This window comes from Eretmochelys imbricata, chromosome 6, assembly GCF_965152235.1.
Source record: "Eretmochelys imbricata isolate rEreImb1 chromosome 6, rEreImb1.hap1, whole genome shotgun sequence".
Lineage (NCBI taxonomy): Eukaryota > Metazoa > Chordata > Testudines > Cheloniidae > Eretmochelys > Eretmochelys imbricata.
Window position 1 is genome coordinate 66,024,359 of NC_135577.1, and position 52,528 is coordinate 66,076,886.

The 52,528-nt window shown below is 44.4% G+C and overlaps 1 protein-coding gene across 1 annotated transcript; it reads right to left on the reverse strand.

The window, feature by feature from the left end:
- Nucleotides 1-12,198: 12,198 nt before the first annotated feature.
- Nucleotides 12,199-38,969, reverse strand: MED6 (mediator complex subunit 6). The gene is made up of 8 exons (XM_077818743.1): nt 38,874-38,969; nt 32,552-32,711; nt 31,267-31,358; nt 20,529-20,611; nt 19,019-19,127; nt 17,549-17,664; nt 13,370-13,397; nt 12,199-12,705 (listed from the first exon to the last, which is right to left on the reverse strand). The coding sequence occupies exons 1-8, from the start codon at nt 38,893-38,895 to the stop codon at nt 12,575-12,577; spliced, it is 741 nt and encodes a 246-aa protein (XP_077674869.1). The 5' UTR covers nt 38,896-38,969; the 3' UTR covers nt 12,199-12,574.
- Nucleotides 38,970-52,528: the final 13,559 nt, after the last annotated feature.

Sequence of the window (52,528 nt, forward strand, 5' to 3'; positions counted from 1 at the left end):
GAACCATACACACACACACGTGTGCGCGCTTGCTCTCTCTGATTTATTTGCAGTTTTGGAATTTCACATAACTTTGTTGAAGGTGAGAGAACCCTCAAAAATCTACCTTTCAAGACCTTTTTTCTATAGAATTTCACATTTCATTGGCTCAGGGCACTGGAACCCTGGCAATCCTAAATGGCACCTGAACCAAAAGTCTGGTTATGATGGGGCGAGGTGAGGCACCAGGTCATGAACCAGCACCAGCCACTGCTCAGCCGGGGCTGCCTCCTACCTGCAGGCAGGCTCCTTGATACAATCCAGCAAGTGAAGAAGGGTAGGGTAGGGTGACCATATTTTCCCAAATGGAAAATGGGACAGCACAAGTGGCTGACCTGAAACCCCCTGCCCTCCCTGCCTCCTGCCCAGTCCAAGGACCCCCACCGCCCGGAGGGCGGGCCCAAGGCCCTCCTGCCGCCTGCCCGCATGTGGGGCTGGCCTGAGCCCCCCTGCCACCCGCCCACATGCAGGGTCAGCCCAATGCACTCTCCCAAACCCTCCGTCACACGCAGGGGTGGCGTTGCCTGTCGCCCCCCCTCCCAGCATGTTTCTCGATGCCCCGCTAGGGGTCATACCCCACTTTTTTGGCAAAACTATGCATTTGTCCAGTTTGCTCTTGCCAACTGATGATCAGTTGGCAAGAGCAAAATAGGACAAATGCCCACTTTTGCCAAAAAAAAGTTGGGATGGCTGCAACAGGGTTTAAAAAAGGGACTGTCCCAGCCAAAACAGGACATATAGTTACCCTAGGGCAGGTGGAGAGGAGCCAGAGATGGAGACAAGTCCTTGGGAAGAAGAGGTGGAGAAGGAGGCGGGGCCTGGAGGGAAGAGGTGGAGCAGGGGTCAGGCTTTGCGGGGGAAGAGGTGGGACCTTGGGGGTCCAGTTACCAGCAATTAGAAAGGAGGGGAGAGGGGGCTGAGGTGGGCTTTAGCCCTTATCCTTGCCACAATGGGGTGGGGAAAGGATACGGACTGTGGACTGCTCTTGGTGATCCTGGCACCCCCCTAGTGCAGGTGGAGGGTCCGGGGCTATCCACAGTGGCTTAGGTTCCCTTGGGGGGCTCCCACCACTGCCCAGCTCTGACTTCTGGCCTGGCCAGGGCCTCAGGGGGAGAGGAGGCGCAGGGGATGGGCCCTCTCCACTTCTACTGAGGTTCCAGTACCTTAATTGATGTTCCACCACTACCCATTTTGTACATCAGAATTGAAAATTAGGTCAGATTATGTATTCTGGAGTAAATGTAATATAGGTCACAGTAGCTGTAATAGCAAAGTGCTATTATATAACCTCGACCAAAGGGCAATATCTCTAGTACTCTTTTTAAATGCATCCATCTGCTAGGTTAGGCCTCGCATTAGGTTATCAAAGAGTCCCTTACTCCTGGGGGAATTCTGCACCAAAAAATTAAAAATTCTGCACACAATATTTTAAAATTCTGCAGTGTTCTGTATATTTTATTTGTCAAAATAATGCAATATAATTACTCTGGTTTCAGTTATTTTGGTAATTTATTTAAACTACAATACAATGAATGGAGAATGGGAGTGGGGAGCATTGGAGGAAATCCCCAAACCCTCTTGCCTAATAGTAATGTAGCTAGGTTTGACCCTTTATTTCTCGTTATTAGTCAACAAATATATGCAGCCATATGCTCAATGTTACATCATAGGCAACTGAAGAACAAGTAAGGGCTGGGGAATCAAACTTACAGTTTATATTGGCTACTGACCATCTCCAGAAAGGTCAGTAGCAAACAGTTCATGGAACACCTTTTCACAGGAATTTTTTTCAGTCCAAAAATTTAGACCAGTTCTAATCACTAAAGCGCCATAAGCATTTATAAGGCCATACTGTCCTTTATGCCACTCTGGCAATGTAAAGGAGCCTTAAAACTTTTATACCTGTTGTATACTCCTGGGGGAATTCAGAAAAACAATGGGAACAATTCACTAAGCAGACAAGCTGCTACATTCTGCTCTGAGGGGAACAGAGCTTGCCCCACACTTACCTCCTCAGAAACACCCCAAAGCCCTTCCCCTCCATGCAAAGTGTGCCACAATAGCGAGTGAGAGGGACAGAATGTATCTCTTTCTCTCTCACACATGACTGCCCAGCACCTCCTCCCCGGTGATGATTTACATCTCTAACAGCTGCTCTGGGGGCCCAAACAAACCAGTCAGCACTGCTGGGGATTGGCGCATGACTGCTCTTGTGTCTTTTCCTTTGCTTCCCTGTCAGAAGTCATTTTTTTGTGGGGAAGCAAAGAAATCTGTGGGGTACATGAATTCTGCGTACGTGCAGTAACACAGAATTCCCTCAGGAGTAATCCCTGGTAAAGCCCTCTGCCAAATTGGTGGGATGCATCACCTGCAAATGTTACTGATTACTTTCTGCCTCATTTTGATATATAAGTCTACATATAACACAGGAGAAGATTAGTTCAGCTGTTGAACTCATAGCTATTAAATTGTTGGTACTGATCCATTTGTAGGTGAATAATAGTTCATGATGTTATTGTGCTGAGCATTTACTGTAGATCAAGGTCATATCAAAGAGATTACATAATTGTGTTTAGATTACAGACTCATAGACTTTAAGATTAGAAAGGACCTAGTCTGACCTCCTACACATTGCAGGCCACAGAACCTCACCCATCCACTCCTGAAATAGACCCCTAACCTCTGGCTGAGTTACTGAAGTCCTCAAATCATGATTTAAAGATTTAAAGTTACAGAGAATTTAAAAAAAAGAACACATTTCCCCTTTAAGACACATCTGTCAGCCACATCAGGATAAGCTCAGTAAATGGATTGGAGCAGCAGTTTTACTGTGAAGTCTATTTATAAATGTTTCCATAGGCAGCAAAATAATTTCACCCTTACCCTATCTTGATGCCATAGCATATCAGGAAAAGGTGGTCTTATTTGGGGATTTGGAAGGAAGCCATGGGTGTAGAATATGCTTCTTAGGAAATCTACATATATGAGAAGAACAGAGAGTCAATATCACATCAAAGATCTTGTTCAGACACCAACTGTCTATTTAGGGAAGGCTCACTTTTTTATTTTAATACCAAAACTGATTATATTTTCATCTGTCCTCCCAAAACTATCCATCCACTTGTATTTCAGTTTTGGGGGGCAGGAGGTAAACCTTTTCTGTTTTCCCTTCAAATACTGGAAACCTTCATCAGTTTCATTTAATGGGGACACTGCATGCATGGAAATAGGGTTAACAACTGTTTTTGTAGATCTGGCTTTCCAGTAGTGATCAATGTGAGAAGCAGACACACAAATGTTACCCTTCCTGGGATTGAGTTTGTTTGGGGGAAGAGAGAGGGGGAGCTTACACCTGGTTTTAAGCAACCTGCTTTGATAGTGAACAGGCTGTGGAGGCAGTGGGCGCCTAAGTTTCCTTGCCTGGAAGGGAAGGTTGCTAAGATATGTTGTATGTGAGTGTGATGAAGAGGAAATAGCGGCTCCTAGAGGATTCCCAGAAGTGTTGGGAAAAAGAAAAATATGCAGCCTCCATTATCAATTTTTATTTCAGCTGCACCTCAGAATCCATTAGCCTTATCACAGTAGTGTCTGTAAAGAGGATTCCCCACATTTTATGATATATTCAGTAAGACACACTGATGCTCAGACTCTCAGTTAATACACTAACTTTCAATTTCATATTGCTTAGCCACCAAAATAACTATTATGTGAAGAAAGATTTGGAAAGCCAATCTTAAATCTGAATTGTCATTATCTAAGAGCACAGTGGACACAAACAGGGATCATAGATTCCACTATATAGCTCTCTCATCTTTCATGCAAAACATACATGGTGACTCACAACACAAATTCTGGAGCTACTTGCTCATTTCTCTAACACTTTGTGACATTAGAAATATTGAATGCAGGCTCAAGGATTTTACATTCTGGTACTTAAACACAGTGATGAGCTGCCAGAATCTTAACAACGGGTTCCCTCCTCACGCCACGAGGGGGTCATTGCCTGCCCCCTGGGACTCCTGCCCCATCCAACCCCCCGGGTTCCTTGATGCCCCCCCAGGACCCCTGCCCCATCCACCCCCCTCCCCGTCCCCTGATTGCCCCCAGAACTGGGCAGGAGGGTCTCGTGGGCCACTGTAGTGGGTGCTCACCCCACCCCTAAGAGCCAGAGGCACCTGCTGGGGGGCGAGGTGGGGAGTCCCGGAGATGCTTACCTGGGGCAGCTCCCAGGAAGCATCTGGCAGGTCCCTCTGGCTCCTAGGGGCAGGGGAGTGTAGCTAAGGGGCAGGGAGAGTGGCCGCTCCCCCACTGATCACATCAAAAGTGGCGCCTTAGGCGCTGACTCCCTGGGTGCTCTGGGGCTGGAGCACCCATGGGGGAAATTTGGTGGGTGCAGAGCATCCACCAGCAGCTCCCCACCCAGCCCCAGCTCACCTCACCTCCGCTCCGCCTCCTCCCCTGAACACACCGCCCCGCTCTACTTCTCCGCCTCCTCCCCCGGCTTCCTGCAAATCAGCTGTTCGGCGGGAAGCCTGGGAGGGCTGAGAAGCAGGTGGCGGCTTCCTGCTCAGGCCGAGGGTGGCAGAGGTGAGCTGGGGCAAGGAGCGATTCCTCTGCGTGCCCCCAACCCTTGGTTACCTGCTGCAGCGTGGGCGGCCCTCCTCACACACCCCTGCCCCAGCTCACCTCCGCCTCCCTGGGCCTGAGCGGGAAGCCGTGGCCTGCTTCTCAGCCTGCCCCAGCTTCCCGTGGGAACAGCTGATTCGCAGGAAGCCTGGGGGGGCAGAGAAACAGAGTGGGGCGGCACATTCAAGGGAGGAGGCGGAGGTGAGCTGGGGCGGAGCATGGGGCAGGGAGCTGCTGGTGGGTGCTCTGCATCCACGAAATTTTCCCCTTCGGTGCTCCAGGGCTGTGTTGAACCTGTTGTCCCTCGCGGAACAACCAGTTCTAAAAGGGCTTCTAAATTTAACAACCGGCTCCAGCTCACCACTGCTTAAACACCACACTGATAGGTACGTTTAAATACCATATAAAGATAAACTTTAGAATCTCACACTAAAAATATCATTACTGACAAAAGAATAGAGACAATTCTACATAGTTATTTGAAAGGTTAGAGGTTTTTAAGGTCAGGCTTAAAAAATTAGAGGTTTTTAAGGTCAGGCTTGACAAAGCCCTGGCTGGGATGATTTAACTGGGAATTGGTCCTGCTTCGAGCAGGGGGTTGGACTAGATGACCTTCAGGGGTCCCTTCCAACCCTGATATTCTATGATTCTATGATTCTATGAAAGTACATTACTTGGAGTTTAACTGCACTATCTGATCTAATGTCACTTGAGAAACCTATGGAAAGCAAATTTGGTTAGTAAAATAATTTTGGGGGATCACTTGAATGAGAGTAATAGGGTTTGAAAACATTTCATTAGAATCTTGACAAGTAAACCTGGCTTCTGGAAGTCATTGGCTAAGAAATTAAAGCGCTAACTGGTGGAAATGGAAGCTCTCTTCTGCTTTAATATAAAGTACACTTTTGTTTTACAGACTGAACGTTCTTAAAAAGGGACCATTTTCACAAAATGGACATGTAATCTAACTCCCAGTATTACCAGGCTTGTAAATTAAAATCATTAATCGGCCCCGCAGGAGCTTAGATGCTGGCACTGTAAATTAGGCTGCCCACTCACTCCAGGCGTGAACTTGGATGGGTCACCGAAGGGATACTCCAGGGCAAATGAAAAGGGTTGGAAATACAATTACTGTATTAGTACTCCCCCATGTCACATTTTTCAAAGTGGCTACATACATCTCACTCCTACCCAGAAGTAAAGGAACAGAACGGCAGCCAAGCATGGCTAGGAAAAAGAAAATACAAGATAAAAGCAGCTGTAATGACACTCAGATTTAATTTAGGGCTCCAAGCTGTGCTTTGTTTCTTGGGTAAATGGGAGTACAAATACTGTTACGGGAGAACATGTCACTCAGGTAGCAAGTGCCTTTAGTTATTAAACTGTGACATAGGAATTACTATACTGGATTGGACCAGATTTCCTTCTAGTCTGGTATCCTTTTGAAAGTGGCCAGTACCAGTTACTTCAGAGGAAGTTATACTAACCCCATGGTAGGCAAATGTGGGGTAGTCTGCCTGCCTCCTCCCCACTTTTAGGTTTCTGCCAGATCTCTACATTAGAGATCGTGTTAAACCCTGAAGCATGAGGTTAAATAATTCATTTTGAATGTGACTGCTTTTATTGTCACTTTGTTCTTGTGTTATAAGACTGAGAACAGAAGCTTCTGATTTATCTTCTCTATTCCAGTCATTATTTTATATACTTTTGTCAAGTCCCTTCTTATTCATCTGCTTTCTAAGGTAAACAATCCTGGTGTTTTTAATGTCACTTCCCATGAGAGTTTTTCCAGGCCCCTAATAATTTTCATTTCTCTTCTTTGAGCTCCCTCTACTTCCTTTTTCAGAGGGTGACCAGTACTGCACATGCTATTCCAGCTGAGACACATAATTTATATGATGGCATTATGATTTTTCAGTACTGTTCTCTATCCCATTCCTTATGGAGCCGAACATCCTTTTTGACTACAGCTGTACATTAGGCTGTCTACAGTGATCCCCAGCTTCCTTTTCTCAGTTTATAGTTAATTTAGATCCTTGCTGTGTGTATGAGTTAGTTCCCGCCCTCTAATGTGCTTTATTTGTATTTATCAACACTGAATTTCATTTCCCAGTATGTTGCCCATACACCTAGCTTGATTATGTTTCTCTGAAGTTCCTCATAGTCCTCTCTGGTCCTAACAAATAAGCTTGTGTCATCTGCAGATTTTGGTACTTCACTGCTTACCTCTCTTCCAGATCATTAATCAACGATACATAGTAGGTAATCTTGAGGTAACCTTTAGCCATGATGAAAACTGACCCACTCTTGCCTGTTAATTTTGTTTTCATTAAGAGGGCTGTTTTTCCACTGGAGATCAAGCAAGCCCACAGTAGCTTAACAGCTATACCAGCCCTCATCCTAACTTACTTATATTGCAGCAGGCAAACAGGGCAGTCATTCATAGGACAATTCCCCAGTATTACAGGATGGCTTTTACTGGACCATATGTTACAGTACAGCTTTCAAGCCAAACCATAACCTCACGATCTTTGGATTCTGGCAATGAATATAAAAGCCTTAAAAATTTACTGTAATTTGTTTAACATTGATACAAATATTTGTATGTAAATACAAAGATTTACATTATATGATGGGATGCAAAAGCTGCCAAAAGCAATCTGTCTATAGTAGAACCAAACCGGTAAATAAAAGAGGAATGTGATAAATCTAGATAGATAGAATATACATTTATTTATACCACACAGAGGGAGGAAAAATCAAACGCCATTAATATTCACAATCTACATCCCAAACCATGATATAAAATGAACTGTATTCTGCGCTCATGGTTGTCAGTAAGCTCCACCCATACTAATTATATAGTTTCCATAGTAACTAATGTATTTTGAAGTGGGAAAATGGGAAAGGAAGATGGGAGTAGGACAAAAATATAAAGTGTAAATAGAATACAGAAGGGCTTACTGTGCTGTTCAGACTTTATTGCCGGAAGCCATAATACAGTCTAGTCAAACTTGTGACCCTACCATGCCATCATCTGTTCTACATATAAAGTGCCTCCCTCTTGTGTATTTCAAATTTGTTCCCATCGTTTTAATTAAATGATGGATTATCTTGGTACATAATCACAGCTAGCTTGCCCAGCTCACGGTAGTATTTATGATTTGCTTCTGTGAGGTGTTGATTATTGATTTCCCACTGGTTTCAGAGAGGAGTTGAAGATGCTCAGCACTTCTCAGCAGGATGCAGGCGTTAAGTCTGTAACAACTTCTAGTGGTCTTCTCCAGGACCTTCGTTGGATTATTTCTCATTCTAAATTTTGGCTCCTTTATTATAGGCAAGGTTAGTAACACTGCTTAAGGTTGTCTGGCACTTCCCATTACAAAACCCTGTTTCCAGCTGTTTATAATTGTGCCAAATTTTAACTGTTTGAGCTGTAATTTTGGAAAATTTCAGCCCACAATTCCGATACGGTTAGAGAAAAATAGATTTTGCCTACATTGAAAAAATCTGGCAACCTTTTTCAAAATAGCTGTAGTGTCCCCTTGCTTTGAAATATGGATATGAAATTTGGTAGGGAGGGGACCTTTGTCAGGGCTAAGCCTTTTGCCACCCCCATGAAAATTTGCAAAGTTATAAACTCTTGAAAAAATCACAGTTCACACATGCTCATTAGAGACTTCCTAGAGCTACTCAGCTAGATTCCCCAAATATTGTCTGTACCAAGTATGCTCTAGCCCAGGACTGCTGGGAGATCAGCAGGATTTTTACTGCCACTGCTGCTGTGGGCTAGGCTAGCCAGGTCTGGGCACTGAAACTTGAAAACAGGGCAACTCTCTACTGTGCTTTCATTGTTCCTCATGCTGACACCAGGGAGGAAACTGCCTGACTCAAATGCAGAGGACAAGAGCTAGATCTGGGCAGGGGAAGTGGATTTGGACAAGCAGTTCTGGTGGGGGGTGGTAAATGGGAAACTGGGAGTTGGACGGGAGGGAGGCTGGGAACAGGAATCAGTGGGGTAAGGGAAGGAGAGAGATCTGACAAGGAGTCAGGGTGAGGGAAGAGACCTGGAACTGGGATGAGAAGCCTGATGATAGGAGTTTGGGGCTGGGATGAACTGGCAGGGATCCATGCAGTGGATCTAACAGTTCTTACCCTGCCGATGAACTGGGGGGGGGGTATCAGTATGAATCCACATGATCACATTTTGGAGTGTTCAGTTTATCTTTAAAAACACTTAGTTACAAAAATATCCCAAACCCTATGTTAAAAGAGCATTAAGTTTGCAAAGTCAAGCACTCAAAACTTAGGAGATGCTAGAATTTAGATTGCTTGTGCGACCCTAATTCAGTCACCCATGTGCACACAGTATTCCACGATTACATTTTTTTTTCCCACAGGACCCTGGATTCTGTGCACAGAATGTAGCAACTTGGGGGATGGATCAGGTTTGTGTAGAGAAGGAGTCTTTCTCTAAGAGCCCTGTTCACCTGTTGCAGAAGCTGGAAGACACGTAGTGAATAGACAGAGGATTGCATCAAAGTGGAATAAATTCTACTGTGCCTTCTAAGCATCCCACTATCCAAAGTAAATCTTCCAGTACATGAAAAAGAACCACAAATCCTTCTGTTGTTGAATTAGGTTAACTGCATTCACTTCTTTAGGTATGTCAACCCATTTAACAAAAGTCTCCAAAATATGTTTCCAATACACTAAGGAATAACAAACCTTTCTCTCCTCTTTAGCATTAGTTCTATCATTTTAATTAGAAGCTCATGCTAGTTTGAAGTATCCATATGTTAAAGAAAAAAGATTGTTAGGAAGTGTAACAGTCTAAACTCAACCCAGGTTGAATGGAGTTAAGATAGCAATGAATTTTTCCCAACTACCACTACATCAACATGCCAATTTTATATCTATAGATATATCAACAATACAACTATATTTCCCTATATATCCTAACACAGAGGTGGGCAAAGTACGGCCCGCGGGACCGTCCTGCCCCTCCCCTGCTGTCCCCCCTTCCCCCCAGCCTCAGCACAATGCACTGCCAACGCTCTGGCCTGCCGCTCCTGCCGGGCAGGGCAGCGGCATGGCTGCGAGCTCCTGCCGCTCTGAGCAGCGAGGTGGTGGTGGGGGGTTGTGTAAGGGGTAGGGAGTCCTGGGGGGCAGTCAGGGGACAGGGAGCAGGGGACAGTTGGATGGGGTGGAGGTTCGGGGCGGGGGGCAGTCAGGGGATGGCTGGATAGGAGGTGGGAGTCCTGGGGGGCCTGTCAGGGGGCGGGGCTGTGGATAGGGGTCGGGGCAGTCAGGGGACAGTGAGGTTGGATAGGGGGTGAGGTCCTGGGGGGTGGTTGGGGTAGGGGTCCTGGGAGGGGGTGGTCAAGGGACAAGAAGCTGGTTGGATGAGTCAGTGGTTCTGAGGGGGGCAGTCAGGGGGCAGGAAGTGGGAGGGGGTGGGGTCCAGGCTGTTTGGGGAGGCACAGCCTTCCCTACCTGGCCCTCCATAAAGTTTCACAACCCAAATTTGGCCCTCGGGCCAAAAAGTTTGCCCACCCCATCCTAACATATTGAATATTAAAACCTTAGATTAACCAGACAAAATCATATAGGTCAAGACAGTGTCATATGATCCTAAATATTTTCCATTATTTCACTGCTACCCAATCAAAACTGATCATCAGTTACTGACAGCGTCCCATGCCTCTGATAGTCTAGAGCTGAGAGAGAGTGTGTCAGGGTTCCCTCCCTACTCTGAATTCTAGGGTACAGATGTGGGGACCCACATGAAAGACCCCCTAAGCTTATTTCTACCAGCTTAGGGTAAAACTTACCCCAGGCACAAACTCTTTGCCCTTGGAGGGTACGCTGCCATCACCAAATGATTTAACAAAGAATCAGGAAAAGGACCACATGGAGTTCCTATTCCCCCAAAATATCCCCCCCAAGCCAGTGGCGTAGCTAGGGGGGAGCGGGGGAGCAGCCACTCCCCCCACTGAGCACAAGTGGCGCCTTGTCAATGTCTTGGCGCCTTTTAAATTTTCCCCTGCAGCAGCACTTTTATTCACCCGGCGGCGCTCCGGGTCTTCGGCGGCACCTCGGCGGTGGGACCTTCACTCGCTCCGGGTCTTTGGTGGCACCTCCAGTGCCGAAGACACCCGAAGACACCCGGCGCGAGTGAGAGCCTGCTGCTGGAGAGCCGCTGGGTGAGTAAAAGCGCCACAGCGGGTGGTGCCTTTTTTTTGGATCGCTCCCCCTGTTCCCTCCACCTGGCTCCGCGGCTGCCCCAAGCCCTTACACCCCCTTTCCTGGGGAGGCTTGAGAATAATATCCTAACCAATTGGTTACAAAGTGATCACCGACCCAAACCCCTGGGTTTTAGGACCATAGAGAAATCAGTCAGGCTCTTAAAAGAAACAGAACTTTATTAGAAAGAAAAACGGTAAAAGCAGCACCTCTGTAAAATTAGAAGGGAAGCTAATCTCACAGGGCAATCAGATTTAAAACACAGCGAATTTCCCTCGGGGCAAAAACTTTAAAGTTACAAAAAGAAAACCAGGAATGCACCTTCCTCTCAGCACAGAGAAAAATCAAGCCAAAACAGAAGTAAACTAATGCATTTCCTTGCTAGTACTTACTAATTCTAATGGAATTGGATTGCTTGCTTTCTTGATCTCTCTCCGGCAAGCACACAGAACAGACAGACAAAAACCTTTCCTCACCCAGATCTGAAAGTATCTTGTCCCCTTATTGGTCCTTTTGGTCAGCTGCCAGCCAGGTTACCTGAGCTTCTTAACCCTTTACAGGTAAAAGGATATTGTGCCTCTGGCCAGGAGGGATTTTATAGTACTGTATACAGGTTGGTACCCTTTCCTTTATACTTATGACAGGGAGTCTGACACTACAGCCCATCCAAGCACACTCTAGCTTGCATTAGAGACATTTAAACTTTGTCCATTATTTAGGGCACTTGTCCTTGCTCTTCTGCTGTTTAGTATCTTGTCAACTACACTGTAAGAAGACTAGGAAGGAGAAAAGAAGTTGGAAAATCTTTTTCCTCTCAGAAAACAGCTAGAGTGATCCAATAAATTAAAACAATCTTAAGTAAAGACCAAGAAGGGCAAGCAATTTCAAGGACAGCTCTATCCAAACAAATGAGACACACAGGCCAGTGATTCTTTTTCTTTAAGTGAAATGGGATGGCATGGTAAGTATGAAGGCAAAAAATATTTTAAAAGAATGAGAGCAAACTAAAGGTTGACAGCCAATTACATGGATTCAGCCCTGCCAGTTACCCAACTTTTTTGATCTATATCCCAGCATTCTAACAGGCACAGCAGTTTATAGCAGGCAGCGTAAATCCTTTAATGCCATAGGAAACACTCACCTTCCTCAAGAAAGGTTAACATGCATAATATCATGGTATACCCTGACATTCAAGTGAAATCCACTACCAGCACACACAGCATATTCAGTAGCCATTTCCTAAGTAATCAAGAGAGTAAGCAAGAAAGGCACTTCAACAGCCAAATGTTGGTGTACCAAGAATTCAACTTTTTATTAAAAAGTTCAACTTTTTACATAGAACACACAATTACCCAAGGACATGAAAAAAAAAAAAAAAGGGAGTTTTACAAAGAAGTTGCAAAATGCATTCATGTGAAATTCAGCCAGAAGCTAACATCCAAAATGGGGAGAAGGCTGAAAAATCCCCTCCCGGTGCAGCTCAAGTCTTTCCATTGGCAGCTTTTTAAATAGGTTTCTGCTGAGAGAAGAAGCTGTTGCAAGGGGCTTTAAATCCTGCAGTGTCACAATCCTGAACGTTCAAATACAGATAAGGGGGAGTAGGAGTCACTTGCAAACTCTTCTCCAGACGTTGAATCATCGAGATATGGAATTGTCCATCCCTTCACTGGAGTCTCATCCGTTTCTCTGGGGGCCCTTTAGTGCCAGCACTCTGTTGGGCATTCTTTACAGTCTCCTTCTCCTCGGGCTTTATAGCTTCAGGGGCTGGTTCTGGCTCCTTCTTGATCTGATCCACTTAATAAAAAACAAACCATCAAATAAATTATAACTCAGCATTAAGGGTTTTACATTTCTTTTCAAATTCTTTTCAGGTTGTTTTGAAAAGATAATGGAGTTTAAGAGAATAGAAGCCAGTCAATACTTGTGCAGGAGACATTCAGGGCTAGATTCATGGCTGCCACGGTACAGGGACTGGGAGGAGAAACCTTGCAGTTTCCCTATTCTGAGGTTGCTGAACACCAGCACAACCCCCTCAGGCAGTCCTTGAGGTGCCCTAGCTTGCAGCCCTCCTGCAATGGCCCTGATGCAAAATCACCAAGATGCAGAATCAACCTGGCCATTGGTCTCCCCAAGAGCATCTCCTGATTTGGGGCCTCTTGGCTCAGCAGCTCCCTTAGAGGGGTGGGGCCTTTTGCACAGGGGACAGTCTCCAGAAGGCAAGGGGTGGGATGGGACATCATACAGCCTAAGCACAGAGGTGAAGTCCCATCCGGCACCTAGAAAAATTAGGCCCATATTGAGCCTGATTTTGCTCTCATATTAGTCAATGACAGAACTCCCAACAATTTCACCAGCAGCAGGAGCAAGCCCATTAGTTAGTTCAGCCTCACAACTGAACCTATATCACACCTGGATTTGGGCTCCTTTTAAAAATCTTGTAATATGGGAGATCTCTTACCTGCGATGGGCTTTTCTCCAGGCTTTTGCTATCAAAAAAGAAGAAAAGAAAGTCAGATGAACTGGAGCTTTGTTATTATCATCCTTTGCTATCACTGACTAAAATATCATCTTTTGCTGTAGAATACTTTCAGCAAGAGGGCTTCTGAGGGATATCAATGAGGAAAGGCCTCACATGAATCGGAACATCATGGCGATGTCAAACAAGAGAAGAGTGACGAGCAAGCCTTCCAGAAGCACTAATTAAATTCTAATCCATATGGAAAATTAACAGCACACAAAAATTAAATGTTTTATTCTCCAGTCATGCAAAGAACCTTATCCCTTTCAAGTCATTAATGCCTGTTTTCCTTGGCTGTAAAATATGGCTCAAGATGTCTGCATATCCACCAGTGCAAAAGAGAATCAAATTTTGTAAAGAACAAAAAATGAGTCCAGACCATTTGAATCTAGAGCTACTCTTTTGACTCATGCAGTTAGCTAATATTTGGGGCTTTGCAGGGTAGTTTCATAGAATCATAGAATATCAGGGTTGGCAGGGACCTCAGGAGGTCATCTAGTCCAACCCCCTGCTCAAGCAGGACCAATCCCCAATTAAATCATCCCAGCCAGGGCTTTGTCAAGCCTGACCTTAAAAACTTCTAAGGAAGGAGATTCTACCACCTCCCTAGGTAATGCATTCCAGTGTTTCACCACCCTCCTAGTGAAAAAGTTTTTCCTAATATCCAACCTAAACCTCCCCCACTGCAACTTGAGACCATTACTCCTTGTCCTGTCCTCTTCTACCACTGAGAATAGTCTAGAACCATCCTCTCTGGAACCACCTCTCAGGTAGTTGAAAGCAGCTATCAAATCCCCCCTCATTCTTCTCTTCTGCAGGACAGAAGAGAAGAATGAGGGGGGATTTGATAGCTGTTATGAATGTTTCATAGGACATCCCACATGAATTATGCTCTCTCTCTGCTCAAGCCTTGACTATGACTGTAATTAATTATTTTTGGTAATTTTATTTATTTGCTTGCAGTCTTGTTACTCTTTGCAATGATCTGATCAGATAAACCACTAAAACAATGGGCAGGGTCAATATTTTTCATTTCTTGATGTAAAATGTTGCACAACATTGCTGCAACTGAGTTGCATCCCACTCCAGAGGTGGCTATATTTCAGTTATGGTTGAAGTGATTCCTGTGTATCCTATTACCTGCCTAACATGAATGGTGTAATTAATTTTTGTAAAATACTTAGACCTTCCGATGACAGGTTCCATTAAAGTATTATTCTATTTCAATACCACTTTAAGAATTTGAAATGCACTTCCCTACCAATGCAGTTCTTTCCCACTGAGCAAACATTTATTTTTCTCCCACGGTGTCAGAAGGTATTTGAATTTGGAAGTAGATTAGAATCTGGTCTAATCCAGTGCTTGCCTTCCTCAAAGTATTCCAGAATGTTTTATAACAATTACAGTAGTTAGAAACTAGCCATTGCAGCAACTGTAGGCAAAATACCAGAGTGCATAATGGCAACAGCTCACCCACAGCCTCGGACATTTAAATATATTTTATTGAGTCAGGAAAGTCAATTTGCGCTGCGCATTTCCTTAGTAGTTTGTGCCTCAATAATATTATTTCCGAACAGCTTTGGGAATATTGTTCAGAATCTGCTTTTGCAGGGACAACAGGTGAAGCACAATAGTGCTAAATACTGACTATGGGAGGCATCACGTCTAGTAGTTAGAACAACAGACTGTGAGACAGAACATATCTTCCATCCCTGACTCACTCTGTCTTGCTGTTTGACATTGGACAAGTTATTTGACTTCTCTGCACATCAGTTTATCCCTCAGTGCAGGGGATACTTATCTACCTTTTGCAAGAGACCGTGCACTTACAGAATGCCTTTCTCTGTTGATGTCAAATGATTTTATTTTTAGGTCTTACAGAAACACTGTCTTTTTTGTAATTTCTTGGTGACTGAGTGGTGGGCTTAAGAAGGGGAATAAACAGGTATGTAGAATCCAAAGGATGATTCCCCACCTAACTATTTTAACAATAGGTCAAATTTTGGGCCTGAACTATTGTATTTAATAGTGTGTCCTTATATCTGTATAGATCAGTAATTCTCAACCTATTTATCATAGTGGGCTGCATATGTGGGCCACATTGTGTTACGTGAGCCACAGGCTGAGAACCATAGCACACCCCCTCTAAAAACTCCCACAGTACCCTATTCCCAATGCCCCCTGCCCAGAGACCCTCCTGGGCACGGGAACTGGCAGTCAGACCCCAGACTTTGCCATGTGGGGCCGGGCAGCCGGGATCCCAGACCCAGAAGCCGGCATCCCAGGACCCTGGACCTGGCACCCCGCTACGTGGGGCCAGGCAGCCAGCAGCCGGGACCTGGACGCCGCCGCGTGGGGCCAGGCAGCCAGCAGCTGGGACCTGGGGCCAGGCAGCCAGCACCCCGGGACCCACCACCTGGCAGCCAGGACTCAGACCCCGCCCAGGGCCAGACAGCCGGGACCCCCGGTACAGGGCCAGGAATGGAGCCCCACCTAAAACTTGGGGGTGCTAGAGCACCCCCATAAGCCCCTCGTTTCCAGCGCCCCCCACCACCTCACTGCCCAGAACCCAATCCCACAAACCTGCCAAGAGATCCACTCTATTGCCCTCTGCCCCCCTGTAGCACTCACCAGCCCCCTGCTGGCAGGAGCGCTCCAGCAGGCTGGCAGACGCTGTCTCCCCCTGAGCCAGCCTCACCCCCTGCCAGACCAGAGCAGCAAATTTTCAATTTTTTAGCACACAGCTGTGTGCTAATTGGGCCGCATGCAACCTGCGGTTGAGAACTGCTGCTATAGGGCATTTCATCACAAAAAATCCCACAGTTCCTTACAGGAATGACTTCACCAATGGATAAAACGCAGCCACTTCTGAAGTGGAATGTGGCAATGACAACTTAGGATAGGAAGAGAAGAAGAATCCACTAGAAATATGTGGGACTTGTATTTATTCACAATGGAATTTGGTCAGCCTGGTGGGGCTAACAATGTTTACCTTCCAAAAAAGCTATCTGACTAGAAGGACCCCTACTTTACATTTAATCCAAGCGAGGGTAGTTTCCTCCACCAGTGCAGAGCTTCCACCATGCTGCTGAGACACTGGTTCAATACTAACTCAGCAGGAAGAATGCCAACTATTGAATCACCAGCTTTCATGAAATGTTTACCATGTCTCTTTAAATCAGCAATTGCATACACAATGCCAGCTCTGCAGAAGTTCTACTTGTCAAGGAGAGTAATTATTTTCCCCACAGGCAAATAAATTGCATTTGTTAGTTCTTTCCCCATCAGACATTTTGGTAAAGAGTGGGTGAGTAGATTTTTAACTTGGTATCACAGGGGGAGCTGGCCCTGTAAGGAGATTGGGGCTCACTGCTCTCGTGCCAGGCTAAATCTACCTCCCCGAATGAATGCATTGAGTTGGGGGTTCATGATTGGAGCATGCTGGGAGATAATAGGGACAGCCTGAGTTCAATGAGCTTGCTGAGTTAAGGGAGAGACAAAGGAGCAGGGAGGTTGTGTGAGCTCCTACTACACAGAGACTTTCCTTACATCCCAGGGAGAGGGCCAGGGACAGCAAGAGAGCCCTGCAGGAAAGCTTCCGCAGGTGATCCAAGAAGTCCTCCAAAGCAGCGAGAGAAAAAGGCCAGACTGGAGCTACCTGCAGTGAGGGGCAGGAGCAACGCTCTTAATAGGGACTGCTGAGCCTCTAGAAGAGGGCTGAGAATTTCTGGTTGAGCTGTTTTATGTTACAACAAACCAGTCCCCAGAAGGTGACAGTAAATACAAAACATCAGTTGTGTCAGTTTTGTTTGGCTGTGGTAATGGGAAAACTGAGTTGCCAGCAGGGTTTGACATCTGATGGGATAAACCCTGATCCACTTGGGTTGGTAAATTTTCACGGCAATTTTGCAAGGCTACGGCGCACATTTTGGGTAACTCCTTCACCTATGCTATGGAATCTTCCTCTTCATTCTGCATTAAGAGAACCTGTTGTTTTCAAAGTTCCTACTCCAACCAATGCTACCGTTCCACCAAGTACAGTGAAGTCCCACAAGTTGTGCACCTGAGGAGCCCTGATGTTAATGCTGAAGTAACACTGCAGACACAAATGACTATTACCTGAACAAATCTGGGTGGAAATTTTTGTCTCAGGTCTAGAAGCAAAGCATCCACTCGCTGCCTCTGGAAAATAGAGCTTGGTTCTTCCTTCTTCTTGGCTTTTGGTTTGGCTTTATCTGCAAATCATATACAGAGGCTGAAATGCAACATCACATCAAATGATGGAAGTTCTAGTTCTCTTTTATCTGCTCTTCGTTCCTGTAGAGGGTTGTCCTTTCTGGCACTGGGTGTGGCCATTCCTCAGTTTCCCCCCTGCTGTTTATCTCTATTTCCCCTTTGGACTGCAGTCTTCTCTCTTATAGTAGGGTAATTCAGTCTTCAGTCTCCCGTCTGATATAACAGTTTCACTCTCTGGCCAAATTAAAGTCCAACCACAAAACAAAACATGTCCATCAACGCTCCTTGGGCTCAATACTCGCTTGCCCTGTTGATACAGGGCTTAACGTTCTCTATCCTACTCCAGGCCCCAACTTTCACCCCTGTTGATGCAGGGGAGTGAAGCAGACTTCCTCCCAGTCTCACAGAAGTCCTAGCATGGTGCCTCTAAATAATTACAGGTGCCAACGCTAGGCCTCAAGCCCACACCATTGCTGTGTTGCCCCTAACCTTTTCCTTCACTTCTTTTACCCCTCCCCACACTTCTCTCTCTTCTCAGGGCTGCGGCAGGGAGAGATGTTTCTCCCCCCCATCCCCAGACCTGCCATGGTGGGGAGAGATGCCTCTCTCCGTCCCTGGCTCCCCCCAGCCCAACCTGCTGCGGCCGGGGGAGAGGTGCCACTCCCCCGACCCCAACCCAGCCCCAAATCTGCTTGGGCAGAGGCACCCCTTGCCTGGCCCCAACCCAGCCCGGCCCTGCCACGGACAGGGGAGAGGTGCCCCTGCCCCAACCCTGCTTGGCCCCACCACAGACTAGAGAGAGGCACCCTTGCCCCAGCTCCAACCCAGCCTAGCCCTGGACCTGCCATGGAGGGGGAAGAGGTGCCCTGGCCCAAACCCAGCCCGGACCTGCCACAGACAGGGGCAAGGTGGCTATCCTGTGGCCGCAGCCCTGGACCTGCCACAGTCAGGAGAGGCACCTCTCCCCCCCAGCCCAGGTGCTGCTGCAGTGAGAGAGAGCTGGGGGGAGTCCTCTCTCCCCACCATAGCCCCAGGGCAGCCTGCACCCCAAACTCCTCATCTGTGGCCTCACCCCAGAGCCCGGACCCCAAGCCGGAGTCCTCAACCCTCTGCCCCAACCATGAGTCCCTCATCACCAACCCCACCCCAGAGCCCACACCCCCAGCCAGAGTCACATATCACCTCCATACTGGTGCACATAACAAAATTCATTCCGCACATGCATGGGAAAAATTAGAGGGAACACTGGTTATAGGAGTTATGGATGCTAAAGTAAACTTCGGCTAAAAATTTAAGTATTAAGTCCAAAGAAAAGGAGAATTGCTTAATGCACTGAGGGCCCAGAAATCATACCTCGTTCCTCCTGGTCTTTGAAATGCCACCAGTAGCCTTTGGAAGGGTGATATCGGCAGTATGACATGGCTTCATCAAAAGCAGACTGAATTCCATGCACTGCAGTGAGCTTTCAGAAGAAGTCAACATAAGAAAACGTTCAGGAATTTAACAGAGTAATATATAATACAAACGAACAGCCAAGTCTATGCCTAGATACTATTACATAAATAGTGACTGATAGAGTAGAACATGAAAAAACACTGTATGTTGGTAAAAAGCTGATCAAGTTTGTGAACTACTATGGAATGTAGTTTTACCATTAAAGTAGCTTTTCCCTCCATCAGGCAATTATTTTACAGTTGCTATTTGAAATAACATTTAGATTTTGTTTATAAGACAGACTTTTATAAAACCTAGTGTGAACAGAAATATTTTTGTGATTTTTGTATTCTTTGAAAACAGTTTTCAAAAATATTTCTATCCAACACAAGTTTTGCAGACTTATACTAGGGCATGAAAAGCAGAAAGTGAAAATGACCATTTTAGTTTTAGTATCCAAGATCGTAAAAGTGCCAACAGCACCAATAGTGAAATGCAAATTCCATTTTAACATCTTTCAGTTAAATTAGGAATTTAGATTAAAAGATTTCTTTAGCAATTTTAAGCCTGACATTGTCCCTTTGAGTATTTTAAAATTGAATCTCTCTCCTTTTTCAACCATTAAGATTATTCCATCCCTAACAGCCTGTCAGAGCTATTAAGGCACACTATACTCTTCTGGGAACATTTCACTTTCATTGCTAATGTAGAGTACTCGGTATACAGTGCATTTTTTACTAGTAATAGATTATTACACTAGTGACTAAGAACAAACCAAGAACGGGGCCCCAGTGTGCTAAGTGCTGTACACACACAAAGTAGTAGACGTCCCTGCCCTGAAGAACTTACAGTCTAAACAGAAAAAAACAGATACAGGGTAGGGGAAAGGGTAGAACACACAAGCAAAGCAGAGCAATCAATGCGATGGCAGCAAACAGCATGTTAGTTCCACAATTTATTTATTTTTTGGTGAGGGGAAGGTTGATTCAGAGGGGATCTGCTAAATGGAAAGAAAAAGTAAGGGAGGAGAGACATTGAAAGAAAGGGGAGTGAGAAGGACCGGGCAGGGAAGAAGAGGGTTTAATGAATTGTAGTTATAAAAAACTGGATTAGTCATCTTATTTTATTAACACTAATGTTAAAATTATATAATACATAGATTAAGAAAGGAGTGTCTGTACATTTGGGTATAGTGCTTAAATTATTCAAAAGTACAAAGGTAGGTTTAAAAAGTAATACAATATATATAGTACATAAACAGCAATAACCCAAATAAGATTAATAAATTTAACACACATCTCGTTTTCCCAAAATGGAGGAAAACAGGGAAGAAATTTCTTGAATTGGGTTGGGGGAACAATGTAAAATAAAAGCAGATATGAACTGATAATTGTTTTATATCAACTAAATGCATAGTAGAAACACTTACCACTCTGGAATTTATGACAGATCCCAAATCAGGTGCCTGATAAATCACTCCAGCAATAATATAGTAATCAGCTAATGGGATGACTGTAAATAAGGAACATAGTATCAGTTTAGTCAATAAGCAGAGCTCTGGGTAAGCAAGGGACAAAATTGTTTAATTTCACGGGTCACATAGTAGACTTGTTTTTTACTTGTTTCACCTGGTCAGGATAATTTGAACTTTCAAGCTTTTCCTCCAAGTATAGCAAAGCACTTTACAAAAATTAGTTAAGCCTCACACTATACCTGTGAAGTAGGGCAAATATTAAGCCCATTTTATAACAAGGAAGCATCAGTTTATATTCCTGTTCCACTGTCACAAACACAACTAACAGAAAGTTAAACTGTTTTTAGTATCACATGAGAGCACTCAGACTAGCACTCCTGGAAGCAGTTCAAATGTCCTTTGCCATTCCAGTAAACCAAACAATAAGCTACAATATGGAAACCAATCATTCCTAACTTTCACTCAGACCTTTCCAGCATTACTGCTTGAAAATGTCACACTCTGCAAACACTTACCTTTTTGGAATCAGGCCTTGTACTGTGGGTTTTCCTGGGAGGCCCAACTAATATAGTTCTGCAACAAACCTTGCAAAGCCCTGTCCACTACAGCTAAACCAGGTTGGAGGTGATCCCTTCAGGGTCTGAACAGCATTCTTTAACCTGACTGTCGAACAAGGTTTCTTTGAAGTTTTTTGAAGTTGAAGTTGCACAGGGCTTGTCTACACAGGAGGTTTAAACCGGATTAAGTCAAGATAATCCAGTTTGAAAATGCTTGCATACACAAGACAATCTATTATAGCACACTAACGCTGCATTTATCTCAAACTCTGGAGTTCTCTTGCAAAGTGCACTAACTTTGCTGCAAATAGAGTTAGTTTGGTGTATTGTTTGTGTGCACGTAATGCTGCTGAGCACTGCTTTGGCAGTCCTCCAACAGCTATCCCACACTGCTTTGCAGGCGACGGTCACTGATCTGTCTGTTTACCTGTGTGCCCTCTCCTGCTCTGGTGTCAAGTTAACCAGATGTCCCTTCCCCCATTTAAAGCTGGTATAGGGCCAAATTTTGCCCATTTCCCTGGATTTGAGAATATCACAATTACTGTGATATTACTCCAGAAGTCCTATAATATGCCTGAAGGAGCTGCCTGAAGCCATGCTGATACCCTGGATCTCATGGCCATCTGGGGAGAAGCATTGATGCTAAAAGCTCTTATGGCCAGCCACTGGAATAAAGATCTCGTTGTGAACATTGCTAAGCAGATGTCCCAAAGGGATCATTACTGGGATGCCAACCAATGCCAGATAAGGAACAAAGAGCTCAGGAGGACTTGTATTAAAACCAGGGATGCCAGGAAAACATCTGGCAGGGGACATATAACCTGTCCATTTTTTTGAGGAGTTGGACAGGATTTTAAACATCTACATAACCACCAAACCTAGGAAAGTTGTGAAGTCTGCTGCCACTCCCCTCTCTCCCGAGAGCAACAAGCAGGGCTCATCAGAGGATGAGCATAAGGAGGCCAGTGTAGAGATTTCCTGGGAAAGCCAGGATCTTTTTAGGACTCAGGACCCTGAAACTGACCAGGTAGAAGGTGGGCCTGATTCCTACCCTGCAGCAACCAACCCCAAGTCCCAGGCAGCAACTCAGGCCAGGACTGAGGAGGCAGATCTTACAGAGGGAATCTCAGCATGGAAGTATCTCTCTTTACAATTGTGCTGTACTGCCATGCTACTTCTGTTCCGGGTGCCCCATGACCAGAGGCACTGTAGGCAGATGTGAGCTAGGAGCCTTTCCAAGTCTGAGGCTCCCCACCTGCCCTCCTTTCTCCCCCCAGGATGTCCATTCAGCATCCCCATACACATTTCCAAAATGGTGGCTGCTCCAGCTGGGCAACCAGCCTCTGTCTCATGCTAAAGCTCCAGCTAGTGGCCATTTTTAGGCCCACGCCATAGAGTGCACATGCCCATTTACCTATTTTTGTTTTCCTTTCCCTCACCCAGCAAACACCCCACTCTTCCCAAAAACCCCGTTAGCTAGTTCACAGTGGTGGCCAGCAGCATGGCACAGCCGCAGCCTCTACCCTGCCCCCTTCTGCGGCAGAACTGAATAATGAAAATGGTATTTTGTGCAAAATTCAGAAGTTTATTGAGACACTGGTTATGGGAAAAGAAATTTGGTTCGTATTCTCAGTTTACATGAGGTAGACATGGACACTGCAGACCCATAAAGTTACAAAGACCACAGCTCCTGCTGAGGTAAAAAAAGCTCTGTAATACATTACAGTACAAAACCTTTACAGTAGAGATACAAAGCTCTTAATGCCTTTTCACAGGCTCACCCAGGGTGCCTCTACACTACAACAAAACACCCCATAGCAGCAAATCTCAGAGCTTGGGTCAACTGACTCTGGCTTGCAGGGCTCAACCTGCGGGGCTAAAAATAGCAGTGTAGACGTTTGAGTTCAGGCTGGAGCTTAGGCTCCGGGACCCTCCTCCTTTGCTCAGTTTCAGAGCTTGGGCTCCAGCCTGAGTGGGAACATCTACGCGGCTATTTTTAGCCCTGTAGCTTGAGCCCTGTGAACCCAAATCAATTTGACCCAAGCTTTGAGACTTGCTCCTGTGGGGTGAGGAGGGGGAAGGATAAGGGGTGTTGCACTGCAGACGTACCCATAGATAACGACTGATAACAGTGAATGCTTCAGACAATCATTGCAGAACCCTGTTTTTCTCTTCACTTTCACCATGTCTGCAGGGGAGATAAAGCAAAATCTATGACTGAGAAATTGCTCCACATTTGTCTGGACATTAATGAGGAACAGCTTCATGGTTACCCCACAGGAGTAGTTCACAATTCCCTTCCACTCAGAGGACCACCTTGGTGAATATCTGCATTGTGTATTTTGCTGTTCTGCTCTTTGCCTTTTTGAATAAGGGCATTTTCTGCTTCCTAGTCACTCACCTCAGTGTAAAGTCATCCCAGAGTTAAGCTATCCTTAAACAGGACGTAGGGGGCATTACTATCCAGCTCACCCCCAGATGCCCCCTGCTAATCCCTCTGACACCATATAGGCACCTCTAAGGCACACCAAAGCTGCAAAACCATACTGGGAACATAAATTTGCAACACTGCTCCCTCCACCCCAACCCACGCCAATACACCCTTGAAGGCACAACAGCAAAGCCAAACAGCACATCCCGCACAGACAAAAACCCAAATGCACACACCACTTCCCGCTCTTGGGGGAACCTCAGAGATGGTAAGAATCTCAGGGAGGTAAAGTCAAAAATGCATATAAAAAATGCTATCTCAGCCTCTCCAGAATTTGAACAAACACTCACAGACATGGCACCTGCCACTGCCCTTATCAATGGCTGAGCAGCTCACAAACCTGAGGTGGAGGAAACAGAAAACTTGTGACAAATGTTTGTGGACATCACTGCAGACTCTCAAAAAACCCTGAAAATAACAGAAGGATGGAGGCACAATTGGCAGGTGTAGAAGGAAACAGAGAAATCATGGGAATTGCAAAGGACATCCTCATCCCACTTCCTCTGCTGCAGAAGTTCCCGCTGCTGCCACACCACCTGCTCAGTGGTAGGGTTGGCAGAGTCCAAAGGAGATGGCAGTTGCCAGAGATAGCACAGCCATGGCCAAAGACAGCATTAAAAAAAAAGACAAAGAAATGCAGCAGCAACTCCTGGAGGCAGTACAAAGCCAAACCGCTCCACTGCCGCGCAAGGTTAGCAGACACTGCAGTGTTCCGGGACCCAGCTATGTTCCGCAGCTCCTGGACAATACAGGATACTGGAAACACAAGCAACACCTCCCTGTTGTACTCCCCAGAGCAGTGCTTCCACGGGCCATTCCGTTCACAGAGCCAAGGCAGGGTACTGAGAATAGCTGCACCTAGGAGCCCAGGTCTTTTGAGCCCTCTAACACCCCTGGTAACATCAAGCCTCACCATTCAACTCCAGAAGGGCCACAAACAAGAAGAGGCAGAGGCAAGACATACTACATGTGACTTCAAGCCCCATGTGTTGTGCCCTGCACTGCACCGTGATACGTTGTTTGACTATTGTTTTAACTAAAGGTTTCTTGTAGTTATTAGACAATAAATTGTTGTTTAATATATTGTTTCATAATTAAACGTTTTCATTATCATTTCAATTCAACCTTTATTTTGGCTTGTTACACACTACATTGCTTAATAACAAAAACTCTGAAAAATTCATCCATAAGAAGCTAAGAGTATTTAATACAGAAATAAATTGTTTTATAGAATTCATAAGGTTTTACAAAAGTAACTAGGCAAAAACACAGGGTAAAATGAGGAGTGGCACAACATTGCACCTCCACCAGCCATGAACAACACTGACTTGCTCACAATCCATTCTAGAGGGAGTGGGTACGGGTTAACAGCTGGGTATACAGCTGCATAATTTCAGGCCTAGGATTCCAAATGAGAGCAAATGGCATCTCTGACAATATTGCCCAGCTGTTTCCATTTTGTATTGGACACCTGGCTGGCTGCTCAAACCAGTAAACAAGTCTCTGCACCTCAGCCTCCCACCCATTGTTAAGGTTTTCTCCCTTACTCCCACAAATATTATGCAAAATACAACATGCTGCTAGGTTAGGGGACTTTTTTTCCCAGCTGCTTCCAATCTATTCCACAAACAGCACCACCTTCCTTTCAAACAGCCAAATGCATACTCCACTCCACCCTGAGGCAGTAGTTAAACAGTTCCTTCCTTCTATCCAGGCAGCCTGTGAATCATTTCATTAACCAGGGGAAGCTGAAGATCAGCTGGGTCTCCCAGGATAACTAGAGCAATGTCTGCACCATTAATGTCCATAGTGATCCTGAGAGTGAACGGTCTTTTCTTCATTAACATAAACAGAGCTGAGTTCCGAAAGAGCCTAGCTCGTGAACCCTTCCACACCACTCTGTATTTATGTCCATAAACCTGACAATGTGATCAACCAGCCTTTGGAGCACCACTGAGAAATATTCCTTTCTGTTTATAAATTATTATCTGGGGTGGGGGAGAGAAAGACGTGGGACGCACAAATAATAAGCACATGGGTCCCCATCAATTGCTCCAATATGCTCTGGGAACCCAATGCATGCAAAACCATTGATAATCTCCTAAGCATTACCAAGCTTTATAACCCTGTGCAACAGCACCTTATATATGGCATCACATACCCACATGACAATGGCCCCAACAGTCAGTCTCCTTACACCTAATTGGTTGGCCACTGACCGGGAGCATTTGGGTTGGCCAGCTTCCAGATACCAATGGCAACCTGCTTGTTCATGGGTATGGGGTATTGCATGCTGGCACGCTACCGCTCCAAGTTCAGTTCAGCCAAGATCTCCAAAATGGTTGCCTCCCCCAATCCTGATACCCTCTCACCATGGTTGGTCATCCCAGGTCTTCAGAGCAGCTGTTTCCCACCAACCCATGCAGGTTTCCTGAGCCCAGAAACCACACTGCATAGTGTGAAGCTGCTCCAGGAACTGGCATAATTCCTGTATAATCAGTTACTCAGTGCCTCTGCTTCCTCATTCCCATTCCGCTTCCTCCGCCGCTGAAGTTCCAGTGCTGCCACATCACCCGCTAAATGGTACGGTGGGCAGAGTCCAAAGGCAAATTCATCCAGCACAGAGTGCTGAAATACAGCCCAAGCAGCCTCTATTGATTTGCAGTGGCCAGCATGAAGCATTGTTGGGCCCACACTGGCCGACAGCAATTTGCAAATGGTGCTAACCTTCCCAGAAAGGAAGTATGGAGTGGAGACAAAGGAAACATGGCATTTAAAACATTTTTTGCTTATGCATCCCAGTGCCCAGTGCAAAAAATCCCAGAATGCACACTGCTCAGCAGCGAATCAAAGGACCATGAGATAACCTCTGAGAATGCCCAAGCCGCTGCTGTGTGTATACAATGATGCACACTGGGAGAGGGCACACTGTCCCATGTGCACACTATTGGTGCAACTTGACTACTGCTCGTTACTTGACATGCATCAAAAAGCTGCAGGTTATCCCCTGCCCACCTCATGTAGATGAGCCCAGACAGCTCAACTACCTTTAAACAATGTTATCAGCCTTAGCACAGTGTCATAGTCGCAGTGATGACATGAGAGTCAATCCTCCCAAAGCCCTGACCCTTGCCTGTGTTTATTCGAGCTCCTCCATCTTTCTCAACACTTATAATTACTCTGGAACCCCAGGACTCAGCTGGTGCCCTTGCTATATGAACCCTGGTCACTCACTCAAGGTAACAGATCATTGAGGGTTCAGGACAGTTGGGCAGGGATCAGGCTGTTGCCCCGAAGTTCTTAGGGGCAAAAAATGGGGCAGCAGCTCCTCCTCAGTATCTCTATGCAGATGTCATACTGAGCTGTTTGCTCAGGCGCTAATTTGGAGGAAGCAACAGGACAGCAACTCACCCTCTCAATTGCTCCATTTCCCCCACTGCTATTCCATCACAGGTGAATGTTTACCCCTAGCCCATAGCTGCAACAAAATGGCAGACAAAATTACATGTTGAAAAATACAAAGTAACGTACGTTGGAAAAAACAATCCCAACAAAATGATGGGATCTAAATTAACTTTTACCACTCAAGAGATCTTGGAGTCATCATGGATAGTTTTCTGAAAACATCTGTTCAGTGTGCAGCAGCAGTCAAAAAAGCTAACAATGTTAGGAACCATTTGGAAAGGGATAGATAATAAGAGAGAAAACATCATAATGCCACTATATAAATTCATGGCATACCCACACCATGAATACTATGTGCAGTTCTGGTCACTACATCTCAAAAACGATATTAGAATTGGAAAAGGTACAGAGAAGGGCAACAAAAAAGATTAAGGGTATGGAACAGCTTCCATCTGAGGAGAGATTAAAAATCTGCGACTTTTCATCTTGGAAAAGGGATGACTAAGGGGGGCTATGATAGAGTCTATAAAATCAGGACTGGTGTGGAGAAAGTGAATAAGGAAGTGTTATTTACTCCTTCACATAACACAAGAACCAGGGGTCACCAAATGAAATTAATAGGCAGCAGGTTTAAAACAAATATAAGGAAGTACTTTTTCACACAACACAGTCAACCTGTGGAACCCGTTGCCAGGGGATGTTGTGAAGGCCAAAACTATAACAGTGTTCAAAAAAAGAATTAAATAAGTTCCTGGAGGTCCATCAGTGGCCACTAGCCAAGATGATCTGGGATGCAACCCCATGCTCTGGGTGTCCCTAGCCTCTGACTGCCAGAAGCTGGGAGTGGATGACAGGGGATGGATCACTCAATTGCCTGTTCCGTTCATTCACGCTGAAGCACCTGGCATTGGCACTGTCGGAACACAGGATACTGGGCTACACGGACCATTGGTCTGACCCAGTATGGCAGTTCTTATGTTCACAACTCTAATGAAAAAAACAGTAGGAAATAAAAGTGAATGTAGATCTCTAGTTTTCTCTTCCCAAAACATTAGAAAATGAAATGCTTTTTTGCTTAAAGTACAAAAGCAGCACTTTTCTTTACAGCTGCTTCTTTTGGCTTCCCACAGCTCTTCTGACTGGGAGAAATTCAGAACTTACCATCCTGTATGGTACCAAGAAGACAAACATGAAAGTTCATGCCTTTCCCTGGAACCATACGGCTGCAACAATGGGTCTCTAAAGTTGTTCTTTTGCCTTTCATTCTCCCCCATCCATGACGGCTTCTGAAGTTACAGCAGCAAGCAAATAAATGAAAGGGGCCTGCCTTAAAGAAATATTGTGCAGAATTTCCCTGTTAGATCAGGAGAAAAGACAATTCAGTGGTCCAAGAATCAGGACTGAAATAAACACTTCTCCGTGGCCAGAGGTTCTAATTCTGACAGGGTTAAATAAATGTCACGTAGTTTAAGATGCAAGAATCTTAGAAACTGCAGCTCTGATTGGTCTACATAGGTGTTAAAGACAAAATTGCACTTTTCATAAGTTTACAGGTTTGCATTGGTGTCCTTCGCAGTGCAACGTTACTGTGTGCTGATCAGCTATTTCCATCCGCTCTAGCATTGTGATCTCTATTATTCCTGCTTTTTACTCTTGTTGATGATGAAAGTGCACTCCACCCAGGAGCCTCTGTAGCACTGGGATTAGTGATAAAGCTACATTCTAACAGGGAGGGAGTTCAATCCCTGACTCCATTATAATAAATTTCTGTTTGTTTTTGATTATCACCTACTGCCCCAGAGCCAGTGCGAAGAGTCTGAATCAGTTTGGGAGACGAGGGTTATCACATGCTCTCAGCTGGTTTGTGAAGTGAGAGATGGTTCTGGGAGGAGGGAGATGATCAGTCACAGACCTAGTTTAGAGAGGAAGGAGGAACTTATGGTGGGCTCCTTCTCTGGAGTACTTGCCACAGGCACAACGATAAGGAGGACAATGCTAGCTCAGATAGCTGCTGTCATAGTCCCATTGTGACAACAGATGCAGCAAGAGTATCACTTAACCTATGGAATTCCTACTGTCGGATATAACTGAGGTAAATAGCACAAAATGTTTCCTTAAAGAATTAGACCCAGGAGTAAGAATAGCATTTGTAGATTCAGTAACTAGGATACAATTATAAGGACTCTCTGTTCTCATGCTTCAGGGCACAAACTGACCACCTAATGAGGTCAGGAAGAACTCCTCACCATAGTCAGCTGTATGATTTTTTTTTTAGCCAGAGTTCCAGATTTGATGTTTCATTAGCCTGTCCCAGGGCAGCAATGCTTGTGTTTCTAACAAAGCAACTGAGAGAGACAAGGTGGATGAGGCAATATATTTTATTGGACTGACTTCTGTAGGTGAAAGAGACAAGCTTTTCAGCTACACAGAGATTTTCTTCAGGTCTGGCATGGTTTAGCTAAAAAGGTTGTCTCGTTCACCTACAGAAGTTGGTCCAATAAAAGATATTAACTCATCCATCTCGTCTCATTCATATCCTGGGACCAATACAGCTACAACACCACTACAAATAAATTAGCAACTGATATTTCTCCTTAAACAATATTTAGAATCAAGAGGACATCATCCACCAGATTATAACCATTTTAACAAAGATCAAACTCGGGGCCTAAAATACTTTGACAAGGTACTTTTAAAAGTGGAAAGTATGAAACTGATGCTTCTGCAATCCCATGAGAGTACTGATTACCTATTCTGAAACTCATAAGCACAGGGAAGGGTAGAACTCTCTTCTTTAGCTAATCTGCCTTTAAGATCCTAAAATCTGTGCCCGGCTACCAAAATATGGATAACATCCAAGGCAGGGAACTAAGCAATATAACGATGAAATCTTGCACAAACTGAAAAGAGTATTATTAAATCATTCTCTTCTAAGCTCCCTACAATGAATGATCAAATTACACAGCTGAAGTCTGAATGTTTATACTGTAAAAGCCATAACTCCACTCCAGATTTTAAAAGATTGGATATTAAGGAACAACAGAGGCAGTGAAGTGATACATTGGGTTATGGCACACACCTTCAACACCAAGAGATCTAGGTTCAATTTAGATTTTAAATTCAATCTAATCTAAGAAGCAATCGGGTGCTCTTTTCCAATATGAATACAATACACTAAGGCCACTGCCAGAAACCAAGCAAATTAGGAGCAGCAATAGAAAGGTATGAATCCATTACAAAAGCCCTTTCTCATTAGAACAAAAATAAAACCTTACATTACTACATTATCATTTATTCTAAAAGATCCCAAAGAGCTTTACAGCTTATGTACAGTAAATACAGAACACAGTTCATCCTGATCTGAAATGCGAAAACTTATTAACAGCTCACATGAACACTACAAGTCCATTTAGGATAAGATATGAAGAATACTGAATCCAACTGTATATAATAGGGAGACAGAATGTAGTTATCCCAACTGGAACTTAGACATGGCACAGTGGTAATATCTCTACTCTCACTTAAAGTGCCATGGAATCTTTAATGACCGCAAAGAGTTAGAACTTTGATTTTATGTCTAATCAGATAATGGCATCTACACTACCTCAGCACCCTCTAATATACTGGGGTGCTTTGGTTCAGTAATGACTCAGGGTGAAATATCACCTACTGAATCACCAGTTTCTTTCCTGGGAGGTCTCTCAGTCATGTATTTACTAGAAGACCTATTTAACATGTGCAGTCTGAGAAGCTCACAGTACAAAGTGGCAAGGCTGTAGAATAAAAATGGCATTATGCAAAGAGCAATGTGAATGTTCCCCTTACCCTAATAAGTGGTTTCAGAGTAGCAGCCGTGTTAGTCTGTATCCACAAAAAGAACAGGAGTACTTGTGGCACCTTAGAGACTAACAAATCAGAGATTTCCAAATTGTATGATAATCACTCAGAATTATTAGCATGAAATTTAATTTGCACTAATCAGCCCCAGGCAAGCAAAAAATTAGTATTATGTTTAACTAATTAAACTGAAAACCTTATGTACAGCATATCATAAATATAGGACATAGCATGCATGCTAACAACTACCAATTGCTCCTGGCAAAATTTACTGCAAAAGCAGCACTTTCTCATTGCACTATTAGTATTTTGCCACCAGAGGGCAATCCCCTGCTGTTGTGAACACACAGAGCAGACAATCACCAACATTGTCATTAAAGGGAAAAGCTGTGTGAGCCCTTACCTTGTGTAGGAGACTGTCTTTGCTGCTTTCGAATTATGAAGAGGATGGGCTCTTGAGCATGAAGGAGGATATATTCCACTCCAATCATTTGGCTAAAAGACAAGTGACCAGAATAAGTAACACCATTCATCTGAAAGTTAAAGATATAGGATGTGAAAGCCCACCAAAACAACAATCACAGGGCCCGAAGGTCACCCCTTGATGGGTCACAAGCTCTTACATTAGGATTTTCCAAGATAAATAGCAAAACCTAGCCTTGTGCTCACAGTGCATTAAAAAATCCTGGAGTCAACCTCTTGGCAAATAGGTAGCTTACTGGCAGAAGAAGAAACAAATGGAAGAAAAATGGAACTTATAGTTACAGATGTTGTTTACATATGGAAGTGACAGGCTAACAGCACTGACCAGAATGTATTCAGATGATGTGAAGGCTCCTCCCCTCCAATACCAGATGCACACAACTTTACCAATGAACATTTAGTGTGATCTACATTGTCCCACACTAGCCTATTTCTAGGTCCCCAAATAGTTCTGTCAATGCACCTCACTTCTGCCTGCAGTTCCACGTGCCCCTCTCCTGCCAGGGCCCCACATCAAAGAAAGCCAGTTGCATGCTGTGATGTTGATAAATGGCCACTGGTAATTAGAACGGCCTACCCATTCATTTCCCCTCGGGCCCAAATTAAAAGTCATACTTCTCATCCTGAATCTTCCCATGGTGGGGTATCTGTTTTAATTATCACACCTAATTCAATGTGGCAGGAATGTAGACTCTTATACACAATTCTGTGGCAAAGCTCTAAGTGTCCAACTACAGTAGATCCCATTCAAGAGACATGAAATTAATCCTCTTCATCTGATTACAAAATTAGGCTGAGTCATAGTCCCCAAACATTGTCACTGTTTTTATCCTGGTCGGTAGCTTCTCTGCACACACACACAAAAAATTAACTTTCTAGCTAACTGGCTTTTTTGACATTTCTGTAAACCTGCAATCTCAGGTGTACCCAAAATCCTATCTATAATGCTTCACAGGTGGCACCACAGGAACTAGGAGAATATAAATTGCTTCTGGCATCTGAAAGAGGATAGGACCCGGCTGCAAGTGGCTGCGTAAATCAACCTCAAAAGAAGAACAGAGACAGGGAACAACAGAAGCAGGATCACAACTTTCCCTGCACTCTTCAATTCAGCTGTTGGTGACACCCTTTAGTGGACAAGTTGAAAATCACCAACCCAGAAAGCAATTTTTCAGGTTAACTCAGCGTTCCTTACAGTAACTTACTGCAAGTGGTCCAAGGTCAGCCGTTGCATTTTGACTACTTCGTTGTTACATGTTCGGTCATAGAATGGGTTACTTCGCTCTGAGAAATAGTCTAACACACTTCCATTGTTTAATATAGGAATCCAGGAACTGTCAACCCAGGAAATTCCCAGGAGGTTATCTGGGAAGAAAAAATTAAAATTAGCACCAAAACAGTCAGTACGGTTAGGGATTCTTACCAATTAAGGACCTACTAATTAGAACACGTCAAAAATAAAGTTTTCATGAAAATTGTTTTTTCCCTAAAATTCAAAATTTTGACCACAAAAATCAATTTTTTTTTAATTTATTTCTTCCGTTGGCTATTACATGAAGATATGGAAGATACACAGACACCTTTATTTCTTCGGAATGCCAATAGGGAAAAAATTATTAGCACTCGCACTTATGGTCATACTGTACATGGTTTAGATTAAGAACAGCAGCATTTGCCAAGTGGAATGGGCAAACTAAGCATGATCTTCACTATGAAAGTGAAAGAAAACCTAATAAGTAAGCGGCAGCCAGCATTAAATGCCAGACCAAACAAAGTTGTGGAGATAGTAGTAGTAGATGCCGTAGTCAAGTGATAAATGTGCTAACATTTACTAGACTCTCCTCCCATGGCTGTATGAAATTTAAAGGGTCTAGAAATTCAATAATTTTAAGCCACAGTCGTAATAATCTCCACTCCTAGGAGAGTAGGAAACACAATAAGGCATCAATTTTTACACTGAAAAAAGAAAGATCGCATGGATGGAAAAGTGACTGAAAACTGCATGCAGGATTGAAACCTATGAATGTAATGGGACTACTGCATTATTTGCAAACCCAAAGCTCTTACTACAGTCATTCCCTTGTAGATGTTTTACTTCAGCTGAAGTTTTGAATGTACAAGGAATGAAAGATTCAAATCCAAAATGTCATTGAATATATTATGAATCTTTTATGAAGTGAACCTAGGAGCTCAGCAAACCATGGTTAACACAACATAAATGAATAATTCATTTTTGCATTGTCAATCTCAGAGCTACTAGTCTAGTTCTTACATAAAATGGAAAAATGAGGTTTTCATGTTATTTCACATATACTACTCTCTCCCCTCATCATAAACATAGGAGATCCTCCAGTACTAAAGGTATTTTATTATTTATATTGCAGTAGCACCCACAATATGCTAGATACTTTCCAAATATATATGCCAAGGCCTTTATCTCAATGAAAATAAGGTACCCAAACCTCTCAGTATTCATATTCTTGGCATGACACCTGCTCATCTAGGTTTTCAGGAAGCATGAAAAAAATCTCATTTGTGCCAGAATGACGACTGTATTTCTGCAGAAGTTTCTCCCAGGTAGGACTGGAACTTCAGAGTAAATATGCCATAAAGCTGAATGTAAAGTTCCCACTCCAGACCAGACTATTACTGGCCATTACTTCTGAGTCGTCCATTTATTATTGCTTTTATAACATGCAAGAGGCCATCCTCTAGGAAAAAGCAACCCTGATACCATATATCAATTGTTCCTCTTCAGAAGGGAACATCTTCATTTTTGTGTGTGTAAAAAAAATGTACGACAATTCCCAGTCTTTTCAAAAAAGGCATCTTATTCAATGCATTTAAATAGAGTTTGAGGAATATCCTCATCTCAACCAACAAATGGCTGTACCATTCCTCTCAATCTACCTTTGAAGTTTAATGTGAGACAGAGACTCAAAACTAAGGGACACAGAAGTCCATGGCGGTACAATAAGATAAAAAAGAGAGATCCTCATCTCACTTCCAAAACCCTCCCCTCCACCACTTTCTCTGTCACCATCACCAGTCTTTCTAGTGACCCAGCCCTGTAACCTGAAGTTTGTCTTCAACTCCACCCTCCTTCTAGACTTAATCTAAATTTTACCACTTCTTCCTCCATACATTATCAAGATCCATCCTGTTCTCCCTATCCACAGCATTAATATTCTCATCCAGGCCCCTTCCCCCCCCCCCAATTACTGCATCCTCCTCCCTGGCTTTCCTGATATTCATGTTGCCTCATCCAGATCCATTCAAACTACTGTTAAGATCATCTGTCCAGCCCACCATTTGGCCTTGTCACCCCAGTCAGTCATTCCACTGGCTCCCATTTTTCCATGACTTCAAACACAAACTTCTAATCTTGACCCTCCAGGTCCTTTCACAACCTAGCTTCTCCTTTTTATCCGTTATGCTATTTTACCTGTTGTGTCATGACCTCACCACACTGTCAACAATACCGGCCTCAATCACCAGCATCTCTGCACTTTCTTCCACACTGACCCATATCCCAGGAACACCCACTCTGAACCAATTTATTAAGCCTCTGCTGACTCCTCCAAATTCCTTCCCTACACCCACCTCTACCACACTCTTAAAAACTCTTGTTCATCAGTATCCCAAGAAACTTGAGTGCTAACAATTATTAACATTTCTAGTCTAAGTAACCATAGACTCTTATTACCCTCACTGGCCATCTATGTGCTTTTCTCCACATGGTGCATCCTGTTTTTAATTACTCTGCATGCTCTTTAGGCAGGCACTGTCTTGTAGTCTATGTTTGCACAGCACTCACTACAATGGGCCCCTGCACTTTATTGAACTTTCTGCACTACTATAATACAAGTAATATACTGAAGTGAGATAAGTTTCGCAAACGTTACTCATGCTCCCTTTCTTGTTTTAATGGAATCATAGAAATGTAGGACTGGAAAGCACGTCAATCTATTCTATATAGGTTTTTATACCACATTTATCACTGCAGTATCTGAGCACCTTGCAATAGTGTATTAAGCAATATGACTGTGATTACACATCGGTCAGTTGTTTGTTCTCTCATCCTCTCTCCACAGGGAGAAGCATTTGCAATGAAGTGTCTTGTTTTCATAGGTTGTTTTTAAAAATAAATAAATGCCACTTGCATGTGGAGCAGAAAGAGGTGAGATTTATGATAGTCCTTAGTTTCTGGGGGAGTTCATTCCACAGTCCTGGACCACACCCAGAGAAGGTTCTCTCTCCTGCACAGATGAGTTTTACTCTTATTGTAGACAGGTCCATCAAGCCAGGGGAGCGAAATTGTTGACCACAGTATCTGTCCTGGAGTTTTAGATGGTTTTTAGGTACCCTGGCCCCAGGCAATGGAGTGCTTTGAAAATAAGGACTGAGGACCTTGAACTTGATTCAAAATTCTATTGGAAGTTAGTGTAGAGAGCCAGAGGACAGGTGTGATGTGCTCGTGATAGCTGAAGAGATGTGCTGCAGCGTTTTGTACTAGTTGGAGTTTCCTAAATACTAAAGGCTTCATGCCCAGGTATATTGCATTGCTGCAGCTCAGCCAAGAAGTGACAAAGACATGACAAAGGCCAGGTCTTCATCTGCATGGATGGGACAGAGTCTCCTAGCCAGCCAGAAATGGTAAAAGCATTACTCATGGCTTTTGCTATGTAAGAAGTGAGCATCAGTGAGGAATCCAAGAGTACTCCTAGACTACAGACTGAAGTGACTAATTGTGAGAATGTGACCCCTCAACCAAAGGGAGACGGAACCATGGCTGCAAATTCTTCAAAATACTTTCTTCTGTCCACCAGCATGACCTCTGTTTTGCTCAAGTTGAGCTTCAGCCAGCTGTTCTTCATTCATGGGCTGATCTCATCCAAGTACTGTGACAGCTTGCTAGTAGCGATGCAGTCAAGAGTCCCTCCTTCCATGCTGAGGCATCCTAAACCATCCTGACAGATATTTGTCCAACCTGTTATCAGAAACCTTGAATGATAGGGATTCCACCACCTCTCTAGGTAACTGTTCCAATGCTTAACTATCCTTATAGTTAGAAACTTTTCCCTACTATCCATCCTAAATCTCCCTTGCTGCAGACTAAGCCAATTATTTCTTGCACTACCCTTGGAGGACAAGGAGAACAACTGATCACCATCCTCTTTATAACATACTTTTCTATATTTGAAGAAGGTTCTCATGTCCCCCTCAGTCTTCTCTTCACTAGACTCAACAGGCCCAATTCTTTCAATCTTTCCTCAGAGGTCATGGCTCTCTAAACCTCTTATCATTTTTCTTGCTCTCCTCTGGACTCTTTCCAAATTGTTCATATCTTTCTTAAAGTGTGTTGCACAAAACTAGGCACAGTACTCCAGCTGAAGCCTCAATAGCGTCAAGCAGAGTGGAATAATTACCTCCTGTGTCTATATATGATACTTCTGTTAACACATCCCACAATCACATTGCCTTTTTTTCACAACAGCACTCTGCTGACTCATATTCAATTTGTGATCCCTATCATTCCCAGATCCTTTTCTGCAGTACTGCTGCCTAGCCAATTATTCCCTATTCATGATTCAACACTTGTGATTTAAATTTGATGAGTCTATATACAGAGATGAGTACTTTAAAGTTGAAGATAATGCAAGCAGAGGTGTCAGCTCAGCATGTTTGGAAAACTTTAATGACAGGCAACAAGTCCTATACTGAGTATTTTTCACTGCTCCAGAACTGTGTCACGAAATGGAAAGAAACCAAAAAGAATGGTATATCGATCTAACACACAGGTTTGAAATACTGAGATTCCCTCCATCCTTCATCCGCTGAACTAAATCTGACAGGCATTATAGCACCCATCAATATATAAACAGTGAAAGGGAAAATCGGATCTTCATGAAGATAGTCTACAGCATAATTCAGAATAGATTCTGCTCCTCTCTCTTCACAGATTCAGGGAAGCTCTACTTCTGGGTAGGGGTTTCAGCTCTCACTGCTCCTCCACCATTCTGTTCCACCTTCTTTTTTCTCTCAACTTTTGTTGTAGCTAGGATGGGACAGCTTCAACAAATAGGGAGACATTCTAAATACAAGCAGTCTTTAGCTTAATCTAATATCATTCATTGGTTCTTTCCAAAGGCAAGCCTTCTCAAATAATACAGTGCTTTTCTACCAAAGTAATAGGGCACTTCAGAAATACAACAGCTTAATCACATCAAGTACCAAGCAGCTTGCCATGTGAGTCATTTAGCAGTCCTGTCTGCTTTTTTCCACTGCATTTTCAATTAGAGTACATTTGCCTCATGGGTAAACCCATAATTTCTTGTTTCCCACTGTTGCAGGGTGACATGCATTGCTTGTCCGCTTGGGTGCCAGTCTCCACATCACAGAGAGTTGGCTAAAATTCAGCAATTAGTGGAGTGATTTCTGCATTTAATTAGGGCACAATCCTGCAGTCCCTATATAGGCAAGATTCCCACTGACCTCAGTGGAAGTCTTGTTTGCACAGGGCCTACCACAAAACCAGGCCTATAGCTTGTAAGTCACTCTGGGATCCTCTGCAGTAAAAAGTCAGTATATAATCAAAGGTTAGTATTACAGACTGCAGAAAGGCAGTATTCCAAGAAGGTACGACTATACGTAAAGTAACCCATGCTAAGAGCATCAAGATGTAACATGCAGAGAAAGGGAGAAAAGGAGCTTCTGGACTGTTACATCTCTATGTAGTTATTTATTTTGTGGAGAGAGGGATTCAGTGTCTTCTGAGATTTAAAGAACTTTGAGATGACAAAGATACAGAGATCACACAGGTCTCTCATTGCCACCGGTCACAGGCTTGCAGCTAGTTTCCCTGGACGACATGCCAGTACCAAGGCACATAACAACATGCCGCGCGGCAACCATCACCGCGGACCTGCAGAAGTAACAGTCAGGAGAGAGCAGCGGGGCTCTGCCTGCGAGCTCTGCAACGGCAGGAAGGGTGACAGGCGGCGTTTCAGGAGCTAGCAGCACAGACATGCCACAGAGACCCTGTGCTGCGGAGTCTCTTGTCCGGCAGGCCGGCGAGGGGGCCGGGGGTGCTCACAGCACAGCGCCCGTCTCCCGCCACCTGCTCCCCCAGCAGGGCGGAGAGGAGCCGCCAAGGCCAAGGAGATTAACCCTTAACCAGCCAGCTCCAGCCACCCCAGACGGGTCGGTGCATGGGGCTGGGGGCTGGTAACAGGGTCGGCCCCCCGGGGGCGGTTTTTAAGGGGAGGGGCCGTTTAAGCCCAGCGGCTGCCCTGTGGTTTGTACTTTATAGATGAGCCCTGGGTCTCGATGTGCCAAATCGCCCGGGACATCAGGGGCCGTCTCTAAAGTGCACGCCCGCATCGTCGGCGAAGAGCTCCCAGCCGCCATGGCCTCGGCGGCCGGGCAGGGAGCCTGCAGCGTTAGAACCCCCGTCCCCGCGCACACGGCCCGCCGGCACGTTCACGTCGCTTTCCAGTCCCATCAACAGACAACGGGAGCTGGTACCTCGGATATCCACCGCCGCCATGATCCCCAACACGGCGCACTTCCGCCCAGCGCGGGGTTTGCCCTCGCGCAGGAAACCACAGCGAGCAGGAAGTGCTGGAAACCATAGAGAGAAGGACTAGAGCGGCAACGGCCACAGGCCCGGGGGAGGGAAGGTGGAGGACTCCGGGGGGCCTCAGCCCTAGTCAAACCTAGAGGGTGCTGAGGCGTCTGGGCCCGGCTGCTGGGCGCGCTACAGGGTCATTTTTCCTTCCCAGCAGCCCCAGGCTTCCTGCAGGGGGGCGGGTCCCCCAAGCCAGGGGCTAGTTGGCATCCCATGGAGCAATTCCCCTGGTTAATACGGCCTGGGCCATGGGGACGCAGGACCCCGGGGCAGCGGAGGAGGCTCTGAGTGTTGTCACCCCTGAGCATTCATGAATCAGGATCCAAAAAAAAAAAAAAAAAAAAATCCCAGATTGGCTCACACATCACAAGGTTTTCTAAAATTAACAAAAGGAGGTTCTTACTGTTTGCCTGCTGCTGGTGGTGTTCTTGTATCACGTTCGCAAGCTCACCACCACCAACACACAGGGTAGAAACATCCTTTTTCCAAAACACAAAGCTGGGATTCCCACATAACAGCGTGATTCCCAGAGCTGGGGCTTTAAGAAAAACACTATGCCCACAACACTTGGGATAAAATGGTGAGAACTGGCAACACTGTAATGGCCAGTGCAGGATGGTATCTTTGTGGCCCTTTGTGGGCCACATCTCCATGCTAAAGATGAAGGTGGCTACAGATACATTGTAAGTTCCTTTGGGCCATAAACAGGGTAGCCACCTGTACTTCAAGAAGATAAAATATGACAGCATGAAAAAGGAAAGACAAACCTAGTTCTCAAGGGAGAGCTGTTGCTGCCTAGCCAGTTAGTCCCCATTCGGTATGTGTGGAAGTGATTGTTCATTCCTAATTGCAGTACTTTGCATTTGTCCTTATTGAATTTCATCTTACTGATTTGAAGACTAATTCTGCAATTTATGAAGATGATTTTGAATTCTAATCCTGTCCTCCAAATGCTTGCAACCCCTCTCATCATGAAGTTGTCAGCAAATTTTATAAGTGTATACTCCATCATCCAGATAATTAATGAAAATATTGAATAATACTGGACCCAGGACAAACCCCTGTGGGTCCTCCCAGTTTGACAGCGAACCATAAACAAACTAGGGAAATAAAACCTACATGGAACTACGATACAGTGGCTGCATAACTGGTGTAAAAACCATTCCCAGAGAGTAGTTATCACTTATCAGTGGTTCACAGTCAAGCTGGAAGGCCATAATGAGTGGAGTCCCCCAGGGATCAGTTCTGGGTCTGGTTCTGGTTCTGTTCAACATCTTCATCACTTACTTAGATAATGACATAGAGAGTACACTTAAAAATTGTGGATGATACCATACTGGGAGGGGTTGCAAGTGTTTTGGAGGATAGGATTAAAATTCAAAAGGATCTGGACAAGCTGGAGAAATGGTCTGAAGTAAATAGGATGAAATTCAATAAGGACAAATGCAAAGTACTCCACTTAGGAAGGAACAATCAGTTACATAAAAAAATGGGAAATGACTGCCTAGGGAGGAGTACTGTGGAAAGAGGTCTGGAGATCATCGTGGATCGCAAGCTAAATATGAGTCAACAATATAACGCTGTTGCAAAAAAAAAAAAAAAAAAACATAATTCTGGGATGTATTAGCAGGAGTGATGTAAACAAGACATGAGAAGTAATTCTTCCGCTCTACTCCGCACTGATTAGGCCTCAAACAGAGTATTGTGTCCGGTTCTGGGTGCCACATTTCAGGAAAAATGTGGACTAACTGGAGAAAGTCCAGAGAAGAGAAACAAAAATGATTCAAAGGTCTAGAAAACATGACCTATGAGAGAAGACTGAAAAAATTGGGTTTGTTTAGTCTGGAGAAGAGAAGACTGAGAGGGGACATGATAACAGTTTTCAAGTACATAAAAGGTTGTTACAAGGAGGACAGAAAAAAATTGTTCTCCTAAACCTCTGAGGATAGGACAAGAAGCAATGGGCTTAAATTGCAGCAAGGGCGATTTAGGTTGGACATTAGGAAAAACTTCTTGTCAGGGTAATTAAGCAGTGTATCAAATTGCCTAGGGAGATTGTGGAATCTCCATAATTGGAGATTTTTAAGAGGAGGTTAGACAAAGACCTGTCAGGGATGGTCTAGATAATACTTAGTCCTGCCATTAGTGCAGGGGACTGGACTAGATGACTTCTCGAGGTCCCTTCCAGTCCTTCAATTCTAAGACTGATAACTGCTCTTTGAGTACAGTCTTTCAACCAGATGTACACCTATATTATAGTAATTTAATCTAGATCATATTTCTATAGACAACCAGGCCATAGGCAGTCAGACCTAATGGTTGAAATGAGAGTTCAACCTACAGGTTAGAGCTGGGTCCAGGGTGGTTAGAGTCCAGGAATGAGCTGAGGGTCAGTACCACAGGGACAGAAGCTAAATGTCAGAGACGTAGGGTAAACCAGAATCATAAGCCAGAGGTGGAGCCGAGGATCAAACCCAGAAGTCAGAAGCCTGTGTGGGTGGCAGGTGGAGCAGGAGAAGGTTCAAGAACAAGGCAGGAGCAAGACAGGAACCAGGCAGGACCAAGGACTGGAAGTAGGCTAGAGCAAGGGCTGAAAGCAAGAGCTGGGCAAGCACAGCTGTGGGTGTGGTTCACATTCAGCAGTCATTGATCTCCTGTGGATGCCAGGACTGTAAGCAGGGCTGCTAAACAAACAGCCAATGAGGTGCTGAGGCTTCTCTGTCAATTCCAAGGCAGTGCAGTGGGGCTCTTTATAGAGATGTTATTCAAGAAGTAGGCCAGCAGCTGATCCTAGCTGGTCTCGCCCTGACAGCACCCCTCTCCTTTCGGGGTTGCTCTTCAGGAGCACTTGGGCTGGGTTTCTTGGGGTAGGCCCAATGGAAGGCAAGCAGGAGGTTCTGGACATGAGCGTGTTTCACATTTCCCATGGCCGCTCCTCCAGGCCATCGCCATCCCAGTCAATCAGATATTGGAGTCTTCCCTGGACTCGGCAGGAGTCCAGAATCTGCTGGATCATGTATTCCTCTTGGTCCTGCATGGTTATTGGCAGGGAAGGAGTAGAGCAGTGTGGGAAGGGATTTTCAACAAAAGATTTTGAGAGAGATGTGGAACACAGGGTGGCTCTTAAGGGATTCTGGCAGCTGCAATCAAAATATTACTGAGTTATGTCGTTCTGTGATTGCAAATGGCCTTAGTACTTGTGCCCCAGCTTCACGGATGCACAAGCCAAACCTTGTCATTTACCATGAAGTTAGGGGTCATCTGATGGTGAGTGTCAGCATGGCATTTGTATGTTGTCTTAGCCTCTTCTAACTGGTGTTTGAGTCCTTGATGCACTTGCATAGGTGCTGGAACTAGGCGTGCAGCTGCACCCCCTGGCTTGAAGTGGTTTCCATTATATACAGAGTTTACAGTTTGAGTCAATGGCTCTCAGCACCCCCGCTATAAAAATGGTTCCAGCAGCTCTGTGCACTTGGTGAATGTTGAGAAAGATTTTGAGGTGATACCAAGAGTGGAGCCCATAATTCATGAAGAAAAGCGTCTGTTGATTCAGGGCATGTGTGTAGTTGTAGGCAAATTCGGTGTGGGGGATGTGTTCCAGCCAATCATCCTGGTAGTTTAGTAAGCAGCGTAGGTCCTGCTTCAGAAATTGATTGATTCACTCAACAGTTGAGATACAAGGTTTGATGCCCAAAAGATGCAGAAATTCCCACAAAAAGCAAGAAATGAACAGGGACTCCCAGTTGTATACTATGCTTGTGGACAACCCATGAAGGTGAAAGATGTTGTCTTCGAATAGACAGGCTATTTCCTGAGCGGTGGGGAGGCCGCGACATGGTATAAAATGTGCCATCTTCATCAGGAGATCAACTACCACTAGAATTCTGGTGTACTCTTGGAAGGGCAGTAGCTCCATGATGAGCAAGCCCTGATTACCTAGAATAATAAAAAGACAGACATCTTTTTGTATTTTTTTTAATCTAAATAAATAACTAGATAAAAACTGGCACTCTTCATGGTGCTGTAATTTGCATGTTATTTAATTATTTTTGTTCCTGGTACAATTATTATTGTTTTTTTCTATTATGGTAGTTCCTAGCAATCCCAGCCGGGAATCAGGCACCATTGTGCTAGGCATTGTTCATATATATAATAAAAAAGACAGTGTCTGCTCTAAACAGCTCAGTATATAAAAGATATAGGTTTGATAGCCCTGGAGACTGAAGTCCTCTACCCACAGAATAGGTACAGCATGAGCAGTGGCAGTGCAAGCCTCACCTTAGCTGTTTAGCAAATGTACCTAAACTCTGACTTGAAAGGACCACCCCTAGGAACAAAAGGGAACTTTGGCTTTGTGGCCCATGTAGATCCTTGGGCAGTCTACTGAGACTCACAGCAAGGAAGCCAATTAATGTCAGACAGGTGGTAGTTTTTAGTGTATACACCTGCCATTAAGCACCAGACAACTCTCAACTCATTTCAGAGGCTGCTGAAAAGCTATCAGATCGTAACAACCTTTTGGACGCTACCACTAGGTGCTGTATTTGAACTGGCACCCAAATAGCGAGAAGCTCCATCTCCCATTACCAGTCCCCCACAAGCACAATTCTAAAGTATATGCACAGAGAGTACACTCCCTACACAAATGCAGAATTGCAAGGCTTGAATTACTTATGAAATATGAATGGGTTGCTACTAGGTTTACAATAAATGGTGCTAGGAGAATTCCTTGAAATTCTTCTTGCTTTAGAACAATATGAAACCACAGAACAAAGTACACACTGAAGTAACACCAAGTAACTCTGAAAAAATTCTGGGCAATGCTGGCTAAAGATTCAAAAGCACATAGTTGAAAAAAAGACAGATAGAAGGGCCTGACTTACAGACACAGTGTCTGCTTTCACACTGGCCTTTGTGAATTTGTCAGACGTAGCATTAAAACAAGATGATAGTTTTGCTGCTTGAATGTTCTTATTGTTTAACCATAATTTATTTTAAATACAGAATATTTTCATGGTATAGGACAATGGTGTGACATTGCACTCTATATGTTTGTCGAAATATGCTTATGAGTGTGACTATAATGTAACTAGAATATGCTTTATGCAAAAGGTCTCTTGTAAGGTATCATTACAAAGCTTATAATCCACTGAGTGTGTTCATCCTATTTGTATGAATGTATCATTCTTGTATCTGAAGCTAGAAATATGAAGTTAACTCTGAGGTCCTATTGTAATTATGCAAAGTGTGGTTTAGAATCTTGATGACACCCATTCACTAAGACAATTGGCTGTAAATGGCTCTGTTTACCTGCAAGCCTTCCTGTGTACCTGAAGTGGCTAATGAAGTCTCACAGGACATGTCATATGATACTGGAATACATTTTAAACCTGGTGCTTTTCCATTTAGAAGGAGGGGTGGGAACCCAAAGAGAGACAAAGGATTCCTGCCTTGGGCCAAAGATATAAAAGGGGGTGGAGCAGAACAAGGGGGGCTGCCAGTCATGAGAAATCCTCGAGTTACCACCTGAGCTGGAACTAACAAGAACTGTACCAGGGGAAAGGATTGGGCCCAGACTAGAAAGGAGTCTAGTCTGTGAAAGAAGCTTATTGGAACATCTCTGAGGGTGAGATTTACCTGTATTCAGTTTCTAAATGTATTAGGCTTAGACTTGCATGTTTTGTTTTATTTTACTTTACTTGATGACTTACTTTGTTCTGTCTGTTATTACTTGGAACCACTTAAATCCTACTTTTTATTCTTAATAAAATCACTTTTATTTATTATTGAACCCAGAGTAAGTGATTAATACCTGCGGGAGGAAACAGCTGTGTATATCTCTCTATCTGTGTTATAGAGGACGGACAATTTAGGAGTTTACCCTGTATAAGATTTATACACAGTAAAACAGATTTATTTGGGGTTTGGATCCCATTGGGAGCTGAGCGTCTCGGTGCTGGAGACAGGATTACCTGCTGAGTGGTTTTCAGTTAAAGCCTGCAACTTTGGGAATGTGGTTCAGACCCTGGGTCTGTGTTGCAGCAGGCTTGCATGTCTGGCTCAACAAAACAGGGTTCTGGAGTCCCAAGCTGACAGGGAAAATGGGCTCAGCACGTCAGGTGACAGCCCCAAAGGGGTCTCTGTGACCGAACCCATCACACCAGCTCCCCAGCATCTAACATACAGAATGCTAATGTCGATCTTCTCATACTTTTCGTCGCTGTCAATGGATTTGAACCAGTGAGCTCAGTGAAAAGCTCTGTGTTTACCATTGGAAATCCCCGAAGTCATCTTCCCCGACAAAGACACTGGGGGCCTTAATGGGATAATATCTGTAAAGCATGTTGAGATCCTTAGATGAAAGCTGCTACAGAAGTGCACACTGTATTTGTGCACTGTGTCTATACCCGGCCACAAATACCATATGTCTTTTGAGTTCTGAACCTCACATCTATTTAATTTGCCAAATATGCATCCCTTTTCCAAATAATTACTGCAGCCATTTAACCTGATGCTAGCTGTGGTGCATATTCCAATAATTATATTGATATAGACTCATACAATTTAAGGTCAGAAGGGACCATCATGATCATCTAGTCTGACCTGCTGCACATTGCAGGCCTCAGAACCTCACCCACCCATTCCTGTAATAGACCCCTAACCTCTGGCTGAGTTACCGAAGTCCTCAAATTATGATTCAAAGGCTTCAAGTTACAGACAGTCTACCATTTACATACACTATGTATGCTGTATATATAAACATGGGTTGTGCAGGGGATTTTGTGCTCATAAACTGTGTCATGAAAATGGAGCTGGAGGATTATTTTCTTTAAAAATCTTAAACTGTGAACAGGCTTATATCTTCCTTAGAGCATTACCTTCCATTACAGGTCTTATTAATTTCCCCTTTTCCTTACTGCATCTGCATGTATTTTTCCCTTTCTTAGGCTGTTGTCCCATGCATATAGTTTTCATAACTATAGCTAACGATATGCATTGACTACAGAAAAAATGACCTGGCTTGTGTCATTCTTTTCTTACTAGATCAGAGAAGATCTAATTGATATGGTAATTACAGTGATGACTGCAGCTGATACCCTGTCCAGACTAAAGTTCCCAACATTGCTAACAATATTGGAGTACAAACTGCAAAAATTTGAGTGGGGAAAAGCCTTTGAGTGGGGCATTCCAGGGCTCCTTGCTTGGTATTGTTAGAGAATCATCACACCCTCACAATGCTTTATTGGAGTCATCAGTTCAAGGATTCATGGGAAGAAGGACGAAATCTTGCCAACATCTAACAAGCTTCCTGAAAAAAGGCTTGCAATATAGTTCTATACCAGAAAGACAGAACAGAAGAATTATCATAAGAATGCCAAACAGGTACCTCCATAGCACGTGAGAGAGAACATTGGCTTCTAAACAGAAAGTAATAGCTATTCTATCTGCCCCAAGGTCATACATTATAACCACACTTGGAGTTCAGTCCCAAAGGAGGAACAGCAGATAAACAAAAGCAGGGAGGACACTAGCTGTATGCTTCTTGAGAACATCCGGAATGCTACTGACAGGGCTGCAGCATTGGTAGAAGAAACACAAAAGCCCACCCAGTTATTAACAAAGAAAAACATACACAGGCTCCAGCTGGTGGCTCCATCTCAGTGGCACAGAAGGAACTGTTCAGAGAACAAGAAATGACCATGTGATCAGAAAGCCATGGAGATTCAGAGATAGTAGTGACTGACAGATGCCCAATAAGAGGCAGAATAATCTTCTCCTCTGTTGGAGGGTGGGGAACGGGGGTCATTGACTGTGATCTCTGCCCTACTTGACTCCCTCTGTGGTTTATCAATTGGCTGGATTAGTTTGTGGGCTTTGGTTTTGATTGATATTATGTTTTATTTGCATTTGATTTTCAAAAAGAAAAAAGATCACCAGTAGCCACTGGTCTCAGTGGAGCCAGATTCCTGTCCTATGGCAGGAAGCAGTAACCTTTTGTAACTGTGACCCCATATCAGGTGACTGGGACTAGGGAAATAAAAAGCAGTCTTTTGCCAGTGCTTATGTGTGTAACCCTTCTGCCCATCAGAGTTGGCAGCAACAAGGGCCGGGTTCAGTATCTAGGGGTTCCATTCCAATAACACAATGCAAAACCGGCTCGAGCCCCCACCCAGTGACCTGGGACAAATATATACCACCCCCGTAGGGTGCCTCTAAGAGGCAATACTTCCCCTCTCGCAAACACAGAGTCTGAGTGTAGCAAAAGCCTTTTAATAACAGAGAGAAACAATGTGGCATTATGTTGGGGAAACACCACCAACAGGATTCATAACACAACCCATGAGCTAAAACCCACCCCAAGCAAATTGAGCCGTGTCCTTTCCCTTTGGTTTACAGCAACCCAAAAGTCACCCAAAGTCCCAAAAGCTCAACAACCCAAAAGTCTCTGTCCCTGGTCAGTGCAGCCCCAGAGTTCGAAAGTTTATCTGCAGAGTTTTACCTCCCAACCTGGGTGGAAATGGGGTAAGGGGGGGTTAAGGGGCACCTTACGTGGTCTGAAGCTGACTGCCCAACCTCTCCGTGGCGCTCCGCTCTGCTCCACCAGCTGCCCCACGAATTGTTCTGCTCTTCCAGCCGCTCCGCCAGCCATCCCATGAGCCACTCCAGCCGTCCCGTGAGCCACTCCTGCCATCCTGTAAACTGCTCTGCTCCGCTCCGCCAGCCGCTCCGCTCTGCCAGCCATCCCATGATCCACTCCGCAATATATCTTCAGGCCCCCCCACTACTTAACATAACGCTCAGTGATTTCAGCTCTTAGTAATTTTAGCTCTTTAGCAATTTCAGCTTGTAGTAAGGGAGCCTCAGGGCTGGTACACCATGGGCCCAAAGTGAATTCAGCTCAGCAGCCTGTAACTAGACTGCTAATGGAATCAAAATTAGCTCTGATATTTCACAGTGGAGAGAGGAGGAAGTGCAATTAGCATGTAAGGCCCTCCCCAGGGGGGGCCCATACCACCAGGTATTAATCCTAATCCTAATCCCACACCCCTGGTTGGGTGTGCCTATGCAAATGAGATCAGCCCCCGAAGTTCTTTTCCATAACCCACCACGACTCGCCACCAGAGCTCATCCTGACTCTGCTTATATGTGTATTGCACACTTATTGCAGTTGCCACACTAAAAAAAATAGCGATGATAAAAGTATCTGCAGACTCACTAAAAATCGAGCCACTTACAGGATAGGGTCAAGTAGGCCCCCATTTTAATTTCTGAGCAAAGCTTTAGAAAACCTAACAGGATCAAATTGTGAAGTCCTGGGGTTTTATGCTGTTCTTACTCAGGCAAAACTCTCACTGATTGGTTTGAGTGTTTTGACTGAATAAGAACTTCACAATTTTGAGAAACAGAAACAGATTTTTTCATTTTTTAAATTTCAGTGAAAATAGCATTTTTGTTTGGTTTCAAGCCTTCCTCAACAGCACAGAACTGATAACCTAATTCAACTGGCATGCACAAAACCCAGCAAGCTGGACTGGATGCAGAAAGTGAAAATGAAAAGCCTAGCTTCATTGTTCAAGATGACTGAAAGTGCAAAATTAAACAAACAGCAGCAGTGGTGGAAAGCAAATGAACAATTTATGTTTCTTTCCATTTGAATAATCAAAGGTATTATTAATGGCTAAGGTAAGAGATTTTCTTTTAATACATAATTTTCATCTCAGCTGTGCCCCTTTGTTCTTCAGCACCTTCTACATACTTAAAACAGATTTCTTAACCTTCTATGGAATGTTACTATGCCCATTTCATCGCTTTCTCAGGCCCCTAATTACCCAGGCAGCCAACTGATTGGAGGGCTTCCTCTCCACTGTCCTTTCATGTTATTCTTTACCAGTGCTTGTTGCCTGGTAACCCTAAATCCCCTTCTTTCCCTCCTGCTAATTTTACATGATTTTTTCCCCTACTAAAAGCCAACATTCAGTGATGTCTTTCTTGTCTGTCTGTGACTCCCTAACACCACCTCTTGAAGGTTGTCAAGTGACCAAAATGTTGATCAGAGCCTGTTTTTTGGTCACTCAGCAAGATTAGAATCACTTGCAATGACCTTTTCTGTTTAAATGAACAACCATTTGCACAGCTGGATAAGCAGAGACTTCACCCTCCTACCCCTTTCATTATGAGCCCCGGGGAAGGCCAATCATTCTCTCCCTTGTGCCAACATGGAAGGCACCTGTATGAAGCTCTCTGTGGGGTCAGGAATCCATGGCTTGGGAGGGGTTGGTGAGGGCAGAGTGCTCAGCACCCCTACATCACAGAGGGAATCTGGCAGCAAGTCGCCCTTCCCACTACTGTGTTCCCTGTGAGTCCCCTTCATTCCCATGCTCCCCAATCCTCTGAAATTGTCCAGCACCCTCATACTCCTCCTGATCTCCCAGTCCTCCATCTCCTATGCTCCCCAATGTAGCATTCACCCTTATGCTTCTTCAGCCCCAACTGCTTCCTTACATTTGCAAACCTATCACATCCCCCAGCCTTGCCTGTTCCCCACAGCCCTGCATGTCCCACTCTGATTCCTCCTGCTCCCCACACCCTTCTCCTGTCCCATTTTATTCTCCTGCCACCACATATTCCCTTTCCTGCTCCACCACACACACACACACACACACACCCTCGAAGTGAAGTCCCTTTCATTAAAACAGCAACTGTTCACATCCTAACATCCACATTGGTACTTCAGAACAAATACAATGTATGTATTCAGCTCTCCAGCAGTGTAATGTTAAAGAGGCTGATTGTGCTTGTAAAGTATAATATTATGTTGACAGTAAAATAGAATGTTAAAGAGTCCACTTGCATGGAAGTTGGATTGGCTCATAAACCACTACCAAATCTGAGGACAGAGTTAAGGTTGTTTGGATCCTGATCATTTGGATGTTTTCTGTTTAATAGTCTATGTGCTTGGTAGTAAGGTTGGTGTCAGAAATGTTCCTATAACATTAGTTAGTGATTTCCAAATGTTTAGGGTGGAGACCTCAGGAGTGTCAAAGGTGACTCTAAAACACCTTAATGCCCTCCTCAGACCTTGGGCCAGCCAGAGATTAACAAACAACGAGCACAAGTTAGAGCAGCATGTCCTAACCTACACCAATGGCTCCCGAGAGACCAGTCCAGTGGTTGGAAGTTGGCAAAAAGCATCATGCTCCAGCCTTCACTCTTCATCCAGAACATACCCACCCCATAATGGCCCTGCACGGTCTGCAAGGAAGGGGTGTGATCAGGAGAAGCCAGTATAAAGCCCATCACACCAGCTTCACACCATTTCGGGATTCAGTTGGGGCTGGTGAGGGTCCCTATATGCTGCTCCGCAGGGCAAAGACATCTTAGAAGGGGTTGGGGTTCTCATCCTAATGTTCAGGTTTTTAAAAAGTGTTTTAGCACTATTGATGCTATATCAGTTATTGAATTCCATCAACAATCTCAGCTGTAACTTAATTCTTTTTTTGTTATTTAATAGATATTGATAATGTTTCCAGAATAGAGTTGGTGAGAAAGTTAACTTGTACAGATTAAAATTATTTGACATATTATGTGGCATAACCTTTTTCCATTGATACCAACAGAGAATGAAGTTTACTCCAATAATGTTGATGGAGAATGTACTTTATGCTACTGAATCAAATTCCTTAACCTGTTATGATGCCCTCCTGATTCCAGTGCTAGACCGAGCGGCAGCTCCAGCTCTCCACCTCTAGGCACCCAGGAGCCTCCTCTTCAGGGCCTGTAGAAAAGGAATGAGTTAGTAGTTGAAGATGAGTTAAGCCCTAGAGCATGGGGCTGGGGAATTTGCTGATCCCGTGTAACAGTCATATGTGCTATATTAACACCACATATACCTGTCAAGGAAACCAGCAACATCAAAACTTTATTTGCCAGGTGATTAAAATTTGTGATGCAACACATATGACTACTGAATCATACTGGGGGAATAAATGTAAGTGAATAGAAGGAAATAGAGGGCAGAATTTTCAAAGGCTTGTGCCGGAAAACTAGCAATTTAGGCAGCTAAAGGGAATTTTTTGCCTCCTTTGTCCACACAAGCCATTTTCTAGAAAGAGGATTTGGTTGGCCACAAAGGCCCTTGTGTACATGGGTGGGAAGGTTGTGGCCTTATCCTCCTTTTCACCCAGAAGCTGCTGCACAGGGCTGGAGTTCCATGAATAGAGAAGAGGCTAGGCCAGGGGCTGCACATAATTTCCTCATAAAACCCACAGAAAATCCTCACAAAGTTTAATAATACAGACTTTTATATGGACCTGCTCCATGCTGTAGAACTCCTCTGTGCAGGGAGGAGAGCATCAGTGGAGCCAGAGGGTTTGGACTGGGGCCAACGTAGAGGCCCAAGGACTCTGTTCAGATAACTCTGGCCTGCAGCTCATGGGGGATCCTCACTTTTGGGGGTATGTGCTTCCTCTTTTTTTCTAAAAGAGGAGCAAACTACCCCTGACAGATAATTGTCTAGAAAATCTCACAAGAGGAACTTTGTGGAATTTCCAGTCTCCTACGTGGGTTTTTGCCAGATAGGATAGCCTGGGCCTTTGTGAATACCACATCACTCTACCAAGTGTCATGTGATCAAGGCAGACACTTCCCCCTCTCCTGTCTGCTGTGTAAGGATGCAATATTACTCTTGCCGTGTGAGGCTATGGCTACACTACAGCTAAAGTCGACTTCAGTTATGTCACTCAGGGGTGTGAATTAGCCACCCCCTGAGTGACATATGCCAACTTAAGTGCTGGTGTGTATAGCGCTATGTCGGGGCACAGCTTTTCCCGCTGACATAGCTACTGCTGCTTGCAGGGGCTGGAGTAAATAAGTTAATGGGAGAGCTCTCTCCCATTGGCTTAGAGCAGCTACACTAGAGAGTTTACAGCAGAGGAGCTGCACCAGTGCAGCTATGCCGCTGTAAGCTCTGCAGTGTAGCCATAGGCTCAGCTTATAAATACTGGAGAGACTGCAGATGTAAACCTACCCTCACCGTATGCAATGCTGGTAACAGTCCAGCTCAAGAGGTAAAGAAGCCGCCACTGGGATGCAGACGAGTGCTTTCCAATACATTTCACACACCAGCAAAGCTCCATTTGGTGGCATTCTTTCCGCTAGCCCAGATGGGGCTGGTTGCTTAGCGTTTTACAGCAGGAGCTTAGGAGCAAGGAAAAAAGTTTAATTAATTAGGCTTCCAACACAGAGAAGTGTGATATCTTCCAAGTAAATAACTAACCTGCGCTTATGCAAAGAGCCTCATCTTTATCATTAAAAGCTACATAGAAGCTCTCTGCTTTGCACAGCACATTGAAGTCAGTTGGTATGCAGCTACTTTATAGTGTATGCTATGATAGCTGCACATCCGGCAGAAATCAGTCCCATTACTCTATAGATGCAATGGGACACGTAGCAAGGAACACTTAGTGTCTTAATCAATCGAACAAACAAAATGTTTCTTATGTGCATCTGGAGTGTCTCTTCTGTTTTAAATATTCTCATTCATTAAGGGGAA

Coding starts and splice junctions, on each gene's coding strand:
- MED6 (XM_077818743.1), bottom strand. CDS start 38,895: ATGGCGGCGGTGGATATCCGAG. Junction 32,712..38,873: donor GGCGGCGGTGGATATCCGAG/GTACCAGCTCCC, acceptor TTTTCTTCCCAG/ATAACCTCCTGGGAATTTCC. Junction 31,359..32,551: donor CTGACCTTGGACCACTTGCA/GTAAGTTACTGT, acceptor CTTGTCTTTTAG/CCAAATGATTGGAGTGGAAT.